Consider the following 72089-nt stretch of genomic DNA (forward strand, 5'->3'; position numbering starts at 1 on the left):
TAAATAAATAATTACTTTTCGAAATTTGTGCTAGTTTTAAAATTAAATAACATTTCGGTATAGTTGTTAATAAAAGTTAATGACCTGCCGGATTTTATTTTTTTGAAAATAACAACACAATCCTTGATTTATTAAAAAGATTTATAGTACACGTTTCCCAAAAATTTATTTTTAACATTCTTTACTTTACTCCACAATATCACATTCGAAATATTCAAGGCCTATCAAATTGAGATGAAATATTTTTATAAAATATAATTAATCGCAGACCTAGAAATCTTTTTTTACCTAGGAGACCTTATGAGCTTTTGGAAGAACCCATAGTGAAATAGAATTATTGACAAAAATTAAGAATTAAATCAATTGATCGAACCAGTCAAATAATGCATAAATTATCATATTTCCCATATCAATTCGAATTTTTTTCTACATAACGTTTATAAAATCAGATATTGATCAGGATGTTGAGATAGATTAATCTTTACATGTCGACCTAATGAATCTGCCGTGTGATACTTGTTACACTCCACAATAGTGTAAAGAATATTTAAATACTGTATTTAATTCTATTAAACAACAATTTATCCGCAAGGATTAATTAGAAATATTATTGAATGGATTAATAAAAAGGCAAGGTAGATCGCTGATACTTAAGTCAAGATATAAGATATAGTTCTATGGTAATGAGCAAACAATTTTAATTCCATAAAAGAACGTAATAATTCAACATTCGTCTAATTCAACATAAAAGAATGTAATGAGTTCAAAATCAAGCATCAATTTTTTTTTGTCGTTTTACACACATTCGTCGTTTTGGCACATTCCTTTTGGGAGGATCCCTTTTCGTTTAGGTAGAAACTCCGACATATCGTCTTCCATTTTCTTTGCTTTGGATCAGTCGCTTGTTTTCTGATAATGTTTTTTTTCGGTTTTCATATTCCAATTAATAATATTGATTTTCTCAACTTTCTGCCATACAAGAACTTGGCGTTCCACAGATTATGTTAATCGTCTTAGATTGTGGCCTTACTATTTCCATTTTCTTTTTCTTATTTGGGCATATATTGGTTCTTGTTCTGCTGTTACTTATGAGTTCTCATCCATTATTCTTCTGGATATCTGGATATTTATCATAAGACACCATATTTGATGAATGATTGCAGCTTCTGCCAGAAAGCAATACAGATTTGACATATGCGTTGAATATTTTTACTTTCGTTTTTAGTTGTTTACACTCCAGGCTTATAGTGTTTCCTTTATTCTCTGTCTTTGTCCGTATTGTCATCAGTTGTGAAAATATTAGACATATACTCAAATTCTTCAATCTCCTCTCCCTTGTAAGATACTCAAGCATACACCTAAAGGAGTTTATTTGCATGTATTTCGCATATAATGATTTATTTTATATCTTAACTAGTTTCACATTATTCTGCCATTTCAAATATAGTTCGAAATGATCCCGTCATTATATCATTACGAAAATTAGTCCTACTCAAAAACTATAATTCAGTTAAGTTTTTCCAATAGTTTTTAATAATAAATTTAAAAACCTTATTTAAATTGGCTATGATCGAAATAGTAGTTGATATAAAGATGTTGTATAACTTTAAAAATAATTTTCAGAAACTCTTCTTCTTTCTTCTGCTGCCTATCCGTTTCCAGATGTTGGCGATCATATTTATACAGTCAATAGCTATTGAATCGATGCGACCAGATCACGGAAGATGTTTCGATCTGCTGCCGCATGTACCAGATCTCCGATGTTGTTCTCCGAGGACCAGTTTTTGATGTTTCGCAGCCACGACAACTGCTTCCTCCCTACTCCTCTTCTGCCTTCAATCTTCCCCTGCATTATTAGTTGAAGAAGCTCATATTTTGTTCCGCGAATTACATGGCCAAAGTAAGACATTTTGCGACGTTTTAAACTCAGGAATAGTTCACGTTTTGTATTCATTCTCTGTAGAACCGCTTCGTTTGTAACGCGATCCATCCATGAGATTCTTAACATTCTTCTAAACGTCCACATTTCAAACGCCTCTATTTTATTGATGTCTTTGATTTTCAAGGTCCATGCTTCCACTCCATACAGGAGTACTGACCACACATAGCATTTCATGAATCGTAAGCGTAAGTTCAAATTTAACTGCCTGTTACACAAAATCTTTTTATATTTCATAAAAGCATTTCTTGCCATTTCAATACGACATTTTATTTCCATTTTGCAATTCCAGTCTTCGTTTAACCAGCATCCAAGGTATTTATAACATTTTACGCGTTCGATTGGAATGTTGTCGATCTCAATCCTGGCCGCTGTGTACGGCGTTCTTGTTCTACTTACGACCATGTACTTCGTTTTAGATGCATTCATTTTTAATCCGAATGTTTTGCTATGGTGGTTTATTTTGTCGACTATATGTTGTAGGTCTTCTAAGTTGTCTGCAATAATCACTGTATCATCCGCGTATCTAATATTGTTAAAAAAAGTGCCGTTGACTTTTATCCCTACATCAACGTCGTTAACTGCTTCTTCGAAAATGGCCTCTGCATAGATGTTAAAAAGTAAAGGGGATAGTATGCATCCTTGTCGAACTCCTTTTTGTATTAGTATGTTGTTGGTCATGCCATACTTAGTTCTTATACTTGCTGATTGTTTCCAATACAGATTTTCTATACATAGCATAATATTTTCATCAATTCCTATTCTTCGTAATATCTCCATTAGCTTATTATGGTTAACTTTATCAAAAGCCTTCTCATAATCGACGAAACATAAGAAGACATCCTTGTGCACATCACGACAATTTTGCACAAGTACCTGAATGCCAAACAGAGCCTCTCTGGTACCTGTCCCCTTTGTGAAACCAAATTGTGTTTTGCCCATATGTGGTTCACATTTCGTGTATATGCGATTATGTAGCACCTTCAAAAATATTTTCAAAGAATGGCTCATTAGGCTTATTAACCGGTGATCATCACATGTTTTGGAATTGAACTTCTTGGGAAGCGGAATGAAAGTAGAATTCAGCCAATCTTCTGGATAATTTCCTGTTTCAAAAATGCTATTGAAAATTCTTTTAAGCAGATTAAGATTTGAATCATCTATTAGCTTAATTATTTCCGATGGTATTTCGTCGGGTCCAGGCGTTTTGTTCTTTTTCATGGATTTTATTGCTTTTTTAATTTCATCTATCGTTATTGGGACTTCTGATAACAAATTGAATGTTTCAGTTGGGTGTAAATCTCTTGAGGTATCTGAGAATAAGTTCTTAATGTATTTTTCCCACTCCTTCTTTATTTCATCACTTTCAATAATGATTTGCCCATTTTCGTTACGAAGTGTGGTTGTATGTGTTCTTCTATACACTCCAGATACTTCTTTAACTTTTTTATGTAAGTTAAAATCGTTGTGATTTTGTTGAAGTCTTTCGATTTCACTACATTCCTTACTGAGCCAATCTGTTTTTGCCTTTTTGATTGAAGATCTTATTTGGTGATGAATACTTCTATATTCTGCAGAGTTTTTGTTTTTCAAAGTACGTCTTTTTTCCATCATCTGCAATATTTCTGGTGTCATCCATTTTTGTTTTGCGACGTACTTCTTGTGACCCAATATATTTTTTGAAGTGTCTTTTAGAACTAATTTTACATGATCCCAAATATTTTCGCTTTCTTCCATAACAGATCTTAGTTGGTTGTTAATTTCAGTAGCCAATTGATTCTTTATATCCGTATTATTTAGTTTTTCCACATCTATTTTGGGTTGACGAAGTTCTCTTCTAGTTCTAGCTAGTTTGATGTTTATTTTAGCTACTAAAAGATTATGGTCTGATGGAACATCGGCTCCTGGATATGTACAGACCGACTTTACAGATGAACTAAAGCGTTTGTTTATTAATATGTAATCAATTTGGTTACGAATAATGTTTCCTCTGCTATGCTGGGGTGATGTCCACGTATATAATCTTCGATACGGTAAGCAAAACCATGTATTGGTTATTTTAAGTTTTTGTTCCTGGCAAAACTGTATCAACCGATCACCTCTTTCGTTTCTCAAACCCAAAGCGAAAGGCCCAACTATTCCATCTACTCTTCCTGCTCCAACTTTTGCATTGAAATCTCCTATCACCATATTGATTTCATGAGGTTTTAGTTGTTTCATGAGATAATTAATTTGCTCGTAGAGTTCTTCTATCTCGTCTTCAGATGAATCAGCAGTAGGGGCGTATATTTGAATGATGTTGAGTTTTACTGGTTTAGCATTTATTTTCATTAGCATGATTCTGTCTGAATACGATACACATTCTGTTACATAATCTATAATTTTATCCGTAACTATAATGCCAACGCCATTACGATGAGTTGAGGTATTGTTTCCTGAGTAATAAAATTTTGCTCCTTCTACTCGGCATTCACCCTTATCTGGCCACCATGTTTCACTAATGCCCAAGATATCTATTTTTAAGCGTTGCATTTCTTGTACCGTATTTGCTAATTTACCTGATTCAAATAAGCTGTTGACATTCCAAGTACCTATTTTGAGTGTTGTTTTTGTTTTACCTCCGGGGATTCTTAGCACCCTCTTTTTGCCGGAGACTGAGGGCCGTGTTTCTTTTGTACTTGTCATATGATTTTTCTAGGGAAGTTACTTCAGTGGTTTCCCGTTGCCTTCTGAAGGGTTTAAAAGTTTTCCATCTTAAAAATCAGCCGTCCTTTAAGGAAACAGACGCTGTTTGTAGCCGCCTATTGTAGGACAGACGCTACGAGACGCACTCATTATTTAGCCTGAAATCTGTTCAGTTGCCCGGGGGCCACCACGTGGAGGTATAATGAGCACTTGGTGGCAGCTAGACACAGTTGCGACGCTGGAATGCTTAAAAAGCAAACGGTCAACGTTTTCCCTGTCGCTTACACACCCGACACCCCCTTTCAGAAACTATCAAAACTGAAATACTGAAGCCCATTATTTTGAAAAAATACAACGCAATACTTTCTTTTAAGCAACAGTACTGCAGTATAACACGAACAATATGCGTGAAAAACTACTATATAGAAAATAATTGGTGGAATGAAACAGTTTGACGATAGCAACTCATTCGTATGGACGGGTACTGCTTGATATGGTCATCTATATCTATCTCTTCTCTATTCTATCTATTGTTTTCTCTACGTACATAAGTTATATATCTAAAAAACTTGCCAAATTTTAAAAATATATAAGAACTAAGTAAATTTTAGATTTATTTTGTATATTTTTATTTTATAAAACTTTAATATTTTCACATATTCAAATATTTTTATGCACATGTTATTTTATAAAGTTATTTATAGGTTAACGGCCTGCAGTTGTTGTCCATTCATTACTTGGTGGCCATACCGGTGCTCCACCCCATGAAGGTGCATTAGGCCATCCTGGTGGTGGTGATGATGGAAATGGGAGTGTCGTAAAAGTATGCTCTTCACTTTCATCATCACAGCAATGATTTTGATTAACAATAATTTGGAAATTATCATGATCTGCTGAGGGTATAGCCAATGCAATACTCATCTGAAATAAAATATACTTCCATTTATAGGACATAATTATTGAAAACCAATTCATTAAATTTTTACCAAACCAAAAAAAGCAATAAATCCAAGGAATTTCATTTTAATTTTTTGTATAATTTTTAGAAAAATTAAATTATGTGTTTTATTTTTGATATTTAAGACGAAACTAAATTTTAAAATCTTTTCGACTACTTATATATACTGAAATTGTAAGAACTAAAAATAAGACAAACATAAATAACAAGACACACTTTATGGACACAATAACTAAAACTTAATTAGTTTATTTTACTGTTAGTAAATTTTTTCTCAAAAAAAAAAAAAATAGTAATTACTTACAATTACCAATAATATTTGTTCAAGAATCTTCTATTTACATATTTCTAACCCCTATATTAAATTATAAGGAAAAAGCCAATATCAATATTTATTTAATTATATTATATACTTTAATTAATTATTTATATAAAGCTTTTTGTTAATTAATTGTAAAAATTTTAAAAATTGCACGTACTTTTTAAGTATATAGATATAAAACTTTATAACGATTTCATTCTCATTAAAGGACTACATCTTAGAAGATTTTTAAACAGAAAATTATAGAATTAAATTAGATATGTACATAAAATTTGTCATCTACTTAAAGATGTACATACATACCTAGATAAAAAATGCCATAGAGCATAATAAACCATATTCAAAATTCTTAAGAGTAAAGAATTTCTCGGCTTCTTCTTGTACGCTCCAAAAGACCGGATCGTAAATTTTTACATATTTAAAATTTTACTGTAAGGAAGGCGAACGATAAATTTCGATTTTATTCTTGATTTAAACAATTATATTAGTTTGACACTGAGGATTTTTGATAATTCAAACATACACTGCAATTTCTAAATTAAATCTTAAGAGTCTTTTCACACATACTTACAAATCTGCAGAAATTGAATATTTTACTTTTGCAAATTTCTAATATATAATAAGCTCTTCTTCTAATGTATAATATTTATGCAGTAATTTTAAAATAACTTCAAAATTCCTTTAGAACTTAATGTACGACTGTCATTTTCGAACATGCTGTTCTTGCAGATTTTACAGTTTGAATTTATCAAATGTGCTTTATGTTGAAATCTAAGTTAGATGTGTAATATCAAAAATTATCACTTTTCACTTTTTGATAGCCATGAAGGCTATGAAAGAGCAACAAAAAGTTACGGAATTCAAAAACTTTTCAGCTTTTGGGCGCGTTGTTTATTTATTGTCACAAAAACTGCTTTACCATTAACTTACCATATTAAATAAGCAAGGCTATATAACTACAACTAAATCTACATCATGCTAGAAGCACTTATGCAAACATCCGTATGGCGACTTCGGTATTTTAAAATTGTAGAAACGCATTGCAGTATCGAAAATGGTATGTAAAATAACGCGTTGCAGTATCATTGTTATTGATGTATTGACATCTTCATTAAGCGTTGAAAACAATTAAAATATTTAACATAGTGCAATTGGTAGTTTTAATTCGTTGTAGTGTCTGTTCTGAATTTTCGGGATTGTTCATGTAAAACTCAGGAAGCATTTTGATTTTAACAAAACCGGGAATTATTTTAACGTTACCATCATAAAGGCAATCATAATATTCCTATAAAAACACGTAAGGTTGGATGATTTGAGAGCAAGCCTTACTTTTATAAGTTTTTAAATTATTCTCTTAATATAGATATTAAGCAATGAGTTTCTTAACTGTAATTCCGTCATGTACAACTTATAATGTTAATTATTTGTTAATGTACAACTTATAATGCCGCGTCAACGTAACAACATACTCAAGGTTAGGTTAGGTTGACGCGGCTACCGTAAGGTGCCCAAAGGCCAGTAAGACCCATTGTGATACCGTCGGATTCACAAAATTATTCTCTGCCCTCACGAGAACCAGTCTGAGCTTTTCAGAAACAGGCTAAAGCCACTGGCATTTACATTCGCCAGATCGGTAGTCAGTAAAAAGAAAAATGAGACAAGATCTCCCCGCCTTTTTCGTGCCGCCTTCTCATCTTTGATTGGCATGCTCAACTGGCACGTTGCGTATACCACCACCCTCTACGTACTCATCCCAAGGTCCTCCTTTTCAGTTAGAAGAGGCATCCCTTGCCCCGCGAGATCATCTGTCATACAGTTTCCTTGGATTCCGCTGTGCCCCAGAACCCAAATCAGGTTAATTTTGAACTGATCCGCCATCTAATTCTAAAGCGTCTTGAATCCTTGGACCGTTCTAGAAGTAGTTGCATATTCTCTAATGTCGATTGAACAAAATAGTTAGAAACTAGTGATGTATGCAAAGTTTCAAAATATGTATAACTGCTGAATCTCATTTTCATTCTGATTTTAATTTAGGTATAGTTGGACGGAATGAAATAACTTTTATGTAATTATTCTCAAAATAATTTAAGTCTTTATTTTATTAAATTTTTGTGTATTATTTTACTTAAAACTCTCTTAACTAAAGCTCTTAAATCTAAGCTTATTGTAAACTATCAACAAGTCAAATTATCTGAACGTGTATTCCTTATTTACAGTGTATACATAACGCAGTATACAGTACATAGCTGTAATATTATTTACTTGCAGGCGGTATTTCATAGTCAGGTGGTGGAGATGACGGTGAAGCGAAAAATTCGTCACTATCATTACAGCAATTATTAATAATTATTTGAAAATTGTCGTGATATGCAGAGGGCACAGCCAGTGAAACACTTATCTGCAATTATAAATTTTTTCGTTATAAAATAACAGTTATAAAATATTATTATTTTGTATTACCAAGGCAAACAATGCTATTAATCCAAAATATTTCATTTTAATTCTAGATTTTATAATATAACTTTTATAACAAGTGTTATTTTTTTAGATTTTCAAATGAAACTAATAATGTTGGTGCGAATTTTAGAACTTATATATAGGCTTAAAGTACGTAGGATTTAAATTAACATAATAATGCTCATTATTATAGTGTGTTGATTTAATTAAAACATGCTTTACGCGCACAATAACTTAAATGGGTTTAATTTGTTTATTTTACTGTGAACTCTTTTCTTAAGGAAAAACACGTACATAATTACATTTTATAATATATTATGTGTTACATGTGTTTTTAGAAGTCGCGAAGAAATTTTGAGTAAATATTTAATAACTTATACATTTATTTAATTTAAATAATTTTTGTTAATTAAACCATTGATAATTTTGAAAGTTTATACGTGTTTAATGAATATCTGCTTTAATCGAAGTAGTTACGGGGTAAATATTCTAAATTTCAGTAAAAGAGTGGATAACAAATTCCAGTGGCATTTAGCAACAAAATTTTTATACAATATACATTATATGTACATATATATTTTGTATAGAGGCCTAGTTACATTATGGACATCTATAAAATGCAGATTTAACGATCTACTAAAGTAATTAAAATGTAAAACTGCCACATATATGAGCCAATTTAGAATTAGACGCATTTTTAATTTTTAAATTTCGTGATTGAGGGTAACAAATATAATTATGATAAAAAATATAATTAATTCAAAAATAGTATTAATGCAAAGGTAATTTGAATAACCACCAATACGAATTTCCATACGAAAAAAAGTTTAAAAAAAAAATAACATTATTTTGTAAAATCAAGAAAAATATCGTAAAAGTGTTGACGTTTAGCAAAACAACACCAGACGTATTGTGAATACTGAATTGAATTTCTTACATAACTATAATATTGCTACTACACAGCTCACTCCAATTATAACAATATACTATATAGGAAAATATAATAATATATTCCATAAATAGACACAAATGTACGTAATGTATGTAGGTATTTAGAAAAATTAAATAAAAAAAAAATTTTCGATCTACTACACATATTTGAATTTGTTTTCTTTTTTTAATTTCTTGTCAAAATATTACTTTTGTAATTTGCATATGGATATTTATTTTAAAAACAAATGCGCTCTTCAAACTATTGCCAAAATTCTGAATTACAAAAATTCGAAAATCGATGTAACACTTCACGTAAGAAATTGACACGCAATTTGAAAAAGATGGTTATGCGTAACTTAAAATGTCCTTGCAGTCATCAAAGTCGTATAGCAAAATACAAAATGTGTGTATGCTAATATGTACATACATACATCATAAATAAATATTATGTAAGTATACAAATTTAAAAATATTTTATGATCAATTTTTCTTTTAGGAAATGTATGAAAACGAAATGCTATTTCTTATCATTAATTATCATTTTAATTTTAATTATCTATTTGACATATTTATTTGGAATGATTCTTGGAGCATACTATAGTCAAAATTATGGTTTGGGAGGCTGTTTCAGCAATTTTTTGTGGGATTTTGATTGTGAAATTATGTTCTAATAAGAAAAAACCTCAAATTAAATCTACATAGTTAATAAAATAAAGTGGTACTTTTAACAACTATTGACCAATTATTATTCCTAATCTTCAATTAAAATGATGGTCATGTCATACAATGTGGCGCTACACTTATCATTTTGTTATTGTATGTTTTCTTAGCAATAGAAACACGTGATTGTATAATTAAACATTTTATCTTCATTATAACAAACATTAATTTAAAATTTAAGCGTATTAATAGATAGATTACCTGAATTTTAACTCTTTACATCGACAATAGCAATAGTTAAGCTCTTCTCATTCATGTACGCACTTATTCTATTTTCAACTTAAACAAGGAAAATTTTTTGAATAAACAGGGATTGACTTAAGAGCGTGCTAACGTTGCCAAAATATTAAAAAAAAAAACTGTAAAAAATGTAACAAATTTAATGTGAATGCACGTACATATGTACATTTTATATATTTTATATACAGACATATGTACATATGTATGTATGTAATTTATAAAAATAGAACTTCAAACTATCAAAAATTTACAACTCGAAAACTTTTCAGTAACAATGGTTTGCTGCTTCTTGTCTTTTATGAGTTTCACAGATATTAAAATATCGTAAATGTGAATTTTTTACTATTCGACAATAATATTTTTAGCTTCCTTAATTTTCTTTGGATATAATCAGCATCTTAACTTCCATACAGCAATAGGTGCTTGGTAAAAATTTGAGAAAATAAACTTAATGAGAACTGAGGAGAGAGCGGCTACTATGGCATTTGAATTTAATAACAATTAGAAATTTTTCCTTTGTAAACAAACATTTCTGCGTTCAATTATTTAAAAATATCAAAATCTTGTTTTTAAAAAAGCTTATAATTTTAATAATAATTCCTACGCATGTAATTTTACCTTTCCTTACTTTATTTCATTTCATAAAACAAATTAACCATTCCAAATGATTTCACTTTAAAAAAGCCATAAAAATTAATGCAAAAATTTTTTAAAATTCCAATCATAATTTTACAAGTCAAATATTTTTATATTGCCACATATGAAATCTTATTATTAAATATGCTTAAACTACCTTATCATTTTTTCCTTATAAATGGCAGCTCTCAAATAAACACAGCTGCTGTCATGTTTCATTTTAAATATTTCATTTTGACTTTTACAAATGACGTGAATGTCTTCTTACTTTTGGAATTTGAACTACATCTTTTTAGAATTGAAAGTGAATTTATTTTTGGATTTCTAAAGAAATGTTTTAAAACAGATTAGTAAAGGACAATATAATTATTTAATAAAAGATAAAGTGATTTTAATCAAGAGATTTTTTATTATGTCAGTGGATAATTTTCGTAATTTCAATTTGGTTTCCTCTTGGAAACCGCCGTTTCGTTGTGCGGTTTGCGAAAAGAATAAGCTTGCTTTGAACCGTAAGTATTTTTTTATTCTAAAATATTTATCAACAATTTGATACATATTGTTTTTGAAATCGATTTCAATTTTATTAAAATAAAAATCAATGTAAAAGTAATCATGAAATTTACAAAACATAATTAAGATTTCATTTACCGGTATTCTGTTGGTTTTTGTTGTTTGTTTAGTTTGAACATATGATTTCTTAATGGGTAGCTACATACATACATATGTATGTACGTAAATACAAAATATTAATTCAAGGAGCTTAAGGGTACGTTTACAATAAAGCAAAAATAAAATTTGAATTGCGCAGCAAAATGATAATCATTTCCTAAGTTATTAAAAAAGAATTTAGATACCTTTGGTTTAGCAACGCCATGAACTGGTTTTGGAATTTTTTATATATTTTTGTAAATATTTTATTTAAAATTTTATTAACTATTAGGATTTCACAATCAATTCTAATAAGAACGATTAATAATATGACTAATTTACGACATACAACGGCACATGTCATACAGATACACAAATTTTAAGCAGCTGTTGTTTATTATCCACCTACCTTTTTAAATTCAAATTTATATTGTATTATTTGGTTGTGTTTTGTCAATTTTCAATATAAGAGTTAATTTTTGTAATTAGTAAATATTTACGTAAATACATTGCAGATATACAAAATTTTTGAAATATTGGTAGGATTCTTTTAGATTTTTAGCGCATACTCGCATTCTACCCTGTTACTGTTAGTATTTTTATAGCTATATACATACATACATACGTATTTTAAATTTAACGATATATTGTTGAGCTTAACTATTTTAAATCAGCAAAAGCACTTTTTGGAAGTAGTGATCCTTAATGATTCTTTCCTACAAAGGCATAAATATAATATTAAAAATGTACCTATGTATTAATTACTTACCTAACTCTTAACTATATATTATTATATATGTTTTATAACAATATTCAATATTGTTTCGAAGATAAGATTTCGAATATTAAAAATTGTGTGGGGTACTACAGACCTACCAATATTTACATAAAATGTAAATGTAAATGCCTTTTTTTTAAATTGGGTATTAATTAATTTGAAATTAAATTTCTTAAGAATAAAATTGTAAATCTTTAAAAGCTCGAAACTTAATTTATTATGAAGCTTTAAAAGATTTGCATTTGCAACCTTCAGAAATGTATTTTCAAAAATACCTTTTATTTGATTATTAGAATAGTTTAATTATCAAATTATTGAATTTTACCTAAATATTTAATGCTTTTATTTTAGAAAACCATCGCCCATTTATCCTGAAATGTTTTCATGATGTTTGTGAGAAATGTGTTATCAGTTCATTAAAAACAAGATCCATATTAACATGCAAATTATGTTATAGTAAAACCGAAATTAAATCAAAGCAAATGTTTCGTGAAGAAATCGAACCAAGTCATTTTTTGCGTGGTGTAATAGGATACACGCAACATATATTGCCATATGATATGCAATATATTGAACCACAAGCTGATTGTTCTAATGCGAATATTGATATGATACCTATGTTTGATGAAAGTAAAAATTACGAATGCAATGAATGCACAATTGCTAATACACAATACTATTGTGTTCAATGTAATGTACCATATTGTTTAGAATGCTATGAGAATATTCATAAAACAGCTAGAGTTTTAAAGAAACATAACTTAGTTAAAATCAAAACGAAAATGATACCAACTGAAAAAAAGAATCCACAAGTGTGTGAAAAACATAAAACAATTTGTGAACATTTTTGTAAAGCTTGTCAGAAAATTACATGTAAAGATTGTATACCAATTAATCATAGCCAACATCAACATCGAGTGATATCACTAATTGATGAGGTATTTTATTAACATTTATATTATTTTTTTTTATATAAAACAATTAAATATACATAAGTATGTATTTATATTATATGTTAAGTATACAAATGAGTATAACAGTCTTTCCAATATATTATATAATTGTAATAATGGTATTAAAATTGAAAATATGTTATTCAGTTTGTGTTAAAATAGCCAATTATTAAAATATTCAATTAAAAAATAAAACGGAGATGTCTTTTCTTTAATTTCAGAATAAAAGATTTATAAAAGAGTTAAATAAAATCGTAGACGTTGTTAAAGAAACTAAAATGAATTATGAAATGGTTATTGAGGTAAGTGGTAAAATTTGAATATTTTAATATTTTATTAACAAATTATAGTAATGTTTTTAAATATTATAATTTCTATATATAAAAAAATTCTAAAACACTAACACATTTTTGTCTCGTATTGAAAATTTTGAATAACATTTTGAATTTAGGAAGCATTTTTCTTTATCAACGCTTCCTTTTACAGCATTTAATTATAATAAGCAAATAAGTTTTCCATAAGAAAGTTCTTGACTATGCCGAAGATTTAAAATTTTATAATGGTAAATTATTGAAATGTTTATTTTAATCAATAGTGTCAAAATATTCAAGCTTTACCTTAATAACCACACAATTTTCCAGCATATTTTTTCAAATTAATAAAAAAAAGTGTTTATAATTTATAACAAAAATAAATCTAATTTTATTTAACTAATTTTTACATATGAAATAGTTAACTTACACAAGTATATTAAAATATTAGAATCACATAAGAGTTTTTGTGATTTGAGCGACTTGGAGTATCGTAAAACAACGCGTTTAATATGTAAACATACACATATGGCATGCATAAAAAAGATTTGTCTATTAAAGAATCTTGCTCTAATATTCACAAGAAAATAAAATTTCAAATAAGTTAATTTAGATAGAACAACTTTAAATATTAATTAATTTAAGAAGCAAGATGCTAAAGAAATAGTTGTGATTTTCTTATGAAATTTGGAATTTGTTGTATTTTAAATCAGTGCATGTATACTTATGTGCTTCCTTAATTTTTTCGATTAAAAATTTTCTATTTACAGGAAAAGAGAAAAAAATTAGGGGCTTTTGTTAATTCAATTTAGTGTTGAGATTGTAGTCCTCTTAATAGTTAATTACAGCACGAATGGCTAATCCGTTTAAAATTACTGCTAGAAATTGATAGTGTTAAGAAATAGAAGCAGTTTTAAAGTTTTACTACTGCATACACTTCATTTTTTATAAATATGAAATTTGAAATTTTCTGTATTTTTACTGTTAAAGTTATTTAAGTTCCAAATTAGAAATATGAACGCATGTTATGTGGTCAAACACACCGATTAGATGTAAAAAAATTACATCAAAATTTAAAATAGTAAATCATAATAAATTATTATATATACATTGCTATTTAGAATTATTTTAGAAACATAAATAGAGATTATTTATGAATTAGTCATGATATAAGTATTCTATTTGTGGCTGCAATTTATGTTGCTGTTGTTCATGTTGTTGTTCTTGCTCTTGATTATTTTGTTGTTCTTGTAAATTTGGAATAATATGACCAGAGCTACCATCAGTTTTAATTTCTATTACTTCAACTTTTTCACTTTCTACATCAACTTTTGGTTTTCTATTAATATTTTGACGATTTCTATTTGATTTTAAACGTTGTCGTAATCTTAAACGATTTTGATGTTTCAGTTTTAAATTTCTTAAATCAATGTTACTATTACTAGCAGTTATAGCTGATATCGGTGTTGATGATATAACATTTGATGATGGCAAATCACTATAAGTTGATGAGTAAACTGCTGGTGTAGTAGAGGGTACATAAATTGGTTTAACAGTTAACGGTGGTGGTGATGTTAACGAAGATGATGGCAAAGGATATTCTGTTGTTGTTGATGTACTATATGTATTATAAGTTATACCAGTATCTACAGCACCTCGATTTTCTTCTACATCAACTAAATTAACAGATTTTACTTCTTCCCCATTATTATTTATGTCTAAAAATTGTTGTTTTAAATTTGAATTATTTTGTTCTATAATAGGTTCTTCATTCGGGTCGACGCTTGCCGATTTTGGATGTTTCTCGGTTGCTGTACTATCTTGAGTAATTTCTTCATTTATTTCCGGTTTATTTAATTCTGCATTTTCTTCTTCCTTACTTTCATTTTCTCTTTCTCTGTTCATTTTTTCTTCCATTTCTTTGAACTTTAGTGCCAAATATCTGAAATGATAATTTGGTTTATAAAATCTTTAAAAATATTATAGTTAAACCGTGATATATGAAATGAAAATTTCACATATCAAGAATTTTATTTATTTTTCCCTTATACAAAAAACAAAAAGAAATAAATTTAACACTTACTTATCAACAAGTGGTCCGCTATAATCCTCTGGGAATTTCGGTGTGAACGGAAGAATATATTTGTAAAGTCTTTCATTTAGTACATAAAGTTGTGGCGTTGTAGAGCATTTTACGTTAAACCACCAGTCGCATGTTAGTGCAACCTGTTGATTAAAAACAAAATATATCGTAATAAAATATGTTTAACAGCATTTCAAAATTCTGTACGATAATAATAGAAGAAAATACGTTCTAAAATTTACCTGACTGAAAATTGTTCCATTCGGACACAAAAAGGACGCTTGACCACCATTTAAATCACAGTAATGCCACACTTGACAATTTGTCTCTGGATCCCCAAAGAAACCTTTATAACGTTGTTCTTTACAGTTAAAACTTGTTGGTGGAATTTCAGCTAAATTTGGATAATCTACCCCAGGTCTGCCTGAATTTGGTCCTGGTTTGCCTTAATAAAATTTTAAAAATGAAATTTTAAATAAAAATTTTAACAAAATAATTTCAATTAATTTCTTAAAGTTTACAAAATTATCATATTATACTTGGATCAATATTTTCGATTCCAGTGTCATCGTAATCATTATAATCATGTTCATGATGTTGGGGTGGATTTTCAATAATTGTTTGGGACTGTTTTAAGTTATTTAATATTTTAATTAAGGTCTTTATTGAATTGTCTATGTTGTCAGGGGTTATTGTATGAGGTAAATGATTCGTTTCTTGTAATTTTCTCAAAATTTCTGCTAAGGATGCTGTTTCTTTAATATTCGGGAATTTTTGACCTAGAAATTATTGTTGATGTTAAGTAATCAGTTGTTCGTTTAACATTTTATTTTCTTAATTGAATCAAATAGCTGTATTGTAATTCTTACCACTAATGCTAGTTTCTGTTGAAGGGTATATAGGTGAAGCTGGTGCCGTGGTCGATTCTATTGATTGTGATGTTTTAACAGTTTCGTAATTATAATTTGGATTTTTCTGTAATGATTTTAATTTTGAAATTGTATTTATTTGAGGTGCATGATATTCTCGATGAGGACTTTTGTGATTTAAATTTTGATGATTTGATTTATTATTATTTTTATTATTACTAGAATCTTGATTATTACTTATTTGAGAATATGACTTATATGATGTTGAATGTGATTTTAATGGCACTTTATTAGATTCGATAAAATGATTTTTTTCTACATTATGTTGTGATTGTTCGCCAACTTCTGGTTTTGTTAGATATGTTGGCTTAACTAAATATGTCGATGATTTATGAGAATGATGTTGTGCGGTCTGAACATTGTAACTGTTCTTTTGCGCAACTGGCTGAAGCGATATGTTAGAATGATCTGATGATGGTGGATTTGTTGATGGTATTAATGGGATTTTTAAGGAGGGAGGTAAAATAGGTGTTGTGGTTTGATGATTTTGTTTTGCATTAATAGGTTGTGAATGTTTTGTTGGTTCATATTTGTAAATTGAACCTACAGAAGTAATGAGAATTGGTTTAGCTGTTGTTACAAAAAAGAATTGTTTCAATTTAGCATCCTTTTGTACAGGCGGAACTGGTTGAAGCTGATGCTGTGGTACTTCATGTTTCAAAGGAATGAAAATAGTTTGAGGTGTCGATGACGGCTGTAATTGTGGTGCTATTGGAATTAATTTATAGCTTCCTTGTGGTTGACGTCCATCAGGTTGATATTGTGTTGTTTCAACGTCGAGTAATTGTAAATAGTTACTGAAATAAATTTAAAAAGAGGATTGAATTCAATAGTTTTTGAAAATGAGTTTCCGTTACCCTGGATGTGGTGCTTGGGTTGAATATCGAGAACCATGTTGTACTTGCTGTGGTCTCATATAAATAATTTTTTTAGAATTATCATTATTTTCAATTTCAACTTTTGGTGGGTAAATGTAATTTGGGTACTGATGTTGTTGCTTTTGCTTTTCAGTTGGATATAAATAATTTTCTGGGGGATTTGGAGATGGAATAACACTAATTAAATATGGATCAATTTGTTGAACATTAGGATGTGATCCAGAATTTTTATACAGTGATTGTGCTTTCGGTTGTTGATGCTCTTTGTAACGGTTCTGATGTTTAAGTCGCAATTGTTGTTGCAAATAAGCAACATAACGTTCTTGTGGCGTCATTTCGGATTCTGGCACGCTAGTTGGTAACGGTTGTTGTGTAGCTTGAGGATGTTTTAACTTGTATTTTTGTGCAATTTCAGTAACAAGTTTATAAGTTGGCCTAAAAATAACAATAACCATGACAACACTCTTATTTTATTGCTCAAATCGTATTACCTTTGTGTTGTTGAAACTATATTTTGAACGTTTTTAATATCATTTGGATCATATTTTAAATGTTGTTGTTGGTTGAGATGTTGTTCTTGTTCGTGTTGAATTTGTTGATGCGTATTTTGATGATTTTGTTGAAGTCGTTCCTCATGTTGTTGATGATTTAAATTATGCTGCTTTTGTAGTGGAACTAATGCAATGATATGTCTATTATCTGTTTCTTCATTTGTATTTTGTTGTTGTTTGCTATAAATATTTGAATCATAATTATTATTAACATTAATTCGATTGTAATGATTGTACTGTTGATTATAATTATGAGTTTGATGCTTTTGATTATTATTTTGATGATTTGGATTATGATAATGATAAGGTGATAATCTCTGTTGTTCAATAACTTCATCAGAATTTTGAACATGTTCTACAGGATATTTATAAATTTGATGTTGATGTTGCTGTTCTTGATGTTGTGAATTTTGTAATTCTTGTTGTTGATAATTATACCTTTGTTGTTGTTGCTGTTGTGGCTTTATTGTTTTCAAGTTATAAAACTGAATATTTTGTTCTGGGTTCTCATCATTTTGGTTACTATTCAAAAGTTGTTTGACTGGGACATCATTATTATTATTTCTATTATCACTTTTGTTTTCATTATCATCACTTTCATTGCTTGAAACTATTGTAGCTGCGGTAGTTGCTATAATAGATGGTTGTGGTGATGGCGATGATATAGGTATCAAAAGTTTATTATGATAATTTACATTTTTCGCATCAGGTTCATTTATATATAAAATAGGTGTAAATTGTCCTGGAATTTTATTAAAAGGCGTAAATGGAGATGAATGTAATTTGTCTGGATTTGATTGCGGTTGCTCTTGTTTTAATAAAATTGGATTTGTTAATGTTGGTGCTGCTAATTTTGAATGTTGGTGTTGTTGTTGCTGTTGTCGAAGAATCTGATGATTTATATGATGCGAATGATAAAGATTGTACTAATAGATTCCAGTATAAAAATAAAGTTAGATTGGATATTTTAATAAAATTTAAAATTTGTAAATACTTGTAAATACTAAGATATAATAAATTCAAATATTAAATTTATATCTATGTATTTATAATTTAAATAATATGAAAATCTAACGATTTTAATTTAAGCATTTTTCTTCAAAATGAAAATGTTTCCCATAAGTTCCCCATAATACTAACCTTAGGTAAATTTTCCCTTTGCGGTAGATGACTCTCAACATTTGATTCTTGTTGTTCATGTTTTAATTGTTGCTGTTGTTGTTGATTTTGATGCAATAACTGATGATGATGTTGAAGTTGTGATTGATTGACAACACCTTTTTTTAATAAATTTAATGGTACCTGTTGTCGAACATTATCATATAAATTTGACGGTGATGGTTGAAAACCATGAATTAAATGTGGTCTATTTGATATACGCATTTGATGTACATATAGTGGATCATTTGGTTGATGTTCATTTGTTAAATATGTAGGTTGATGTTGTTGTTGATTTTGTATAAACCCTTCAGAATTAATGTTATCATTTTCATTAATTCTTTTTCCTTGTTCTTGTGTTTCTGACTGTTGATATAAATCGTGATTTAATTGATGACTTTGTTGTAAATGATGATTTGATTGCTTTTTGAAAGTAAAAAAAAAAAAATCGAATTTATTTTTAAAAGAAAATTTTTAATTTCTTAAAATTTCAAACAAATTTTAATTATGTTTACTTGTTGTGGACTATCATATTGTTGTTGTTGATTAATGGCATCATAATTTTCATCATCAGTTGGAATATAAAATGTCATATATGGTATTAATCTTCTGTTACGATCAGCTAAATTAATTGACTTGGTTAAATTTGCAGTCTTATCACTATTTAACTTTATAGTCTTATCTATATTATCATGTGTTCGTATTATTTTAGAATTTGTGGCATTCTTAATATTTGAATCCGGTGATACCGTTATAGAATAAATTAATTGTGAACCTAAAATTGTACACAGAGAAAAAAATTAATAGTAGTAAACTAATTTTTAATGAATTTTTTTTTCAAAAAATAACTTAATTTAAAAGCTAATTTTATCCATAATAAAACTATGATAGTGAATTTTAAAAAAAACATTTGTCCCATATATTCAATTGTAAAAGATTTTTAAAAATTTAGATTATTTTGGAAAACAAAAAACTTAGTACCTAATGAAATTTTAGAGAAATTAACAATATGAGAAAAATTTCAAAAATCAATTTAAATCTCAAGAGTCAATTAAATATTAAACTGCAGTCAATACTACATCTATAAAATTTACAATATTCCAAACCTGAACAGTAAATTAAAATTAAATCAGTTTTAAAACTAGAAATTATCTTCTTGGATGTGGTTTGCAATGAGTAATCACTGTTATTAAAATGACAAAATTATTCCAAAATTACCCGTAGTTTTTTGTAAAATATCGTTATAGAATTCCTTCAAATTAATATCAAGAGTTTTTATTAAAAAATTCATTGAAAAAAATGTCAAATCGAAAAATTTAAAATGTCAAATGTTATTTACCGCTAGATATTTAAAAGTTTTTATTAGTGTTTCTCCTCCCATTAAAATTATTAAAAAAATTATAAGTAAAAGAAATTGAAATTTGGCATTTATGCTTGTGTTTATTGAAACTTGTTAAATTAAAAGAATTCTTTTGAAAGAGCTATTGTGGAACGTTTTCATCAAGAATATTTTTTTTTCAATCATAATTTTTAAATGTAAGTTCAAAATTATTAATTTTTTTTATCTCATATCTTTGGGGGAAATTTAATTTAATTAATATTTTTAGAAAATAACTAAGTTCAATAAGTACACCGAATTTTTTTGAAAATTTGAGACTGAGCAGTTAATTGACAAATCAGGAGTTCAAAGTAGTGAATTCATTATTAATTATCGAGCATACTACATACGGAGTATTCCATGAAGGTAAAAATTATTACTCGTAACAGGTCAAAATATTTGTTAAATTTAGTAAAAAAATCCAATATTCATCACTTCAAATTCAATTATTTTGGATTTATTATAACTTGATTATTTTATAGCGGCTTAAGTGCTAAAGCAATGTCAAAATTTTATAATCAAAACAAGGAAATCATAAAAGAAAATGAGAAATATGAGAGAATACAAAGAAATCAACAAAAACAATACTTTAATAATCAAGAAAAAGAATATAAAAGCAGTACTACCACTACCAACACAACAACAGCAAATTCTAATCAAGTTCTATCGAAAAATTCTGATTTAGAAGCACTGACATCACGTGGATATATAATAGGAAAAAAAATTGGTAAAGGAAGTTATGGTTCGGTAACAACAGCACAATTTGAAGATCATAATATGAGAGTGACAAATCTAGCTTGTAAAATTATTGATAAAAATAAAGCACCAAAAGATTTTCTAGAGAAATTTTTTCCTCGTGAACTTCATATTATAAGCAAATTAAATCATCCATATATAATACAAATTCATAGTATTTTACAAAGAGGACCAAAAATTTTTATATTTATGCGTTATGCTGAAAACGGTGACCTTTTAGATTATATAAAAAAAAATGGACCTATTATGGAATTACAAAGTAAATTATGGTTTTCACAAATGTGTAGTGGATTAAAATATTTACATTCACATGAGATCGCTCATCGTGATTTAAAATGTGAAAATATTTTATTAACAAAACGTATGAATATTAAAATAGCTGATTTTGGTTTTGCTAAATATTGTAATACAGAAAAATTTGGTGAAAAGAATTTTTCAAAAACATATTGTGGTTCAGCAGCTTATGCAGCACCAGAAGTAGTTCGTGGTATACCATATGATCCAAAAATTGCTGATATTTGGTCACTCGGTATAATTTTATTTGTAATGTTAAATGCTAAAATGCCATTTGATGATAGTAATTTAAATAAATTATGGGAAGATCAAAAGAATAAAAATTATAAATATAGAGCAAAATTAGAAAATTGTATTACATCATCAGCAAAGAATGTAATTAGTGTTCTGTTAGAACCAAATCCACAAATTCGTTCAAATTTAAATGAAATAATAAATTGCAAATGGATACAAGAAATTGATGTACAAGATGAATGAAAATATTTTTTTTATTTGAAGTTTTCCACAATATATTTTAATAAAATTGAAAATTTGTTATTAACTAAATTGTACAGTATGATAATATTTTTTGATACATAATTTTTTTTCTATCAAAAAAAATATATAAAAGTTTTTTACAAAAAATCGGCAAGCTTATTTTTAATTTGATTAAAAGCGGTTAAATTCTTCAATTGTCACAATTACTGTAATTATAAGTTCTTTAAGAAACCAATTAGGAGGCTGATAAATTTTGTTACTTTTATATACAATAATGTTTTATTTCTTTGATTTACTTGAAAATTCTGAATAATGTAGTCTTAATTGACTAAAAGTGAAATTGAATTAGAGAATTGTATGAAATAGCTTCTTATTTCACTATCTTCTTTTTAATTCTTAGTTCTTAGTAAGACTGGCGGAATCCGCTCCTCTACCGGCGCGAAGAAGATACACTAGGCCAACAAAAACACATCGACAACCCTTCAAATTAACTTTCAATAAACCCTATGTAAGGGAAAATCCAAAAATCATCTACCGGAACCTTTTCACTTTTTACTAAGCACTTCAGTAAATAAAAAATTATTTTCTAAAATCAGAGTCAATATTTTGAATTTGGTAACAAGCAATAAATTTTAAGGTATTAAAGTAAATAAAATTAATTTTTTACTATAAAATGTAGTAAACTTGAAATTTTTACTAAAAATTTATAAAATTTAAATTCAAAAACTTATTATCATGACGTAGATTTAAGCATATACGTGTAGTTTAAGTTCTGTTATACATGTAGCTTAACAGACATTAAGCTATAAATATATATGTAGTTTAAGGTCTGTTATACATTAAGTTTAAGTTCTGTTATACCAGCAACTTTAAATCTGTTACACATGTAGTTTAAAGTTGCTATACATATAGGTTAAAGTTGTCATACATGTAGCTTAATGTCTGTTATACATCTAGTTCAAGATCTGTTATACATGTAGTTTAAGTTCTGTTATACATGTAGCTTAATGTCTGTTATACATGCAGTTTAAGGTCTGTTATACATTTAGTTTAAGTTCTGTTGTACCAGCATCTTAAAATCTGTTATACATGTAGTTTAAGTTTGGGTTACTCGTAGTTTAAGGTCTGTTAAACATGTTGTATTGAATTTAAAAATATAATAATGGAGATTTTTTTATATAAATGGTCAACTTAATTTTTATCTAGATTTGAATTTTTCTTAAATTTGAAATTAAAGTGAAATAAATGTAAAGAAACACTTTGCCATTGTCTTCCGTAACTTTATTAGAAGAAGTATGATAATTTTAAGAGTCGTTAAGACTTAATTAAATTTAATTAAATGTAAAAGTACTTTTCCTTTGTATCATATCGCGCCTCTATGCATATAAAATAATTTATTGCTCAATACCTGCGTATGCATATACTTTTATCTTCAACAACCATAAATAAAAAGGACTTTTATAATAATTATTATTCTAAAATCTATATATTTTAATATTATAAGCAATATATTATTTATATTAACGAAAAAATTTGCAAAAAGAAATAAATGATGGTGTTAAATTTCATAATGAAAAAGAAAAGGATAAAAGGCTTATTTTAAATGCAAATTTCATTAAATTCAAAATTATTCTTTTTTCAAGGATATTTATCAATTATATTATGAAAATTTTGAATATTTCTTTGTTCTTCTTTTCCTGTAAAGACATTTTAAGTACTCAAAGAAATAATAATAGATAAAAAAAGAGATCCTTTTCTAGTCTAACATTAATTTTCATCAGAAACACTTTTCCAAGTATTATTTCAACATGCCTATTAAGTTATACTATTTTTTTAAGCTCTTTCCTATGAAATATTGAAATGAAAAAAAAAACTTAATGAAATTTATTTTAATTATGGGACAGCTATAAGAATACTTTAATTATCTTATGTATAACTTGATATAAAAGTGAAAAAAGTGAGATTTTTCGAGAGTAGGTAGATACTTGTAGAAAAAATGCAACGACGTTACTGTAAAACTTTTAAAAACACTTTAATTCCAATCAAATTTTAAATTCAATGAGATTTTGCTTAAGTTACCATTCTATTAAAACTATTAATGTAAAAAATATTCATGTTATTTAAAGTTAGGAATTTCATTCAAAGTTTGTACAAAAACTTTTAATCGGTCAATTTTATTTTTTTGAAAAGTTAGTGTAAAAACTGCTGTGCATAGGAAAACTGATTTTGGCACACAAATCCATGTTGAATTTAACAATAATTCGTGGTGACTTTAATTCATAATCCGAATAAATGTGAGTAATCTCAAAAATTTTAAGGTCTGAATTGTACAAAATTATATAAAGCGAGACTGTTATAGAAACATATTCAAGATTATTACAGAGACATATCAAAAATTGTTGCAGAATTCAAACTGAGTTTTAATGAAAGAATTTTCAACACGTCGCCCATTATCCAGATCACAAACTTTCAAAATATATCGCGTTACGAATGAGCAACAATGTTATTTCAATTATTTTAGAAATTCAATTAAAATTTCATTGAATTTAGATATTCAAATAAATTTTTCAATAAATGCCTTACTTAGAGAATGTGGTGTGTATGTATATATACATGTACATAATGTGTATGTTTGTTTGATAGCTATTAAAAAAATGTCGCGAATCACACAAAATGTTTTGCTTTTATTTGTTTTTCTTAAATAAATTAAAATAGCGTTTGAATTTTTATTTATAATAAAGTTGGGTCAAACCAATGGTTTGTATTGTAGTACTTTTCTCTTCAACAAGTGAAAATTCTGCTTTTAAATACAGTCTATGTATAGCTATCACACTATTATAATTATTTTCATTCATATACAAAACTATTTCTAAGATTGCATATATTTAGGATGACGCATATATGCAGTCTTTGAAATAAAGCAAAAATTAATATAAAAAGGGGTTAACATAATGCTCGATTCTAAGGGTTAATTGTGTGAGTTAAGAAAAATAATTATATTTTTTAATTTCATGAAATTTACCGTTAGCTCTTTGCGTTTATAAAAATTTGGAAAAGATTGCGGTTTCGGAAATATAAGGTGTCAAAAATTCAAATTTTACGAATTTCAAGAGGTGATAACTTGAGAGGGGGTGGAGATGGAAAAAAATTTTCTTCTAACAAAATGAACTATTTATTAGTATCTGAAAGCTCCTAAAATTTCAAGCTTCTACAGTCTGGGGTCTAGAAGAAAAACGACATCAAAAATTTGGAAAAAAAGAACTTTAAATAACGGTAAATTTGAACGGCCATTTTGTTTTTCTTAAGTTGAACTATAGTATACCGCGCAAGGGGAAGCAAGCCACTGCCTTTCTGCGTTTGCAAAATTTCAAAAATGCTTATGGCTTCACTGCAACAAATATTTAAAAAAGGCCATTTTTAGGGTTTTGGGGAGGTATAACTTCTAGAGGGGGGGAGATAGGTAAAAATTTTGTTCTACGGAAATAAGTTTCTAGTGAAGATCTATGTACGTATTAAATTTCAGCTTTCTATCTTCAAAGGTGTAGAAGTTTTGTAAACAGACACACGGACAGACGGACGGACGGACGGACGGACGGACGGACGGACGGACAGAGTGAAACTAATAAGCACTTTTTTCAAAAAATTTTTTGGAAAAGTGCTAAAAAGAGCTATAAAATAAAGTATAAAACTATTTTACCTCGTTATATAAAAAATTAGTAATTTATCCGGGTTTTGTAGTAAAAATTTTGTCAAATTACCTAATTTACTAATAGATTTTTTAATAAAATTAGTATACAGATTACGTTCATATGTACATATATACAAATTTTGCTTATATCATGTAAAAATTTCTTGCATAGCTTGAATTATTTAATGCTTAACACGTTCCCTGTCCCAATACAAAAATGCAAAATTGACCGGCAAGTCCAACAGGGTTTTTTGAATAATTTGTTTTTTTGTAGTCATGATAGCACGTCCAGTGCAGAAACTGTTCCGTTACGTCCAGTTAAATAATTTGCTTTAGAAATTTCATATACCCCCTGACGCACATATGGCTCAGGAACGTATCAGTGCTTATCAAGCGCACGTTTCCTGAACCATATGTGGCTCAGCGGACAGGGAACGTGTTAAAACAAAGAGAAAATGTTTAAGTTTCAAAACTTTAAATGTTTGCTACGGAATATTGGGTATTAAAAACAATTGAAAACAAATGAAATCCTTAAGTTTTTGTTTTTTGTCAAAAGTAAATGTATCAGATCAAGGTGCTCATTTAATAAAATGTGTACAATTAATTATAGTGTCTATGTAAGGTAACGAAAAATTTGACAATTTATCATTCCGAACCTCAAGAACAAAAATGTCACAACATTTTGTTCTTCAGCTTGTTTTCCGTCTGTATTACAATGATGCTTAAAATCCAATCAAAATCATATCATTTAACTACATGTATCAGAAATATAAATTAAGTTTGTTATTTTTGTGGGTTGTATTATTGTTAACCGAAATTAAATCAGTTGCCTAAGTTTCACTGTTTCTAATAATTCTTAATAGCAAATTAAGAATAAATTGAAAATATTAAAATTGAAGTGATCTCAATCAAAAGTATATATGCTTTAGTTTTGGAGTTCAGGTTCTACTTATAAGAATTAAAACATGGAAATGGGTAAAGAACTCTTAAAATAATAATAATGTATATAATTAAAGGAATATTGTTAAGTAATATTTCATTAAAATTCGAAAAATTAAATAAAAAATAATAAAATTAATAATGTCCGTATGTGCCCTGACAAAAATCACAATTATAATTACAAATTTTTTGTCTTCTATTCTTCTGATAAAGTAAAAATTTTAAATATTCTTTTATTTACAACAAGAAAAGGCCACTTCAAAGATTTTTTTAAAATTATTTCAAAATTATTTTGCAATTTCTTATGTACATAAAGTCCATTTTTTATTTTTATTTATAATTAATTATTTTCATTTGATTTCCACACATTTTTAACAAGTAAATCACGATTGGTTTCCATTATTTTTACATTCACATATATTTAAATATATAAATAAGATTTATCTGTTTTGATAAGCCATTTATAGGAGGCTATATTCTGTATTGCTTCAACATCGAATTGTTTTTATAAGATTTTAAGATATATGTATATGAGGTTTATATGTTATGAGATTTTATTTTCTCGTGAAGTGACCAAATACTTTAATAATTTATTTGATTTTATACAATGTTCATTATAAAAATACACTTTTATGTTCAATTTTTGATAAAGATTTTAAATTAAACTTATAAATGGAAATTTTTGAGCAATGCATAAATATGTGTGTGTATATGTGTATTTTTTACAATAGTATGTGTCAAATGTGTTGAGTAAATTGTTAAACGAACTTACTGCCGCATGCAGACAAAGAATTGTATTAAAAGGATTCGATTAACTTGTATTAAGTAAAATGAAAATTAGCTTGAAAATTGCATTCGGTTTTTATAAACACTAAATTTTTCTTTAAAAACTTTCCTAATAATTTTGAATAAAACTATATGGTATTTTGCAAATAAGTATAAATGAGCTATTATTTCTACACAATTATTTGATTTGATTCTATACTTTTTCTATAACCAATTCATACGCTTATGTTTATTCTTTAAAACTAATCAGCTGATCATGTGGTGGAGCTCTTCAAGATATAATTTACTTTTTATAATTATTAAATACTTAATTAAATTTGATTTTAAAACATAAAATTTTTTGATTTAATTTTCTATGTGGCTCAATTTTCCCCAAAGAAGAAGAAAACATTAAAATCTAATTAATTATTCTGTTTTTAATTTACTATCAGTTTCCAGTTCTAAAATATTTAATTAAATTTTAATCAACGAAATAATATCGCAACATATTCAAATTTCATATTGAAACGAATCCAGTTTATCGAAGCTCATATTAAAACATAGTCCTAATATTTCTATGATGAAACCAAATTCCTAATTTTTTATAATAGTGATAATAATATATAATCAAGAAATCAATTAAGTTACACAATTAATTGTATTATGAATTTTATTATAGTTTTCAATTAATTAAGAATCTAACTCAATTCTACTATACCGATTTTTACATTTGGCACACCTAATTCACATTACACTTGCAATGCAATCACTTAAAACAAACGTGTAAGTTTTTGAACATTATCACGGTTGTAGATACTTGTGTTTCTTAATATAGTATACTTCTTGTAAAAATCTTATGGGCATACATGCATATCATGTAGGAAAGAAGGAAAATCTATATTCATAAAATTGTATACGGGTCAAAAGAAGTTTTCATAATAAGTACAATTGGAAATAATAAAAAGAAAAAAAATTTTGTTACAATTCCTACAATTTATATCTCAATTTATGAAATATTGCATTGCAATATCCTTATATAAAAATAAAATTAAACTATGTAAATTGTCGCCAAAAAATCTACTTTCAAAAATTTACAAACATAATCAATAACATACAATTATATTGTTTTCAATATTGAAATATAGAGTGTGTTCGACATATTAATATTATTTTGTATTTTCCCAACTTATAATAGGTATCATTATTTAAAAAAAAAAATAAATACACGTTTTGTTCAAAACTTACTCCACACCCTATACATATGTATATCCTTAAAGATAATATCACGCTTCAAAATAATTCGTGACATGTAAAAATAGTAAAACAGCTTTTTATAAGGCAATTAACATTATAGTTAAAATTATAATATTTTATTGAATAATAACCAAATATAATAAAATATAAATTTATTTTGTGAAATTTTAAAAGAAAATATTGATTAAAAAAAATTGTTCCGGTTAAAATTTAAAAATCAAGCAAGTCATATTTTTACTCAAATCATAGTAATTTTTCGTATAAATCCTGTAAGGGATCAATTCATAAATGTGAAAGTAATATTCGTTTAACCCCCTTATTCGAACTTGCAAAATACATTTATTTGAGAATTTTTCTATGACCATGTGTAGTAAATTTTTGAAGAATAAGAAATATAGGTCAGTGGTAAAGACATAAATATGTTTACTTAATCAGTGTCGTATTCGAAGCCGATTTTGCTACATATATCCGTCCGTCGGTCTGTATCAGTGATAACTTGAAACATCATTGAAGACATGCTAATCAAATCAGAAATAAAGATCGACTACAAAAATTGCTTAAGCTATTAGGCAATGACACAAACCTTATTTAATTTAAGTTTGGCAGATGTGTTATTATTTAATTTGAATAACTGTCATTTATTTTAAATTTACTCATACCCTCACTGAAAAGTTACACTAAACAAATATATGATAGTTACTCACATTCTGCTCACTTGGCAAGTAAAACAACAAGGTACACAATCAAGCTCTAAATAAATCACAATTTAGTATTAATTTTAAAATTTACAATATTTGTCATTTTTTCGTACTTTTAAAGAGAAGAAGCTCGCTTGTGTAAACTCTCCTATTCAATTGTTCAATATCTCTTCAATCAGTTTTTTTTTCTGAATTTTACAATTTCTTTTTAAATTTTTAATAATTTTTCTCATGTTTTTATAAATTGTAGCACCGAAATATATCTTGTTCAAAAGCTTGTAGACATAAATTAAATACAATATTTAAAATGTTCTCATCATAAGCATGTTCCAAAATGTAAAGTGTAAAATGTTGAGATACAATTACCTAGTTTTTTTATAGTTTTTTATTTTTTTATTAATTATCTTTTAATATCCGTTCTGTGTTAAATTCAAGGTAAAAGAAATATCAAATATTTAGAGATTGTATTTTAAGCGATTTGTGTGATGATGTTAAAACAAAGTGATACAAATTAAATGAGATTTAATGACGTAACGTTTAGTACATGGAGTATGTATATATACTTGTATAAATACTATATGTAATATGTATACTTGTGTAATTAAAATGTTTATATTGGGGAATTTATAAATATTTATTTTCACTTTAGAGGTGTGAATTATTAATGAATGAATGAATAATATAAAAGTAAAATGATTTGAAAAAATTAAAACAATTGACCAAATGCGTACCTATATAATTGTTTTTAAAGACTACTTTGGGAAAATATTAATGGTAAATAAAAATATTGTATAACAACGATGTTAACCCGTAAAGACCATGATCTACATTAGACCAAGATAATAACAATTACACGGCATTAATAATTTCGAATTGGTTGAAAAATTTATGCCATTTCTCTAAAATTGATCTTAGACTTTACTGGTTTAACACATTTGGAGAATAAGTCGCCAGAAAATTTAAACCATAAGTCATTAGTTTGAAGAATAAGTCACTAGGCCTATAACAGAAAAAGCAGAGAACATGCACAGTTGCCTCATCCTCCCCATGGCAAAATCTGCACAAACGGTCCGCAGATTGTCACAATTTGTGCAAGTGATAAGCCAGCCTGTAATACCCAGGGAGGAGGCCGACCATGAACTTGGCTTCTCGTTTTTTTTGCACTAACAGCTCATTGGCCCTTTTGGAAGATGGAGCAGGGATGAAGAGCTTCGTGTACCTCATCTTCGACACCCGATACCAACGCTTCTGCTGCCGGCGGCCCATTCACTCTGCCCTATTCGCCTTTAAATGACAAGTTGACAGCCCACATAAAGGCTCGGGCCTTTGTTGGCCATCGAGTTAGAATATACCTACATATTTAACATTTACATTTTAAAAAATTATTTTTGATTTTTAAATATATTATATAAAATGTTTTCCAACAGAAAAATGAATTTTCATCAGTTGGCTTATATTTTTTTTCTAAGTTTTTTTGATTCAGCTGTGTTTGATACTTTGTTAGAAAATTTGCATAACTATGTACATACACATGTGTATTTTTTGTCTAAATTATTCTTCACTTACAATTTTTTAATTCTCTAGAGTCTATATCGTGAGTATTTTAATTGATATCGTTAACAAATATGTAATACTTGTTTTGTTTTTTTTGCAAAAATTTCTATTCGGTATTTTTAACATTTTTTTTAGCAATAAATCTCTGTAAAAGTCATTTTGACAATAAAAAGCAGAAAACGAAAATTAATTCAAGTGATAACTGTACATGATTTTTTGTTTATTGTTGTAACCAAAAATTCCTTTCAAATCTTTTGCTACTTATCTGACACAAATATGTGTAGTTAGTTAAGTGATAAAATAAAGCTAACAGTTTAAATAGATATTATTTAAGTGAATGCAAAATATTGTTAGTAAATGTTATTCCAAAAAATTATATTTTATAAATTCTATGTTTTCTCAGCTGTTGTAGCTTACAAAAAATATAACTGAAACTGTAACTTTAATAAAATTAATTTACTGAAAATAGGAGCTTTGAAAGCTGTTGCTCCACCGTTGATCCTAAAATATGTAACAGTTTTTTGAGTCTTAAAATTTGACAACCAACTGGGACCTTGTCTTGAGCTTTTTTTACATTCTGTTTCGACTGCGACCTCAACTCCGTCTTGATAGCAAATCTTATTTTTCGTTGCCAACCCTGGCTTCATCTCAAACTATTAACTAAACTCAAAGTTTTTGTTTCTATCCCAAATTCTGTTTTATTAAATTATTAACACAATCTTTTAAACTAAAACACAGATTCAATGAATTTAGTAGACCTAATCTAGAAATAAAAAAAAAATTATCTTTGATTGATTTCTAAATTGAAAACGCATGTCACTTTCAAAATTCTACAAATATGAATGTGACTTATTTTTTTTTAAACCAAAACTACATGATCAACAAATTTTTTATCAATTTCAATTTAGAGTATTTTACGGTTATAATTATACGCATTTGATATAGCTGCTAATTATAAAATAGAAAGCTGCCATATTTAAAACATATTGCTATTGTACTACAAAAAAAAATGTCAAATTGAAAAACATAAACATAAAAAACTAAAAAGAGAGAAAAAAAAAATCAAACGTCAACAACCATTTTGGTATCAATCAATCAAATTTATACAACAAACTGTCAATTAATTAATTTTTTGAGAGAACAGAGTATATTACAATTAAATTTTTATAAGTAAAGTATGCAATTAAGAATTTGTCAAAACTATGTAGACAGTTAAACCTAAATAATATAGTGCTGTTGAATTGCGTTTAAACATTAAAATTAAAGATGCACACACAAACATAATGTATTTATTCACCATTATCGTATTTATTCACCACTTAAAGCTAGTTAGTATATTACGAATTCCACAATATAGAAATTCAAAAGTGTGCAACACATTTATTTATTCTAAAAATGATTATGCATAATAGGTGTAGGGAATTCTTAAGAATATATATCAGTCATAACCTCAGTGACAGGCATCACTTCATAGCATCTACTCTAGTTTAAATTTCTAATGAACTGCAACTTATAACATCAGACACTATTTACAAATATACATATGTATGTATGTAAAATTATGAGAAATTTGTTGACATTTTTAAAATACCATTTAAATTAAACTAATGTTATGTAGCTTTTAGAGGAAATATACAGGGTGTTTTGTATAAGGTTTCAAATAGTTTCAGGGATGATTCTGGTAATCCCTGAATCAGGAAAATCGTGTAGCTGTAGGAGGGGATTGGAATAGGTGGGCGAAAACCTATTAATTAAGTTTACGAATATTTACAAGGGTACAATACTTGTTTCATGTATTTCATGGAAACTCGAAATAATACCTGATATAAGACCTGCTTTATTATAAGAACCCATTTAACATATATTTAAAAAAAAATTTTCGAGAAATTTCGTGTTTTTTTAAAAAAAATATCAAAAAAAATTACAAAATTCTCACTTTGGGTAGTTTTCTTCGGAAAACTAATAGTCAGAGTTCATTGTAAGAATAAAAATAATGATCTACCAATTATCTTCAAAACAAGTGTCTAATACGAGTAGTTACTCTATGTTGCACGGCGCAGAAGCTCTTAGCATTTATTTATATGAAGGAAAAATCCGGACCTGGAAATTTTTTGACTGGATATGATTTTTTACTGAAAATTAATCAAGGAATCACCCCTGAAATTATTTGCAATTTAATGCAAATCACACTGTATATGTAACTGTACTAACTAAATCTGATTTCACATATCTTCTATTCCAAATAATAGAGAAACTGAAAGTTTTATGCACAGCACACTGAAATAGCACAGTGTTTATAAATTCATAATTGCATCAAAGACATGTTTCTATTGTCTTTGATTGAATTTCATTTCTGAATCAATTATTTTTACTATATACATACATATGTATGTATGTATATATATTAAGAAGAAAATATTTAAAAGATAATCAAGTTACCATAATTTTTATTTTATTCTTTATTTTAATGACAATTACAAATAAAATTTCTTCATTTATCATAAATCGTACTAAATTGCATCTTTGGTAATAGTAGACATAGTACATAGTAAGGTAATTTAATCGTTATACAAGGCACTTATTATTATACTTAAGAAACTATAACAATATATGGAGCAAAAATATTGAATTTTTATATTCTTCACATTAATATACTAGAAATAGCTATCATTTAATCTAAAGCAAGAAAAAAGAAAAAATTCCAAAGTAAATAACACGGCTTTCGTGATTAGTAAATATTTTTTTTTTTAGTTTCCATACAATTTTTTTTTTCTTTTTTTACTTAATTCATATTTCAATTTATATTTTCGCGATTATATCGTAAAAATAAAAATGTTATAGTTACTGACCAATTTTATTCATTTTTGTTTTACCTTTCTAGTCAATGTTTTAAAAGAAAATGTTCTACTTCAGTGATCACTGGCAACATCACTATATGTATTGCCAGATGTATCATATCACGTTCATTTTATTTACATTCCAGGTTTTTTTTTATTACATTTAATATTTTCTCTAGATGTTTTGCTTATCCTACCTATACCATACAAGATATTTTAAAACAATTATAAATAATGCAAAATTTATATGTGTATTCAGTGTGTGTACTTGAAGCACTGAGCTATATGTATATGAAGCAAGAATATAATGTATTAAAATAGGTACTACATACATATATGAGAAAAATTAAAAAAAAAAATAAAAAAATAGTTTTTGTAGCATACTTTTGTGTAGCTTTATTAAAAATTGGATTAGATTTGTATTGTTTTAGATGTACGCGATTATATAAGAAAGTTTAAAGTGGTATTAATTTCAATTTTTGGTTTATTATTTCTGACACTTCTCTTACCGCAACATATACACAAAGAAAGTGGATACTTTATCAGAATTAAGTAGTAAATGATTAATAAAAATATGATTTTGACACATACAAATTGTGACACAATTTTACGCAGTCGTCTATTAGTTACTTAAATTCTGACGTAAATATGTTAAGTTAAGTTAAAACCCTGTAACTAGTCAACTGTTAAAGAAAAAACAATGTTTTCACTTAACGTTAGGAGTAGTTAGATTGATAGATTATATTAAAAAAAATATCTGATGTGATCAGCACATAACCGACCGCAATGTGCATTGTTTAGTTAAGTGAAAGTGTTACAGAATATTATAAAAATGATTGTTAAATATTTCTTTCCAATTTTTAGGACATTAGTAAGCTTATAGTTAACATACCTAGAAAAATGTAAACTTGACTCATAGTAGAGTTTAGCTTTGTGCTACCCGAATTCCCTGAAATACTCGCCAGTTAGTTTCGGTAAAAACGACAACTCAAATATCAAATTTTAAGAAATTCCCTCAATTCGTTTCATAGATATGGTGAAAAATGTAAAATCGGCCCACAGATCAGTTTTCGAGCCCTGATCTTTTCAAAAGAATTATATGTTCATTGTTTTATTACGAGGAGTTCATATATTAAATTTCAATGAAATCGGTTGTTTATTTCTCCTTATATACGCAAAAAATGTATATTTTGCTCGTAGTAAACGTCCAGTTGCTGAAGCCTGATTTCTTCTAAAAGTTAGGAGGTTTCGCGGATGATCGAGCGAAGTTTATATATGAAATTTCAAGTAAATTGGTTGAATATTTCCTTTAAAATGGTCAAAAGTGTAAAACAGGCCCGCTAAAAAGTGCAGTTTCCGAGGCCTGATATATCCTTAAAGTTGATCAATTCGTGCCATGGTCGAAATAAACTTACATATAAAATTTCATCAAAATCGGTTCAGCCGAACTTGAGATACACACGTGCACACACAGACCGACAGGTTGCTAAAAATAGTTTATTTATACTTCCGTATTATGGAGAAGTGCATTCTCATAATCTACCTATCGTACGATATTTATATTTTTTTGTGGATATTGTGTTTGGGGTTTCTTTCCTTGAAAAATCTTTTGGAAATGTACTAATTTGGAAGTTTTATAATTTTTGACATAAGCATATGTTGTTTCTTAATATCTAGTATTCAATATCTATTTGAAACATTAAAAATGCAAATATTAACACAACATGTCTCCAACTTTTTGTTGAATTTTATCAACATATTGTATAAATTTTAAATAAATATGGAAGTCAATATAGGTATGTATGTATGTACATATTTTAAAATTCATAAAGAACATGATTCGTAATTAAAATAATTATTGCAACTATGAAAATTGGTCATTAAAATAAATGTGTTTTAACAAAAACAGTAAAATCAAAATTCTTTAATGATGGCATTTTTTAAATTTAATGATAGTTGACGAAATTCAAAAATGTTTGTTTACTTCTTGTTCAATTACCGTACAATTATTATACGATATAGTACAGGAAATTTTTTCTTTAAGCGCCATATGTAGCAATTAACAATGATAACTTTAAAGAATTTACAGCAGCAAATTATTTAGTTTCGTATTTAAACAAAAAAGACAAAAATATTAGTTTTCATTGTGTTTGTTAAATTTTTCGAAATTTCGTATTTTTTTAATATTTTATATTATTCTACAAGACTTTAAATAGTTTAAATATTTTTAAAAAGGACCAATACTGCACATTTAATACTCATTATTAATTTACTACTAAAGTAGTAATAGGTCATTCGTTCCTAATTCAAAATTTTGAAAGTAATTTTGTAAACTAAATATTCTTTTATCTAATCTTTCTTTTATTAAATCTAATTTTATTAAAGTTAAAGCGTTCTGACTTTTAAGCTTCGAACATCATATTTGATTGCTAATACAATAAAAACTATGTACTTATATTATTTACCAAAATTGTAAGAAAACTAAATTGAAATGAAAATTACAAAAAATTGTGCTTCTTCATTTCAGTTTGACCGTCCGTTTTGTTCAATTCTTTGTAAAACTTATATACAGCCCCATAAAATAGAAAGCTGAAATTTTGTAGATAACATTATATCATAGCGAAAATATTTTGTTTCTAGAACCTATCCCCAGTTCGTGTTGATAATAAGTTAGTGCTTCCAAAATCAATATTTGTTATAATAACTCAGTTGTTGTTAGTGAAATTTTGCAAAGTATTAATTTTCGTCCGCATGCTTCTTCTATACTGCTCGTATAATCTCATAATTCAATTTCTGTAGGAACTAAAATGATTACTTTGAATTACTTTATCCCTTCTTATTGAAGAATTACCTTTATGTTTTAACTGAATTAGTTTTAACAAATTAATTCAATCGTTATGCTTAATATAATTAAAGGGTAATGAAAGTCTTTATGCCTAATAATTATAGGTGGGTGTTACAATTATTATAGGGTACTTATAAACATTTATGAGTATAATTCCTATATATGTATGTAGATTTAAATTTATTCTTAAAGGAATATTTGCTATTTTACAAACGAGTGCATTTTTTAGCTTCTATTTGTGAAAAATATTTTCAAAATTCCTTATAAACGTATAAATATAAAAGAAAATTCCAATGACATTTGCAAAATAACAATTAATTCGACATTAAGCATGCAATATTTATTCTTGTAATTTATTTAATTAAAACTGTTTATACATAATTAAAGATGGTATGTGCATTCACATCGTCACAAATAATAGAAAATTTTATAATTATTTATGTGAAGTGAGCTTAAAAAAAAATGTTGATTTTTTTCCTCGTACTATGAAACAAGCCGTTTAATAACATAAGGAATTTTATAGGAAATATTTGGTTTAGTTTTTTATATACATATATAATTTTTACAATTCTTTTTTTTTTATGAAATTTCATTGCGAACAATGTTTAATTTAATAAAAGCTACATACATAGCTTTTATTAAATTAAACAGCTTGTATTTTAAACCAAAACTGCATTAATATTATTCCTAAATAAAACAGTTTGAATTTTAAAACGTGCTTGTTTCAAGGTTTATTTTAGTTTAAAAGATCTAAAAAAAGTTTTTTATGTTACCCAATAATTTTATTTTTATTAATACATTTAAACCGAAATAATAGAATAATTTCTGGTTACTAGTTTAACTCTGTATCCTATATATAATTTTTATATCAATCATCAGTAATAAAAAAAAAATATTTAGCCCGAAGTAAATACAGTTCTATACTTCTCCAGTGGTTCTGCTTACATTGATATTTGTTAAATAATTTTTTCATACTATTCTTAAATCAATTTAGTATGCCTTATATAAGTATAGGTGTATGTGTACATTGCTTTATATTGAATAATATTACTAGCTGTTAATTATAATCTATATTAAATCAATAATAATATTAATGAAAAACGTGAGCTTTTAAGAAGTGTGTTAAATAAAAGTCGATCATCCCCTTCCCCTTTTCTATAAAGAATAATCAAATAATTCAACTGAATTGATATTACTGTAAATTAAAAAACAAATTATTTATAGTAAATTAATATTTATGTTTAGGTTCTGTTAATTCATAATTAAACTGTAAAAAAAATAATATAATTTAAATTCAGTGTTGCCGTTTTATTTTTAGTAATATGTTAGTTTTATTTTGTATAGTTGTTTGGAAAACGGTGCAACGGTTATTTAATTGAGAAAGTTAACTTAGATTTACAAAAAAAATATAATAATTTTTTAAAAATATTGTTCATCTTTTTGCTGTTGGAGTATAGAAAAAAGATTTAGATTAATTTTTGATCTTAAGTGCACTGTCTTATGTAGGGCTCTTCCTAAATGGTCTGGCATGCGATTATAACACTTTCGCAATGCTGCTCCGAATTGAACAGGACAGTGTAATATTATTTATTTAATTTTATTTTTAAACATACTTTTCTTACATGTTTTAAGAAATTAAAATCGATTTCAATACAAACAACACACATTTTGAATAAAAAATTGAAAGCAGTTGAGTTGGAAATTTGTACGAATTTCGGCAGTTTTCATACAAAATATTTGAACTTATTTGTTTTCCAATTGCGTTCCGTGTGCATTTAGGAAAAACACATATCAATCTAACCCTTAAAATGAATTGATTTACAATAATGAACTAGTGAAAAAGTTGAAATGTTAACATTTTACTTATTTCTAAATTTAAAAGACGGTAACACTTGTTATATTTGAATGATTAATTCTTCTAGTTTTCTGGTATATTATGAATTTGTCTCTCCGCTTATAATACTAATGTAATTATAAATCTTGTTTATAAATATTAACGTATATTGTAAAATATTAAAAACTATATTTGGGATCCCATATGTGCCGAAGCTATACCCGCTATATATGGTTCCGAAATAACATCAATTTTTGCAAAAAGAATTGTTATAAATTTAACTTTTAAATGAATATCAGCTGGGATTCTATATTTTTCAATTTTCTCGTCTAATTTCTGTTTTACCTTAGAGTAATATTATTTCTACTTTACATTTTATTGTGTAGGCACATGTTTGTATTTATAAGAATGAAAGAAGTATAGATTAAGAGTCACGGAAAAATCTATAAAGTTCATTTTTTACTTTTTAATTTCCGATTTATTATTCGTTTTTTTTTTTTTGTTCATTAAGAATGGAATTTGTTGGTTTTGAATGAAAAAAAAAGTTAAATACAGAAGGTAAACCGCACTAAATCTTACACAATTTAGTTTTTGTTTCATTGTAAGATTAGAGCTGTTTAATATTGTGTAATCACAATTATAACAAGCACAAGCAAATAGAAATTTCGGAATGTAATGACTGAATTCGTAGTAATTTGTGAATATCACGTTAAGTTTAGCTAAAAATAATATTTTTCAACAAGGAACGTTAATAATGTAAAATAAAACTTTATAGTTGCAAATTCGCTAATCTGGTTCCAGTAACAAGCTCTATTAGAAATTTTAAGTTATCGTTAGCTTTTAAAATATCTTTTAACAATAATGCAATATTTGGCATTTTATTAAATTATTTGTAGTATATTGTTGACATGAATGCTGGTATTGAAAAATTTTTCAATGATTTTTCCAATTTTTATTTTCAAAATTTTGCCTTGTTCCGGAGTATTAATTAAAATATTAATTCTGATTTAAGACTTTCTTTACCTTAATATTAATTTACGAGCTATGTGTCATTATACATATAAATATGAAAGTACGTGCGTAAAACCAATGTTTATTAAATACTGCTAATTAAAATTGATTTTATGGCATACGTATGAATCTTATACACAGATTGTCGTTTTTCTCACACGCGCGTATATGAAATTTTGTGTTTAATTGAAAAACAAGCTATAAACTGTTATTGAAAGAAGTTGTATACACATTCATATTCTTAATTTTTAATAAATATACTGGGTGTTTTATGGGAATTGTTTAATAATTTTTTATGTATTATAGCAAGTATATGACTATTCTTAGCATAAATACATGACTGTATGTATGTAATATGTTCTTATCGAAAATTAATAATTTTAGTATTAACGACATTTTAAAAAAGCATAAATACTTTTCGAAGAATTTTATGTTTTGAAAAAAAAACGATGAATTCCTAGTTTAAAGACAATTTAAAAATAATCTCTTGCCAATCTTTTTCAAATGGTTTTATTATCGTTACTATACAACAATAATTCTTTCATAAAGAATGTTCTACAAATTACAATTTTATTTCAATTTTACACAAAAGTGTTAGATAATTTTTTCAAATGATTTTGTCCAAAATAACAGTTGCTAACTGGTTTTTGCTATAAACGGTATCTTTGTTCCAACATCTTTTAATTAATTATTGACAAAATATGAAATTGAATCATAAATCACGGCAAATTTATTTTCTTTTAATTTTAATCAAGATAAATGAAAACATGCGATGATCTAACGTTAATCCTCACGCACATTTAAGAATACTGCTTGAAGAGTTAATTGCAATTATTCTCATGTTTAAAACAAAAAAAAAATTTTTTCAGAATAACGTTTTAGCAAATTTGAGATTGAAAGGCTAAAGATTGATAAAGATATTAATGAGGTTCTTCTCTTTCTATGTTGTTTTGCGAAAGTGCTTATATACAATATAAAAATTTTTCTGATATATGTATATGAAGGCAACACACATAAAATAAATATGTAAGGCTTCGTTAAAGATTTAAAATCAAGGCCATGAAGTAAGGATCCGAAGTCGAGAAGTCCGACTAGAGCATCCAATTTCGGGAAGTTGGAGTAAACTCAGAGTAGTGGAGTCGAGGTCATAGATTCGTAGTGGGAGTAGGGGTCAAGGACTCAGAATCGAGTTATGGCAGTCAGAGAGTTATAGTCAAGGTGTCGGAACCAGAGAATCACAGTTGAATATCCAGATTCCAGATCCAGGTTTCAAAATGTTTAAAGTTTGAGTTTGTCTTCGGGTCCATCATGTTCAAAAACTTAATTTATAAATGGGGAAAGTCGAATTTCAAATTGAAATAAATGATTGCATTGAAATTGGGATCGGAATTTTTTGATTGGAAGTAGCCTATTAAAACAAAATTAATTGAAGTTGGCGCAGTGATTGTTTTGAGAATGGAAAAATATTAGATTTTTCCTCTACATATAATTGAAAGCTTAATTTATGTGCTGAACACATTACCGTTATAATGCTTCACACTACTTTATTTATTGCATATTTAACAATTGCCATAGTATGGTCTTATTTAAGAGTATTAATTAACATTTATTCTTATGTAATACTGTGCTAAATTAATAACCAGTTTCTTATTGAAAATTCAATATGAAACTAAACTATAAAATTCGGTTTTAGATGGTGAATATAAGGTTATATAATTAAGTGGGTTCAAGAGTCAATAAAAAAACCGTATTTTATATTTTTCTGAATAAATAAAATCAACGACAATAGCCACATAATCCAAATTGTGTCAAATTATCAATATAGAAAACAAATATTAATATTGTTTTTACGTTATAAATAAATACGTAGTTGTAAGTTTAAGTCTTGATTCAACACCTGCTCAAATGAATATTTAAGATAATTATTAAGCTTATTTTAAATATTTTTTTTATTTACTCTTCAGTTTATATAAAAACTTCTATTAAATTTGTAAATTTCTTAGTCTTGTTTAGATTTATGTGTAACTAAGCTGAAAATCAAAATGAAATCTTTGAAATTTTTAGTTTTTTTCACTTTAGTAAGTGTATACATTTTTCAAATTTGAAAATTTTATATTTTATTTTTTTTTTAATATTTTATAGTTAAGTGTTTTGACAGCATTACCAGCACCTCAATCTAATATATTCAAATTTATTGTAAATCAAATTGCTAAAAATAGTAGCGATGAAATTCAACCACCACATATACCAGTTACATATTTTAGTCCAACTATAGTTTATTCAACATCAGTAGTCAGATATTCCGACTTAAAGGATCAGTAGATTTATAAGCTATTTGTCTATGATTTGTCTATGATATTAAATTATGTTTGTAAAAAGGTATATAAATTATAATTATATGAATAAATTATTTGGAAGTTGAAATAACAATAAATGTAAGAACTGCCATGTCCATTCAACTGGCTGATTTACTGATATGAGATCGCCCAGTTGAAATGGCGAAACAGCTTCTGTTGGAATATAACAAAGCTATTTCTCTTTTAAAGTTTGTCTAAAAATATACTCCAACAATTCGTTCCGACATGGACCTATGAATACGGTAGTTTTGTAGCAGCTTATGTCTGCTTAAGTAGTAATGTCCGTTGAAATGCTTGTCAATAATGAATATTTATCTGATTACTTTTAATTTAATATTTAAAACTCATAATTAGTTTTTGTGTTTTATACAAATTGATGTACATAAATAACTTTTTTAAGTATAATCAAATTCTTTCAACTACTGGATAAGTTCGGCCAATTGCAAGTGTGTAACAACTATATACTTGGGATTAGGATACAGTAACATCCTTTTATTTTTATTTTTTTAAAGGGAGAACATGAAAACTTCTCTTAAAATAATATTTTCTCAAAATTCAATATAATTAAGGGTCACCTGTACATTAAATTAGCAAATGCAGAATCATTTAAGTAAAGATTTACAAATGTACAAATATTTTAATATTTAAAACACTTGCCTATCTATAACAATTATAAGTTTGCCGTAAGCATCGAACTATGAACCTAATTCTAAATTTAATCCAGCTGTTTAAATTAATTTTGATTAAAATTATTTTTCAAATTTCAAAGCTTTCCAAATTTTTTTATTTTATCTCTATATAAATGCCATTATAATTTTTCAATAATCAGTTAAAACAACTCGACCAGGAAGGTAATAAAATTTCTAAAATTCCGAAAAAAATGAATTCTCTTCCAATTTTAATATTCTTTGCATTAGTAAGTGAAATTTAGATAAAAATTCCTAAAATGTGTGCTTTTTCAAAAAAAAATTTATTAGAGATAATTTTAAAATTTTAGTTGTGTGTTGTGACGGCCTTCCCAGTTCCTAGTAACATTTTCAGATTTATTGTAAATCAAGGTGCTAGTGATTGTGATGAAGTTGAAGATTATTATACCACCATTGGTTTTACATATTTCAATCCAACTACAGTTTATGACAATCCTCGTCTTAGTTTGCTGCCACCTACAGAGTTTACCACTTCCGATTTTAGCGAATATTATGCTAGTTAAAAAGAAATACGACATGTGAGCATGTTATAGAAAAATACAATTGAATATTGTGTTACAAATCATGTAATATTTCAGTATGTATTATTGTAATAAATAATGTGCTGTCAAATTTTGATAAAGAGTATATGATGTAGAATTTAAAATTGTTATTTAAATATATTGAAAAGTTAGGGAGCTTTAAAATTAAATAGGCACACATAAAAAGAAGTACAAATAAAATGCTATTATTTATTATTTAAAGTAAGACATTTGTTATTTTATCCGGCTAAATGTGACCCATCAGCAGCCTAATACTCTTATATCCTGATAAGTCTCTGTGAAGATTTTCATAATTATATACAAATAAATTTGTCTATAATAAAAATTTGAAATAGCTTAATCACTAAACTACTGGTTTTGAACTGGAAATGATTTAAGATTTTGAGCTAAAAGCTCGTATGGATTTCCAAAATTTCGTCAATCCTCTTCATTGTATTTTTTTATGAAAATATTGAATTCAATACTTTTCCACATAACAATATTAGATTCTTTTTAACAAGTAACAAAATAAAGAAGCCAAATAAAACCGGTTTTCTAACCAGTAATCACATGAACATATACAAACGTTTGCAAGAATTGAGAGCGAAATCTATTATCCAGCCCATAATTTTTATATAATGTACCTTTATGGGTTTTGCAGGCCACGCAATCAGAAATGTGGTATTGATCTAAAATAACGTAATATTTTTAATGTCAATTTATTAAGAAACTTTTGTATAAACGTATAAATTTTTAAAAATTGTATAAGTTGAACATATTGGACTCACGGCATTGCAAAGACGGTAACACTGTCTTTATCGTAAAAATTTTAAAAACTTTCATTATAGACTCGAATCATGTGCATGAATTGGTTTTTGTTTATAATAATTTTTTACAGTAAATATCACTATTACTAAGTGATTCATTTATGATCCATTGCAACGGTTTTTTTATCGTAAATATTTAAAAAAAATTTTATATAGATAAGAATCATTTGTATAATTTGGTTTGTGTTTACAATAATAATTGGACTTCTTACGATAAGTAACAGTGATAATATATTGATTGACTTGTCAGAATAAGCTCCGAAATATTTGTCAAACTACTGTCATAAATTTTACGGTATTAGTGATTAAAATTATAATAAGCAATCTAAATTTTATATGTCTCAAATAATATAAATGAAAATTCTAAATAATCATAAATTTCCTTAAGTTTCAAATTTGGTTTCCAATAACCAAAATACAAATAAAAATATTTACGATATTAAATATTCAAACAAAAATTAAAACCAACTGTTTAAATTTTTTATGGCGTATGTTCTAGTGTTATTTGTTCGAAAATATTTATAAATTTTATTGTGTCGAAATGTATATAAATACATGCATACGTACGTATGTACTTCGTAGATTGGCTCAAAATTAATTTTTCCTGATTTTGATAAGTGAGGCTCACTTTGGTAGACCAGGAAAGTGAGAAGTAAATATTCTCGAACATTTTCAAATAGTTGAACTGATTCGTAAGGATTCTTTCTGGTCTGGCTAAATTTAAACATAGCACCATTTTTAAACAATTTTCACATTTTATAAATCGAACCGACTTTTAATATCAACACATGCAAAAATGTTTTTTTATTTTGCAAGAAGAAGTGTGTATATTTACGTTATTTTGTATTTTTGTTTGTTTCACTCTAATATTAAAAAAAAACAATTTATTTTTTAAATTAAACACGTGTAGAAGAAGAATTAAATTAAATTTTATTTATGCCAAAATATTGACAATGCAAACACAAAATTATAGGATGAAGCTTGTGTTTGGTTTTCGTTTGTCACTTTGGACAATAGATATTGTATATTACAATTTTTTTTTTTGCTCGTGTTTTTTAGGCTCATTCTTTCTGCAATAATTAATTTTATTTGCTTTTCATGAATTTGTGTGTATATATAAAAGCCGAGTTTTGTAAATTTTGTTTCAATATTTTTAAAATATTTTTCATTGATTGATCTAATATTTGCTGAAAGGACTCTTCTTTTTGAAAGAAAATTACGTTAATCGCAATTTTGTTCATATTAAAGATAAACATTTTGTTTTTTTTCGCCCAATTTTTGAATTTAAATTATTTTTCAACCATAGCTAGATGCTAATGAAAATCATTTTAGCACAGGGAAGGACTCAAAATCTTATAACCTCATATTCCGAAACAAAATTTTTAAAACTAGGATAAGTGTGAAAGTTTTTATTGAGAGTGAGGGTCTTCCTACTGAATATGCACGTTTATCTAAATTATTCAAAAAATTTCACGAGACTCTAGATGTATCATCTCTTCAAGTTGACAAAGACTTAGAAACATACAGGAATCATATGAAAAGTAGGTGGGTTGAATACATACAACGAATGAGAGATGCAAATTATAGATTTTTTCGTTCCTCCGACTCGACGTAATAACTCTAACCTAATCCATCTGACTGATTCTGGTAATAGTTCAACAAGGTTAATAAACCAGCTTTCGTTATATTACCAGAACGTAAGGGGCCTTAGGACTAAAACGAACGAAATCCATAAAAACTCTTTGTTGCTTGACTTTGATGTTTACTTATTGTCTGAAACATGGTTGCATAATTCTATTGACTCATTAGAGTTGTTTGATCACTCTTATGTGGTCTTTAGGAAAGATAGACTTCTTACGGTTTCTGACAATGTAAACATACCCAAGGGTGGAGGAGTTCTTATAGCTTTGAAAAATATCTTTAACGCGTCTGAAGTTAATTTATCTCAATTCCCATCTTTGGAAGTAGTTGCTATTAAAATTCGTTTTGCCAAAAAGTCCTTGTTTTTTATTTGTTGTTATATTCCTCCTAACTCTTCGTGTGAAACTTATCACAATTTAGTGGAGGCTGTTGATTACATTTCGTCTCTGGCTAATGCAGAGGATGACTTAATTATCTGTGGTGATTTTAATTTACCTCATATTTTATGGAAATCAGTCGATGAGGAAAATTACATGACGCCAGCTTATATATCTTCTATTGCTGAAGCAACACTTATTGACGGTTTTAATTCTTATGATTTACAACAAATTTCCAACACTTTTAATTCTAGTGGTAGAATGCTTGACCTTATCTTTACTTCTGATTGGGTTAATGCCTTTCACTATCCTATTTTCACGCCTTTAACTAAAATTGACAACTATCACCCTCCGATAGGATTTAGCTATAACTATGATAGTCCTATAAACTCTCAGCCTAATATATCATTTGGATATAATTTTTCTAGAGCTGATTTTGTAGGTCTAAATAATTATTTCTTTACGGTGGATTTCGAGACATTACTTTGTAATGTTCCTATTGACGAAGCAGTAAAGAAATTTTATGATGTCGTTTTACATGGTTTTGACATGTATGTTCCTAAAACGCGTAATAAGAGTATTGATTCAAGTCCGGTTTGGTTCTCAATTGAGTTGAAAAAATTGAGAAATAAAAAGAATAAGGCGTGGAGAAAATATGTTAAGACTCAGAGCTCTGAGTCTTATTCTACTTTCATAAATTTATTTTATTCATTTAAACGTTTGTGTGAAGTGAGTTATAGTAATTATTTGTCAGGTTGCTCTTTGGAATTAAAGCAAAATCCCAAATCTTTCTGGAAGTTTGTTAATTCTAAAAGGAAATCTGATCAATTTCCAAACTTTATGACTTATGGTAATCAAACTACAAATGATCCACAAATAATTTCAGATTTATTTGAAAAATTTTTCTCCAGCGCTTATTCGAATAATATTTTTAACATCAATCCGCAAAATTTTGACTACTTTCCCAACTACATTGGTCGACCCCTCCCTGAAATAGATCTATCGTCAACTAAAGTTTGTTCTTATTTGGAAGCCTTAAACAATGATTGCTTTCCGGGCCCTGATAATATTCCTGAGATTGTTTTAAAACAATGTTCACGTGTCTTATCAAAGCCAATTTCAACTTTATTTAATAGATCTATTTCTGAGGGTACTTTTCCTAGTTGGTGGAAAACCTCTTTCATACGACCGGTGCATAAAAAGGGAGAAAAAAAGAACATTGAAAATTACCGTCCTATAGCTAAGCTTTCTAGCATCCCTAAAGTATTTGAATTAATGGTTTATGACGTAATCTACAATTATTGCTCAGAATTGGTAGTGCCAAATCAACATGGGTTTTTAAAAATGAAATCTACAGTTACTAATCTTGTTGAATGTAGTTCTAAATTTTTAAATACGATGGAGGCTGGATCCCAGACGGATGTAATTTATACTGATCTGAGCAAGGCTTTTGATTTGCTACCACATAATGTAGTACTTTTTAAGCTAGAAAAGTATGGTTTTCCTCCTTTTTTCATTAAATGGATTGGTTCTTATTTGTGTAGTAGGAAATATGGAGTTATTTTTCGTTCATGTATCTCCAATTACTTTGTTGCAAATTCGGGTGTACCTCAGGGTAGTCATTTGGGGCCTCTTCTTTTCATTATTAGTATTAATGATGTAACACGCGTATTAAAACACAGTGATTTAAGTATCTATGCTGATGATATGAAAATTTACAGAAGAATAGACTCCGCTACTGATACCTTGCTCGTACAGCGGGACCTGGATTCTTTTGCTAATTGGTGCAACTTTAACAATCTTTCCCTTAACGTCTCTAAGTGCTCCGTAGTTAGTTATACTCGTCGTTCCGTAACTATAACTTCCAACTATGTCTTGAACAAAGCTAATCTTAACAGGGTTAGTTCTATTAAAGATTTGGGTGTTGTATTTGATGAAAAGTTGACGTTTAGACAGCACTATAACGCCGTGATTAGTAAAGCTAATTCAGTCTTAGGCTTCGTTAAGCGTTATACAAAGGTGTTTAATGATCCCTACGTTATAAAAACTTTGTTTGTGGCTTTGGTACGACCACATCTTGAATATGCAAGTCAGGTTTGGTCTCCTTCTTACCGGGACCACGTAAATAGATTGGAGGCAGTTCAAAAAAACTTTTTAAGGTATGCTCTTCGTAATTTTCATTGGGAAAACCCTATTATTCTCCCACCATACGGAGATCGGTTATTATTACTTCAAATGAAAACACTTGAAAGTAGAAGAATTGTTGCTGATATTTTGTTTATTGTGCAAGTGTTTATGAGCCGCATAAACTTTACATATGCTAAAAATATCATAGAAGCTCAATTAAATAGTGTCACTCGTTTTCGTAATAACAAAATTTTTAATCTTCCTTTTCACCGCACAAATTATGGGAAGAATGAACCTATTTCTCGAATGTTAGTTGCTGTTAATAAATACATTTCTCGTGAGGAGTTATCGCTAACGAAGACTCAACTTAAGAATACCCTCTTTGCAAAATTACATTAGTTGTACACTTTATGAGGTCACTAACTTTTAATTATTATCATACATAATATTTATTGTACTCGAAAAATAAATTTAATAATTTTCTGACCTACATTAATAACAACTAACTTTTGCTGACTTTGCAATCTTTTGTTGTAAATGTTTTCATAATTTAAAAAATTTTTTTTTAAGTTGAACTTTTTGCTAGCTAGGCAACTTTTGTTCAGGTATTTTTAAGTAGTATTAATTTTAAGTTAAAGTTTAATAATAACAATAAAAATTATCATATAGGTTAAATTGTATAATGTAATTTGTAAATTGTAAAATGTTTGAGCTAAACATAAATAAATAAGTAATTGTTTGCAGACTAAAAAAAAAATTAAAAACCATTAAAAATTCATATCGTTTTGTTTTTTGAGAAATTTTGAGCCTTGGACTAAAAATAAAAAAAAAATTTAAATTACGTGTTCGTGCAGTTAGCTACTCATCAGTTAGAACTCGATTTTTTAGGGCCAGATTTGCACTCGTAACTTCAAACATTCTTTTTAAAGTGCAACTTCATCCATATTATTATTATTTTAATATTTTTTTTGTTGGAATACTGCGTCCGAAATACAAATCTGAGCCTGGATTGTTCATTCTAGCTCTGATTTCACAAAATTGCAAGATTAGATCAATAGAAATGTTATTGGCCTAGGTACAAATTTATTGTTGAGTTCTTCATAATACTTAAATGTACAAACCAAATAAATTTTCTGGGATATATTGTTCCTTGTTTCAGAACTTGAGCTACAATATCCAAAATAATTAAATGGTTTATAAGTAGAATTAAAATTAATTGAAATTTTTATTTAAACAATGTTTTACGAATGAAATTTTTCCTATTTTTTTGTGAAATTCATTTGTCACAATTCTCAATGAATAATGTACACTTAAAAAACTTTATTGGCTGTTATATTTACAATCTGTTTATATTTTTTCATAATATCAAATAAGTTTCCAAAATATTTACATTTTTTTTCCCCTAATAAATAAAATATATTGTTGACTGAAAAAAATACATGTTTAATTTGTTAAATATAAAAAAATATTGTTTACTATAATTTAATAAAATACTTGTCTTGTCAATTAAAAAAATATTGTTATTAAATATTAGATAGAATGTAAATTTAATAAAAATGTACACATAGTCTAAATAATTTTTGTCCTTCATTTAAAATTTTGTAAATATGTAACTTTTAATTTAAATATATTTTTATTTATTTATTTGAAGAATAAACTTTGTGTTAATAATGAGGTTGAATAAGCTCGATAAATGGTGACATTAAATTTATTTTTAAATTAAAAAAAAATTGCTTAAAATTTTAAGTTGATAGTCAAATAAGCTGTGTATAAAATTATACAACAATATATTTGACTATCTTCGAAATTTAATCAAAACTGGAGTAAATATTACGCCATAACATCCTATTGAAAGTTACGTATTAAATGCATTTATTATTCTTAACATACTCCTAACACAATCACTAAAATAATAAATAACAGAGAGGAAAAGAGAGCAAAAAACAGAAGAAAAAATATTCTTTTGTCACGATTTTTTTTGGCATTATTTACCTTACTTTTTCATATATTTTTTTTTATCACAACCTTAAAACAGCACTTATTAACCATTATTTCTTTCTTCTATAAAAATAAAAACACAACATATTTAAGCTACAACCATTTTAATTAAATATGACAATGTGGAATTATTGTGGTGGTAATTTTCCATTTAGTAAGTAAATTTTTAATTGTTCAAATATTTAGATTTTGCCTTTGAGCATTGCTCTTGTTTAAAACTTTTTCTATTCGAAATATTTTATTTGAGAATAAAAAAAACTGGACAAGATCTTATGGCATTTGATGTCTTTATATTAGTTAATTAACAGTAACGGCTTTTTCTATATATTAATTGCTTTGTTTGGGTTTATGTTAACTTTTTAAAACTATACATCTCGAACTTATAACTTATATCGAACATTTGACATTGAATACAACTTTGGAAAACAATGTTGAACATTGTTTAAAATTAGATTAAAGTATTCGATTGGATTCTTCGATTTGACGATCTAAAAGGCAATAGTTGCCATAAAATTTGCAACATAAAATTATCTTCGAAAAATTTTATGGTAACGATTCATTTGTTAATTTATTTCTAATAAAAATTACGTACGAGTAATATCACAATTTGACATTTGGTTTGTTGAAAAATTACATAATATGACAATTTGACATAATATAACAATTTGACATAATGTGACAATTTAACAACTGATTTGTAATGACATAAAACAATTTAATATCCTTGATTGTCCTCATAAAATAATTTTGTCTTAAAATATTTCGGCAATCAAATTAATCGCTAGTTTTCCTTTTTATAAAATTTGTTATTACAAGAAAGTATACTATACATATGTATAAAAGAATTTTATTAAGAAAACTGAAACTGCAAATTTCGTATTTTTGTAGACTACTTATAAAATTTGAAAACATTGAAAATACGTGCATCAACAAGCATAAAAGACATAATAATGCATAAGTTTAAAATTAAGTTTATTAAAATGGACCTTCTAAGGTACCTCTATATGTATATAAGTGATGTAAGAGTACCTTTCTATTCTGACTTTTTTTTTCAGTTTAGTGCACTGTTCCGATAGTTATTATTGTAATGAACTCTCTTTATATAAGTGTGTAATTTTTATCGTGAAAAATCTAAAAGAAGCAAATTTGCAAACATGCATTTTCGAAAGTAAAATTATAAGAAGAAAATAAAATAATTGTAGTATTCACGTAAATAAATATCTTCTTGGTTGGTATTTATATATGAAATGGAAATTATTAAGACTTTATATAAAACTAAATATAAAACAATGCGTGTCGCACACCAATTTAAAAACAATCTATTAAAAGAGGAACTGGTAAATATTTGGTTGCACGAAATAAGTTATTTATGAAGGCTGATAAAATCGATTTTGTAGAAATTACTATACGATCAAAAGGAAATTAATCACAGATTATTTTTTTAATTTTTATTTTAAAGGAAAATAAATCACATATACAGAAATTTTAATCTAGTCTCAAGGAAGTGAATTTTTTTTTGAAATTATTTATCATTGAATTAATAAGAGGAACTCGTCATATTGTTGAATTTAATTTTTAAATTAAATATTTATAAAGATATTGCAATTTTGAGTTGTAACCATAATAATGTCGTGATTAATGGCTTTGCTATATGATTTTAAAAATTTGTAATCTTTCAAATTTAAAAATATTTTTGAAAAAATTTAACCTGAATTGCGTATTATTTTATGGTCCAATATTAAGTAATTATGCTCTGTCTTACAACTAAATCGTGTTTATACTGTACACAATCGAAACTGCATAGCGTTTTTCAAAAATTTGGGATATCCTAGGGTCATACAAGAAAATTTCTTTTATTCTACAATCATTAAAATTTTAAGTTTTCGTTTTGCTGATTTATTTATTTTCGCAAGTAGCGGGTTATTAATCGACCGGCCGCTCAACCGGGAGGAAATCGAAAGAGAAACTGGGTTGATGCTATTGAGAATTTATTGGTGCTCTGTAAATTTATGAGAGCAGTGGTGAAACCATCGCACAAATTCTTTGAGGCCGTTCGGTATTGGTTATCCGACTTCGTCACTGTTTCCGACTGTATTTCTACTCTAGGCGGGAGTTCTGTAGGGGTACTCTAGTCGGGAGCGTAGAGAGTTACAATAAGTGGCGAATAGAGGTGGCGACCTGGGGTAGATGTTCTCTTACCACTATTTTGTTCTCTTCAAAACCGACATCTATGATATATCTTTTTTATTTTCTTTTCAATTAAATATTAAATTCAATTTTGTACAGATTTTGTTTTAATTTAACGCCTATACATTAATAATTCTACATTCAATTCTCCAAAATGTACACATAATATTTCAAGTTCAACAGATTAATACACTGATTCTTATGCAAATTCAAATCTATTTATTGAAAAAGGATGCATGAATTGGAACATAATCTTAATAACAGAACTTTACTTCCATTCAAATCTCCTCAAATAGAATTAAAATATTAACCTGTTGCGATATGCATATGCAACTTAACTTACAACAATATGTAAGTATAGATTTTCAACTTAACATAATATTATATGTATGTGTATAATTATAGAAACACGCACAATTATTATATGTATTTATGTAAACTAAAAAAATATTGAACATATCTGGAATTTAGAGAAATTTAAAAGGATAGGAATTTTTTCTAATAAATTGAAATTTAAAATATACTTATATACAAAACAGCCGTACATATACCATATATAAATAGGATTTTAGTGGAAATGGATTGTACCTCTACCCCCACTCCATTTCTTTCGTTTTGAATGCAAATCTCTGTAAAAAAATTTTATACAGTACAATGTGCATCTCTTATAGTATGTGCATTAATGAATGTGTATAACGAACTGTGGCTCTAGCTTCTATTTGTATATATAATTACATTTTAACCTTAAGAAAATTTTCATTATCAATATAGGAAAATTTGTAGATGATTTTTAGAGAATGATAATTGTAGCGTTAATAGCTTTAGTAATTTTAATGCATCATTTATTAGGGAATATATAGTATTAGTAGCATAATATGTAATAAATATGATAAATGAAGTGGCTATGTATGTATCTACATATTATGATATTGCACAGTTATAGTAAAATCTCTGTAAAATATTAAATATTTTTACAAAAACGATAATATTAACCTTTAAGGTATAAAAAATAAATCAACTATGGATTATTGTCTATAATTGAGAAACTTATACAATTCAATGATTTTTAAGAATTACTTACACAGTATTTATAATTTATGTCTATATCGTATATAGAGATAGTCATGTTCACATTATGTATGAATGCGATTAAATAAGTTTGAAAAAAGTGTATATGTGCGTAACATATTGTGTTTCATTTTCTTTTTCGTTGTACAGATAATAACCAAGTTATAGATTTCCATGCACTACAGCTGAATATCTCTTCACCATATTCTTAATGCTATTATAATGCGTTAGAGGGCGGGAATTGGGTTGAAATTTAAGTAGTTTGTCTAGCCAAAGTGTAAATTCATATTAAAAAATCGCCCAAAATTGACGCAGTTTTTACAATATTAAAAAATTACAAGAATTTTTTTTAAAGTTTCTCCTCTCTTTTATTGTTGGTTGAAGCCACTTATATTAAAATTTACGCCTGAGTCTACGCCTTATATCAAAATTTACATCTGCCGATGCGAATAAAAACTGTATAAGAATTCAATATTTTACCATATTTTAATTACTTAATAATATAATTGGCAAATTGTATAAAATCGTCAAATGTACATTGTATTGAGAATTATAAGATGGAAATATTGTAATTTTAGAAATTGGATGAATATCATTTAATTTGCTGATATTAAATTTTGCCTTGAAGGACTTTTCCCTTAAACAATTGAATTTACGGTATGATTGAAATGACAAAGTGATTGATCTAATTATTATTGATTCTAGTTTGAATACAATGCTACTACATTTATTTTATTTGTGCCTCAAGGATTGTATAACAAAATATTTCATCACGATTTTATTTAAAACATTTAAAAAAAATAATGAAATTTAAATTAAATAATTAAGGCTTTTTACAACGCTTATAAATAAATCTTAATCTCTTTGGTCGATGATTGAAATGAAAATTTAATATTGTAAAAATTATTAGAAATTGACATTGATAATTTTATAAAATCCAAACAATCGCATATGTTCATGTGTTTGCCAAGATAAAGTTAAATAGAAAAGAAACTAAAAAATCAAGCGAATTAAATTTAGTATTGTTTTGCTCTTTGCTCTAAAGGGCTATGTTCAATTATATCCATATAATTTCTTTAGGAGACTTGAAAATTTAAAATACAATTAAGTAAGTCTATGTCTCTCACAAAAAAAATTTAATTCAATTGATAAATTAAACACAAATGATTTTTCAATGATTGTACATTTATTTTTATTTAAAAATTGACTTTTCGTAACTTATTGATCTAATTGAGCTAATTAACCAGTTCCGGGTGGTGTTGCATAGTACCAAGTTCCTGGTGGAGTTGGAGGTTCTGCAGTTCCTGGTGGAGTTGCAGTCCATTCAGTAGCTGGTGGTGCTGGTGGTGGTGGTGGTGGAGGTACTGGCCAATATGTTTCTTCACTGCTATCACAACATCCACCTTGGTTCACAATAATTTGGAAATTGTCATAATCTGCATTGGGTCTAGCTGTTGTTAAGCACACCTTTACCAAAACAAAAAGAAAAATTTTCCTTTTATTAAGGGCGATCTTCGTCAGGATTTTTTTTACATTTAACTCGGCCAACCAAAATATTTTGCAATAGCAAAACTCTTTAATAATTGAATAATTTTATGTAATTAACAGAAAAAAATAGAACTCTTACTATCGAACTCTATTTTGATTTATTTGGTAATTGATCGGCAAAATGTAAAAAAATTCCTTAAAAGGATTGAAATAATCTTACCAAAGCGCACAAAAGGAGAATAAACAGTTTCATTCTTAGTTAGTTTTTTTTTCTAATTAAGACCAGAATACTAAGTTTCTGAAGAATTGGTTTCGATTTATATACCTTTAAGAAACACAAAATTTCGAACGACTAATACTATTACATTTATTCATTTCCGACCTTGCGGAAACATTTGTTATTTAACAAATAAGTAACGTTTTTATTTAACAAATATTAGATATTGTTAAAATATTTAATAAAAATAAAATAGAAAATAGAGAAAAAAAAACCATTACGTAAAATAATAAAAAAAAATGTTCATTGTCTTAAATAATTAAATAAAATGTAGTATTAAGGTACTTTTTCCGTCCCTAATTCCCATAATTGCTATTTGTCGTTCCTGGTTTGCTTTTTATGCAAATCGAAAAAAAAAACAACACTTGCGTTAGAAATCCTCATAGAATCAGATAGCATTACTGTTTTGTTCTAAAAGATTGATTCATATTTAATGACCTCATATGTTGCCCTGTAAAAGTGAAAGAGTTCGGACATTCGAAGATGGAATTTTATAAAGCGGTCAAATTCTCCCTTAATCTATTTTTTAAGTTTATCTTTCGTATATGAATTCAATTTTGGGTTTATAACCTAATAATGATGCAATAACATGGTAGTAATATTTAAGTTCCAATATAAATTTAAATGTGTGTAAATATTCTAAATGTGTAATAATGTTTGATATTTCAAATATGTAACAGTGTTTGGAAATAACAAGTATACAATATGCTGTTAAGTTAAAAGAATTTTAGAAAACTATTTAATAATTAAATTATTATGTAATACTCTCCGCTTAAATTTCGACTTGTGATCACTTATTCCTGTAACATTTTATATGAGTTTAATAACAAAAGCATTAAATATTAGAATATTAGCAGCATTACTGTTACCCCACTATAGTATTTGTTAGGGCACTGTAACAATCCATAGCAATCCATATGTATAGTAATAGAACAACAGTAGTAAAATAGAGTTTTAGTTATTCTATTATTCGCTAGAATAGAAAAATTATATTATTCAGTTCAACTGATATATTAACATAAACTAATATTCATCCTAAATGTATGCAATAAAATAATTTATAAAGAAAATAAAATTCTAATTTCAAACAATTTAAAATAAAAGGGTATGCTTGGTAATTTCTATGATATCAATTCGGAAATTATAAAGTTAATTAAAAATTTATAAATTTTCGAAGACAAGTTTTAAAAGTATTCGTTGCAGTTAATTGAAATTACTAAAGTGAAATGAAATATTTAAAGCCATCGGTTTGTTATGAGCGGTTCAAAAACAAAAGCAGATAAATTACTAAAATTTAAAAGGAATGTTTTTGTTAATTTAAAAGTCAGTTTAGTAATTCCTTGACTTTCTTTTGATTGCTTTCAAGATTTGACATTTAAAAATGAAAAATGTAACTCCGAATTTGTGTTAATATTGTCTAATGATACATAATTCGCAGCAATTACAACTCATAAGCAAAAATTGTGTATCAATGTTAAATTTTAACCGGAAATGATTTTGAAAAATAAAAATCTTAATCATATCGGGATATTTTCTTTTTGTTGTGTAATTAATATCCTGAAATATATTTTTTTTTTTAAATTTCAGAATAAAATATAAGTCTTTTTTGTTACTTTGTGCATATTTATTTATAAAAGCAAATTTCATTTTATATATGTGTTTTTTTTTATATTTAATCCATTTGTAGGCAGAAATTGTTTTTGAATTTTAGCGACCAGGTGCGTAAGAATATAAAGTAGGCGAAGGACTTGACGTTGTTGAATAACTAGTATAAGTTGAATACCATGTTCCTGGAGGTGGTGGGGGTAATGGGTATGATGTTTCTTCACTACTGCTGTCATCACAACAACCTCCTTGATTGACAATTATTTGAAAATTATCATAATCTGCTTTAGGCCTAGCTGTTGCTAAACAAACCTTAAAAAAATGTTTATATTTTTGTACTCTAGTATAAATTTTCGTTATATTAAAGTAATAACTATCTTAGTAATTTGATGCACCTAAACTTAACCAAATAAAATTAAATGGCAATTTGTTTATTGCACTTTTGTATTATTGGATCTATTTTACCCCTCCCTCTCCCTTGCTTGCCCTATAATACCCATCGAATTTCACCCTTCTTTTGTGGATGTGAGCCTCACAATTTCCCCAAAGATGTATTTTATCTCCCTATCTCACAAAATCTGGAATGCCACCACTTTCTAGGAACTGGTTATTGAAGTGTTCCATGATTCTGCACAGTCCCACCAAGACCCAAGTGAGATTTCTCACATGATTTTTGCTTAAGTTTATGATCTTCTTTTCAATTTTGGTTCAGAACAATTTCATAAACTTGGTTCAGAAAAAAATTCTTGAACCAAGTTTATGAAATTTAAAAATTTAATAAGGTTTATTTGGTTAAAAAGGTTGATGATGAAGAGTGTATAAATTTTTTTAACAATCTTACTAAAGCGCACAAAAGAAGAATAAAGAGCTTCATTCTTTTTAATTTCGAACTTATCTTTCTAATTGATACAAGAACACTGAATATCCGAAAAACTGTTTAGAATTTATATACTTTTCAAGATTTGACAATATGGCGTCATATATGAATATTGTCATTGACTTTTACCAAGGCCTTGTCGTATATTTGCAGAATTATTTGTATAATTGATTTTTTTCGATGATAAAAAACACTAAAAATATTTACAGAGAAAGCTATTTATGTATGTATAAAATATTTGTTATAATTAATTAGTAAAAATGTTGTACCATAGACAAAACATATGTAGACTACCCAAATAAAATGAATGGAATATCCATATGATAGTCTTAAAAAGAATATTAAACATTAATATTAAGTGGTCATCTTAGGACAGGAACCTTGTACTTTTAAATCAATCAACATTTAAAAAATACATATGTCTGAGATTAGATCCCAACGACTGCCACTAATGAAATGCATTCTGGATTTCAAGTTATTTCTACGAATACTGCTGGCTGTACTGTACGTCACGATTAAAACGAGCGATGTTGGTTGATCATAGTATATAGAAGCAATTTTTGTTGAACATTACACAAGTCCCGGCCTACGTTTTTGAAGACATAAAATTCGATGATATTACTATCATGTAAATTACGTCAAAAGGTACTTTCCTTTTTATTAAATATAATCTGTTGGTCTCTTGTGGATTAGTCTCAATAACAAACAGTTTTACAAATTGAAAAATTCATGGAGCCAAATATATGTATATATGATAGTTGAACGCATTTTGCGACAAAGCATCGTTTGTCTATAAGCTGCACAAGAATCAAGATAAATTTCATCTATGCCACTCTTTATAAATTTTATCTATGGTGGTATTTGCAAAACAATTGTTTCTAACATTTATAAAATTTTAATAATGACCTATCGTACGTTCAAAAGAAAAAAATAGCGCGTATTAATATGAAGAATTTTTTTCATTGTTTCAGTCTGAAGCCGTATTGAAAAGAATACGCAAATATTTATTTAAATGTTTTGAGGGTTTTGAACGCAAAAACTTCATTATTAGTGAAAAAAAAAGAAATTACCGAAATCTGAAACTTAGTTAATCATAATAAATTCCAATTAAATCAATAATTTATTATTTATAAATATGTAGTCTATAACTCTCGTTAGCACTTTTCCAAAAAAATTTTTGAAAAAAGTGCTTATTAGTTTCACTCTGTCCCGTTCGTCCGTCCGTCCGTGGACACTTTTTTTGTTTACAAAACTTTTACACCCTTGAAGATAGAAAGCTGAGATTTCATACGTACATAGATCTTCACTAGAAACTTATTTCCGTAGAACAAAATTTTTACCTATCTCCCCCCTCTAGAAGTTATACCCCTCCAAAACCCTAAAAATGGCCTTTTTTTAACTATTTGTTGCAATGAAACCATAAGTATTTTCAAAATTTTGCAAACGTAGAAAGGCAATGGCTTGCTTCCCCTAGCGCGGTATACTATAGTTAGACTTTAGAAAAACAAAATGGCCGTTCAACTTTACCGTTATCTAAAGTTCTTTTTTTCTAAATTTTTGATCTCGTTTTTCTTCTAGACCCCATAATGTGGAACTTTGAAATTGCAGGGGCTTTTAGACATTAACAAATACTTCACGTCGTTAGAAGAAAATTTTTTTCCATCTCCACCCCCTCTCAAATTATCGCCTCTTGAAATTCGTAAAATTTGAATTTTTGACACCTTATATTTAAGAAACCGCAAGTTTTTTCACACAATTAACCCTTAAAATCGAGCATAATGTTAACCCCTTTTTATAGTTTTATGTATGAATGAAAATAATTTTAATATGTAGTGTGGTAGGTACACATAGACTGTATTTAAAAGCAGAATTTTCACTTGTTGAAGGGAAAAGTGCTACAGTACAAACCATTGGTTTGACCCAACTTTATTTTAGTTACTACGTTTGCAAAAATTTAAAATTTATTCATGGTTTCGACAGCATAAGTTACCAAAAATAGAATTTTTAAGTATTCAAAGGGTTATTAGTTTAAATAGAAGGATAAGCAGTTAAAATTTTTTTTTGAGAAATAGTTTTCTTTAACGGGTTCATACCTAAGTGTGAAATATTCTGCATCCTTAAGAGTTTAAGTTTTGTGAGCATTCCCATGGGCAGAATAAAACAAGTAGCACACATTTTTCAGTTGTTTTTCTCCGACCCCGCTGCATGCTATAAACGAGGTTATGTGATGGCACCAAATTTCACATATCGAATTTTTGATGGAAGCACACTTCTCCATGATAGGAAGCGTAATAAGTTATTTTTAGCGAAATGTCAGTCTGTCGATCTGTGGGTATACGCATGTATTTCAAGTTCGGCTATGGCACAATTTGATCAACTTTTGGCATCTATCAGATCTGGGGAACTGAACCTTTTTGTCGGCTGATTTATTTTTTTTTGCTAATTTTTCAGAAAATATTCAATAGATTTTCTTGAAATTTTTGGTGAAGTTGTTAAAGTTCAGAATTTTTTTTTGAATTTAATTATTTATTATAAGGTAATTTAGGACAAAAAAGCAAACAATGATCTGGGAACAATTTGTTAATTTCATTAATTACAAATTATATTTTTGAGCAAGCTAAATTTACTTTAATTCTGTAATTTTCTAAAAGTATCGTATGAGTTTAATTTTTTGTAGCAAATACTCTGTGGTCTTAAATAATTTTTATTTCTACACCATCCTCAATTTTTTCATATCACTTATCTTAAATAAAAATTTTTGATGGTGTCTGATAAAGAGCAAATTTCATACTTCAACTATTTATAACAGGTAACAGGTAACATTAAAGATAAGTGCAATTATAAATTTCATACTTCATTATTGGTAGTTTGTTATAAACAAAAAACTAAACTTTTTAAAAGTTGCTTAATTAAATACACCTGTTCTATTTCTCTATTATTCATAACTATTCATTTTTGTCTTCTTTTGCGTAATTACTTTGTAAGAAAGTTTAATTTCTATACACAAAACTGCATACCATGTTTATGTTCACATTTATGTTCGACGAAAATTTAATTTTTCCAATTTAAAGTTTCTATCAAGAACAACTTAATTTCCTTTGTTCCTATACTGGAACAAAATAATGTTCTGTCCTTTTCTTGCTTTTAACATATAAAATATTTATTAGAAAAATATGGAAATTAAATTGAAGAATTCCACCTTTTTTTTTAGTTCCATTCCATGCTAAATAATAATTAATTACTTAAAGTTTTCTTGAACTAATATTCATAATATACTTGTATACTTAATGAATGTATAAACCTTTACTATATAATATTATTTTATGAAGATCCCTCATGCTGGCTTTAATGGAAATTAAATTTTTCTACTTAACTTAACACTTAATACAAATAAGTGCCGAAAATTAAAATAAAGAATAGAAGTGCCCAAAATAAAAGTGCAATAATCGTCGACATAAATGAAAGACGAACTCACGGTAAAAATTAGTTTTGATTATTTGTAGAATGAAAGTATTGTTTTTCACGAGACTGGAATAGGTACGTGGACAAATAGAACAATATGTGCGTAAAGTGCAAAATAATTTAAGCCCGAAATAAATTTCCCGTCTATGAGGTATTAAGTCTGTGATGGTGGAGTTCGCGTGAAATTGTTCAATTGGGAAACATTTTACCAGAGCAGGCCTTCATAATGTGATACTGGTGAAAGCGATTGTGACCGTCGAAGTGAAGCTCCCTTTATCCGTCTCTGTTGTTTTAGTAAAAAAAAAGGTTCCAATTCTTTTGGCCCTAACCGGCAAATAAAAACGATTTTAAACAGTGTATTAAAAGAAACCCATGATTTATTTAAGGGTCAATATCCTTATCAATAATTCACTGGCCTTATTTCGCCGCATCAACCTAACCTGCTTTATCTGTTCACTCATTTTGTTTATGCTTTAAGTTAATATAGCGAGAAAGAAGAATATCTTTTCCAAAATACGAGTATATTGTATAATACAATCTATTTACAAAATTTCATTGAAATCTCAAAAAATATCCTGAATTCAACAAAGACTAAGTTATTTTATGTATTTATATTGAAATACTCATTTTGTTTAATGAAATTCTCCTCAGGTGATTTGAGTTAATTTTAAATTTTTTTTTTACAAAAAAAAGATGGCCAATTAGAACACAATTTCATAAAAAATTAAACTATTCTAATGAAGTTAAACCATTTAATATACGCCATTTTATATAACTATGAAATTGATTTTTAAAGTTATTGAAAATTTTAGTATGATACACTCGGTTTTATAGTCAACTTGGGGGTCAATTTAAGGAAAAATTTGCAATTTTCTTTCAATTAATTTTTATTCAAAATTTTTTCTTCTACAAAGGTATATTGATAAATTTCTAATACTGTAAGAATATTATAAATTTAATAAAATATTTTAACATATTGAACATGAAAATATTGAAAAAGACATTTGAAGAAAATAAAAACGAAGGATGTGTACTCTAAATCCTAAAATATTTTGTAGAAATTCATAATAAATTTTCTAGGCATACAAACTTTTAAATATTATTTGTGTATGTATAGCATTTAAATCCCATTATAATGCCTTATTAGCTCTCTATTACGTTAATTATTTATTTTTAAGGAAATTTTTTCGAATTAAAAGAAAAATAAGAATTAAAATCTTAACAATTTTGTATGTGTATAAGAGTATGTTCGTTAAATAATGGTACTGCATATATAAATGCAAGATGATATACCGTGGCAACGTGTAAAAAGAAGCTTGTATTTGGATATTTTGCAAAATATTATGCCTCTGAGACAACAACTGAATTTAATGTAGTTGGCAAAAGTAATTCAATTTTGTTAAAGAAAAACTTTTTTCTTTGTTTCTCTTATCGAAAGGGTATTTCAATAAGTTTATCCGACTTCGTTCTTCAAATAAATTAAAGATTATTCAGAATTATTTTATTATAACTTAAAGTATATTCCATGCACAATTTCGTATTCGAAGCAGCAATAATGGCCTTTTAATTTGTACATTTAATTTGTAAAACGCCATAAGTGTGTTTAATCGATTATATTGTGATATGTATTTCGTGAGTTGGTACACAGCAAACTCTTCACAAAATTTTTCTCTCAATAAAATGATAATAGTACTAAAACAAATGGTTGTATTGACATGTCGTGCCCCCGTTTTATTGAAATCAAAACTTATTTGAACAAAAAAAATGTCTGGCCTCTCTTATATCTTATGTGCGATATCAAAAGGAAATTTTTACTGAATTTACGGGTGTCTAGCATGTGAAATTGCAATAACCGAATTACTTTTTTTTTGTAAAATTTATGGAACAAAACTGACGTCTCCTATGCTATGCTTTGAAATTTCATATCGTATTGAAGAACCCAGTTCAATGTATTTTTACAAATTTTAAAATGTTGTATTGGACCAGTACATAGTGTATAATGTGAACGAGTAATATAGATTTCTATATATAATAATTTAATATCCTTGTATAAGATTATTTAACTATAAAAACTAATTTATTAAATTGACAATATACAATTAATATCTAACAAGAAGAATGAGCTAGAGAGCAAAGAAATTTCTTTTGGTTTTCTTTCCCTTTATTTTTAATTTTTATTGTTGCGCCTGAATATCTTTTAATAAAAGTTTTTAAGTTTATTTAAATATTAAGTTTACATTCAACTATACACAGTTTTAATAATGAGAAGAATTAGTTAAAGATAACTATATAAAATTTAAATGTTGAAATGAACTTGTGTCATCAACTGTTGATGAGGGACATTATATACTTGTTAAGTTATTTTCTTTTTAACAACAACCTGCTGAATGTTGTATACTTTTCCTCTTATTTTATATGTGTCCAACATAAGATAAAAGTTAAAATGAAAATTAATGAAATAAAATTTTATTGCATTGAAATTGTAGTAAAATTTTTTATTTAATTTAAGATTATTTATTTTATAAAGAAAATTATAGAAATTTTCATTTAAAAGTTTTAAAATAAAAATTCAATTTCTTATTTTTAAAAATAAAATATTGAATTGGACAACAATTTAATTTAGTTTCAAATTTTTGATATTATAAGAGCTTCCTGTATAATTCAAATTGTTTTTGAATGCATTTTTGAATATAAATTTTTTTATAACGGTCTTTAAAAGTGGATTTAATGCATCAGAAATTCTAAAATTTAAGAAAAATATTTTGGGCTTATCTTAATTCTTTCTATAACGAATGAATGATGGTTGTTTGGACGTGGTAGGTCCACCGCACCCCAGTTAGCACATATGTGCCGTTTTGCTACCACTACTCCATGAATACCAGGCCGTCATTGAGCATACTATTATAGGTGGCCTATCTAAATCACCTGGTTTTCTTGAAGAATCTATCTGATTCGATATTTCGTCTAGCCTCTTCACACATGTTCTGCCTCATGCGACCAGTCATGATAATATTAAATGATAATTATAATGAATTGAATCTCGTATTTTCATTATTGAAAGTGCATTCGATCAAATTCATGGTTTGTAAAATAAGTACATTTTTCTACAAAAATTTAAATTTACAAATTGCAAATTATCTATATACTCGTAGGTCTAATTCTATATTTTATTAGAATTGATTATCTTATGTTATCATATATTGTTGCATAAATTTAGGATGAATCACAAAGAATAATTTTTGGAAAATTATCTGATAGTATTAGCAAATAAAATGAGTTACCTATTAATTCTAAAATCAAGGGGTCTTATAGAAAAGAGATGGCCAAAAATCGAAATTTTGCATTATTAAACGAATAATAAATCAGCAGGGTGGGGAGGTGAGCGAAAATTCTCTACAATTTTCTCTCCAGAACAACAATTAACTTGAAGGGTGACTATTCAATCTTCTGAAATTTTGTTATGATTTTTGTGATATCTTAGGATTTTTTACGTCATGAGAAGTAAAAATGTCCTCACTTTTCAGAATTTTGTGTTTTAAACGTAAATTTTTAATTTCAACACAGGAACCCACTGCTTAGAGAGCAGCATTTTAGCACATAAATCATTTTAAAGTGGTATTTTAGTATATGGAAATCAATATTAATGCCACTTTGCAGAATAAAGTGTACACTTTTTTTTTTACGTTGTAAATAAAATTTTTTTTAAAATTTGTTAAAAAAAAAATAATTTTAACGTAAATATAAATTTTCAATTAATTTTTTATTTTTTTTTTATTAAATAAACCAAACAAATAAATGCACATCCATTAATAAAATAATCAACTTGTGCATTTATTAAATGGCAATAAGCATAATAAATTATTAAATAAAAAAAATTAATTTAAATAAATTGAAATAATATTAAAACTTAGGTAAAATATCCTTTTTTATCCCTTTTTTCTGAATTCCAAACATATTGGTAGTTGCTTATTTTTCCTATTCCCCAATAACACTAAAATAAATTTGTAAATAAATTATTTTTTACAAATTAAATCGGAGCTCTGGAATGTAGAGACTCATTCTCCTCTATATGTATGTATGGAAATTTAAAATTATTAAAATTTCAAAATAACTATATGAAGGTGTATATATGTATAGATATTGTTTCGATCTCTATATACACCTTCATATATACATAGCAAAGATAATGTAAATTCATAAAATTCTAGCATATTTTTTCTTGTTATTATAGTTGGATTGTGAATATTAATCGTATTAAAATCATACATGATGTTGATAAAACATTAAAAAAAAATATGGTGTGATCAGCACATAACCGACCGCAATTAGTTTAGTGAAAGTGCTGCAGAATATTAACAAGGTCCAGTTTCCGAAATCCGACATATCCTAAAAGTTGATCAATCTGTGACACAGCAAAAATAAACACCCATATGAAATTTCTCCAAAATCGAGTCTATCGAACTTGTGAATACACACCTGCACGCACAAACAGATAGACCGACAGACCCACATCTCTCTAAAATTGGTTTATTTACTCTTGCCTACCATAAAGAAGTGTGTTTCAACCGAAAACTTAACATGCAAAATTTAGTGGCATAACATCACCTCCCTTATTGTATGCGATGCGGTCGGTAAAAAATTATTCGTTGTATGCAAAATTCCGAATGTGAATACAAAACCATTTTCATATAAGTAAGTATATATGTAATTATATTTTAAAGATGAGGAAAATACCAAAACAAGTAGCAAATTATGGGAAAATACATTTTGAATGCATTTTATTATGCTCATATGGTTATTATATTGCATATTTAATGCATAAGTTTTATGTTATTATTGAAATCTGGAATTGCAATATGAATAAAAGTAATTTGAATAAAAGTAAGTGTAAATTTTCACATATTAGTCAATTTTTTTTATTCATCTACTCTGTTTCACATGGATAAAATTCAATAAATTGAATTTGTTAATGTTAAAAGAAAGCCCTAATATAGACTCGTATGAATTGGTTGCAAATTTAATTTTAAATACTCGTAACTTTTTTTATTATAAAAGATTTTAGGTGTTTGATAAAATATATTGGTTTGATGAATTTGTATAATAAATTTATAAAAAATCAAAATTAATAAATTTTAAAATAAGAAATTACAGGAAATGAAAATATTTTGAATTGTCATTTTTGTTGGAGGAAATTAAGCAGTTTTTACTCAATTAACTGTTTGATATCGATGAAGCATTACTAGCAACAAAGCATATAACATCATTTTATCTTTTTTACCGTTATACGACAACATTTCCTTTGTAAGTGACCAAATTATCAAAATATGTACTTTGAATCACTTTTATGTTCACACAAAACCCAAATGTCAATCGAATTCATTATATAAAAATTTTGCAACAACGGAACTTAGAAATGTCAATCTAAGTTCCGTTGTTGCAAAAAAAAATTATATAAGCTTGATATTTAATCATTTTCTTTTTGAAAGATAACAAAAAAATTATATTTAAATCAAAATTTTACAATCAATTGTGAGATAATTATTTATATGCGGCAATAATATTTTAAAATGATTTCGGACGCATCCTGACTTCTCTACGTCTCTTTAAAAACTGCATTCGGAACATCAGTTTTCCGCGTTTACGATCATATAGGAAGTAATGGAAGACGTGACGTCGACATCAATTAATGGTCAAATTTTTGTTTCAATAATGCGATTTTTATGATTGCCAACTCAATTTGTAAGCGGCACCATCTTGTTAAATTTGGTTAAAATCATTTAAAATTGAACAATGTAATTTATATTTTCAAGCAAAGAGTAATTAACCAGGTTTCGATAACGATCTGCATTGACCAAGTTTCGGCATCATTTTTAAAGAGAGGAATTCGACAATATGTAGAGTCTAGTATTTCTTGTTGAATATTGTTATACTATACATATTCGGTATTTGTTTATTAATAAGCTGATTATGGCACATACTGGAACCAACGCTTGTTAATTTGACAGTTAACTGCTTTTAGGTTTCATTTTAGCTATTAAAACTGGTCAAAGAACTTTGCATAAAATAAAAATAAAAGGGATCAAAAGTCTATAAAAAAGAATAAGTATTTGCATAGTAATAAACTTCAAAAACTAATATACTTTTCAAATATATGTAAGTAAAAAACGGGAAAATATTCATTTTGAAAATCATAGAATATTTTAAAAATTAATTGTTTTATTACTAATTAACTAAAGTATAATTAATTTTCAGTAATAGAAATTACACTTAAACATATTTACTACATAGCATTATGAAAATTCCTCAAGTTCAAAACCATATAAGAAAGAAGTACTTTAATTGATTCGCATTATAAACTTATAAAATTTATAATAAAAAACTGTATTAACTATGCTTTTTAATTTTACTCTAACTTTATTGTTATATTGAGACTAGAAATACTTACAACCTACATTATGTACATATAATAACCGTATTAAAAATATAAGAATTCTATAACACAAAAACATTATTAATTTTATGCTTTAATTTGTTCCTTAACTGACATAATTGCATACATATAATATAACAATAATGAATAATAGAAAAAAGAAATCAAATATAACAATATATAAAATAATTTGTTTTTTTTTTTTTCAATAAATACAATCACATATCGTCATCATCATCATAATACTATTGTAATATACAAGGTGTATGTATGTATGTATATATAGGCTTGGTTGTTTAATAATATTGCCGCATCATATTGCATGTTATACTTGTTGCATGCAATTATTACACTTAACTATTGTTTTTATCCTATATACGAGTATACATATATTTATTATTATAATACGGTTATTGTGTATAAAAAATTCATTGAGATCAGTTCATAAATCAACACCTTGGAAAATATAATGTGATATTTTCCAATATACTGTGTTTGTATGTACATGAATACGATATACGTATACGATATTATAAAAATTAAAATCAAAATATTACTGCATAAGTAGGAAAAAGAAATGATTTTGTTTTTTTTTTTATTACAAAAAAAAATTGCATGTGAAGTGCAGAGAATTACAAAATTAATAGGTTATGCAATAATATTAATAAAAAACAAAACACAACAGAAAAGAAACAAAAGTACAATTAAATTAAAAAAAAAAAAATAATTTATTAAAATCTATAGAGCGTTTTTCAATTGTTTCCAATAATTCAATTTTTTATATAATAAATGCGAGTGTGTATATAGGAAAACGCTTACATTTTCATTCAAACTCAACCACTTGAGTCTATATGAAATTAATGAATTTCATTATTACGAATACGTAATAAAGGTTAAATGTTATCTAAGTAGTTTTTGTTTTTTTTTTAATTTTTTTTCCAATTTCGGTCGATTTATTGAATTTATTATTAAGTTATTATATACAAAAAATAACAAATTGAATTCTTTACTTACGTTACATCTTTTGTAATAATTGCAACTAAAGGAATATATATAGTACGATTCAATTAAATTGAAAATTTTATTTTTAAAATTATTTAATTTTTTATTTTTTTTCTACGATTTTCATTACTGAGCTGTAACTCAAAGCTATAAATTAAATACGATAAAAGTAATAAATTAAATGATGCATGAACGGTTTAATAAATAAATCAGCTTGGATGAATTTAATGGTTTGTAAAGTAGCACATTTTCTACAAACGATCTTATAACGTCATCTTACTTAATATGCTTAGTGAGTTACGTAGCTTAAAAATGCATTAACATAGTGTTGTTAAAATTCGAAATTTTCCCGTCAAAAATTTGTAAAACTTATTGGTCAGTTTAAACTGATACGGTATACGGTATGTGATTGTCAAAGTAAATTAGTTCCATGTATTTAAATAAACACAATCGAAATAAGCGGACCATAACCACACTGGATTAAAATTCCCAATTCTAAGCGTTCGTTTTTGGAATTAAAACAATATTTTAACCTATTTGACGTTTTACATTAACGTCAATCACATTTCATAGCGGTTGATTTTAATGCTTATTTTGTTCTGGAAAAAATTTTTTTTTTTTTTGCCTACGTTTATTCAAAATAAAAGAAGCAACTCGCTACAAAATTTTTGTTTTCGGCACAACATGTTACTCAAAAAAATAGTGATTTATAGCACTTGAAGGAACTTTAAGGAAGTGTTGACTAAAATTTCAGTTTTTCATTTTAAGAGTATAACAGTATAGGTACGATTTTTGAATATGGGAAACAAGCTGACGAACAGACGAAAAAGTTTAAGTAATAAGTACAATTTTTCTTTTTTACAAATTTTTTATTTTAAAAGGTTTAAATTAAGTTCGTTTAAAAGACTAAATGCATAATATCCTTAAAATTCGAATAATAAATAATAATAATTTTAATCGAAAAGTAGTCAATTAAAAAATCTTTACGATAACGATTTTATATTTTATATTCCTATATAATAAATTACAATTTTACACAATGGTTACATCTTATTTATCTATTCAAATGAGAAAATTATTTAATTTTTTTTTTCGCATATTAAGTAATCAAATGAATTTTTAAGTAATTTTTATCCTGACGTTATTCTACCAATTAATTTCTTGTAATGACATTTGAGTTGCTATTTAAATTGAATTATCATTGAACTTTCATACTTTGTAAAATGCAGAATTATCGTAATATTTTGTTCTACGTTGCCGTCTATTATTACACTTTGATTTCGTATCAACAAAAATTTTATATTATTTAATATAAATATACTCATAATTATAGTTAATATTATAAAATTTAACTGCATATAATTTTGGGTATTTGTAGTTTTAAAAGAAAAAATATTTGGTATCATCGTGAATGACACTGTGCAAAAATATAATAAATATCTCATCCGTAGGTTCAAGCGACGAGTGCGGATATGCGATAAAAATTCAAACAGTAAAAAGGCAAAATAAAAGCTAATTGATTTTCCGAAATTATATACCGATTTTTTTTTGCGGGCGGATCACATGCCACGACCCCAAAATTTGTGTTTTATAACACCAAAATTAATTTTTATATAAAACAATTTTTTTATTTCCATTTTGGATCGACGCAGTTCATATAAAACAATTTTAGCTCATTCGTAAGAAAACTTCTCACTTCTCATTGTTGTCGAATGATTCGGATAATTTTGATATATACTCTCAAAATAATATAGCCCTCGCCGAACCCGGTTTAACTAAAATTAATACGGAATTTGAAACTTTTCTCTGCAATCGCTCTATATTATAGTTCGAACAACAATTCTTCCATTATTTGGTTTCGTGTCTTTGCATTTTAGAACTAAAATAGGTAAATTTAAAAATTATACTGACAAATTAAACTCCTATATATCAAAGAATTTTATTTATAAATTAATTTTTCAAATCTACTTAAAATTTCTAAAAAATAGGAAATGTGTAAGCCGCAATGCAAATTGTTTGCGACTCCCGTATTTTGACAATTATTTTTTTTTAGTTTACTACACTTGGATTTCTTTTGATTAAAACGTCACCTTAATTTCTAAAACCTTATATGTATATATGAGTAATTTCGAAATTTGGAACTCCGGGAATTGCGAAAATTTTATTATAAATGATAATTTATTTTAAGTAAATTAAAATCGAATTAATTTTCTTTTTCTATTAAAATAGTGTTGTATTGATTTCAAATATAACTATATATAAATTTGGAATAAAATTTTTAAGTTCATCGAATTTATGCATGTATTTCTTATATTAAATTAAAAATTCATTTATGGGTGAATGCTCTAATTTATAAATTAATGGTTAATTTATCGTAATTTTATGTTAATATAATTTCCATACTCACATTTCTGACTCTCATATTTTCCCATCGACATAAAAAAAAAATATGGCTGCTGTCTAAATTTTAATGGTATTGAAAAAAAATGTGACTAATTTTTTTTTTTCTGTTTAATTAATTTAATTTAATTTATGTGCATTAATAAAATATATAAGGAAAAGATTCGCAAAAAATGAACCCCATTTTAATTTTTCTGATTATGCTTTTATTTTCTATTTTAAATTTTTAAATAATTTTTATTAACTAATATGCAAAATGGAAAAATCTCTCATAAAATATTTCCGCTTGAAAAGCGATAAAATTGAATTAAACTTTTTGGCTCTTAATGATTTTATAATTTTCATCAGCATTTTTTTTTTTGTTTGTTGTTTTTACTTTTGTATTTGATTTTTTGCTAATCCTTAATAATTATACAAATGATTACAAGAGACAATATGAGCGGATAAAGGGGGAAAATTTATAAATAAATTAATAAAATTATCAATGTAGAGTAATTTATCAAAAACTGTTATAATAGTATTGAAAACAGTAATACTTATTAAATGGTAGTTAATCCATATAGATGTCAAATATTTTATTTAATTGTTGATACATGAAAATGTTGAATTGAATTGTGTGTGATGAACTCACCTGCAATTAAAAAAATATACATATATAATGAGACTTAATTAATTATAATATTATTTTAATAAAATAAATTTAATAAAGTTTATTTAATAAAAAATTAAAAAGTGAAAAATGAGGTAGAAAAATAAAATAAAGTGAGGATGAGAGGAAATCTTTGATAATAATGGTAATTAATTTAATTATTAACATAAAAATATTATAATGGGAAAATGAGGCTGATACACGCTATTTAAGAAAAAAATAAAAAAATTATTTAGATTTGAAATTCAAGGTAATTTCCGTTTAAGAATTATTTTTGCACGCCAATATTAGGAAATCCTCTGAAAATTAATCAAATTTTTTCATAATAATAGACTGATAATAGACTTTTTAAACGGAATTGAAGATTTTAAAATTTTATAAAAAAGCGATTTTTTCTTGCAGCTTTTTAAATTTTCCCAAATATTAATTTAAATTGTTGAACTTGGATTAGTTTACCAATAATACTACATTCTCATTTAGAGCTACATATTTACCATATTTAGTTCAACAAAAACAGCTTCTGATTAAAGATTGTTTTTCAGTGTATCGTACATCGTATACTAATTGTAACAAATACAAT

General features: G+C 26.8%; 4 protein-coding genes across 4 annotated transcripts; 3 read left to right on the forward strand and 1 right to left on the reverse strand.

The window, feature by feature from the left end:
• Positions 1-11222: 11222 nt before the first annotated feature.
• Positions 11223-13891, forward strand: LOC129607033 (E3 ubiquitin-protein ligase TRIM33-like). Its single transcript, XM_055517725.1, has 4 exons — positions 11223-11399; positions 12668-13254; positions 13491-13571; positions 13865-13891. The coding sequence occupies exons 1-4, from the start codon at positions 11303-11305 to the stop codon at positions 13889-13891; spliced, it is 792 nt and encodes a 263-aa protein (XP_055373700.1). The 5' UTR covers positions 11223-11302.
• Positions 13892-13946: 55 nt separating this feature from the next.
• LOC129607034 (myb-like protein AA) lies at positions 13947-20470 on the reverse strand. The gene is made up of 12 exons (XM_055517726.1): positions 20398-20470; positions 19695-19954; positions 19162-19602; positions 18259-18947; positions 17962-18201; positions 17450-17905; positions 17140-17389; positions 16533-16638; positions 16203-16442; positions 15906-16108; positions 15664-15806; positions 13947-15522 (listed from the first exon to the last, which is right to left on the reverse strand). Exons 1-12 carry the CDS (start codon positions 20468-20470, stop codon positions 14739-14741), a joined length of 3885 nt encoding a protein of 1294 aa, XP_055373701.1. The 3' UTR covers positions 13947-14738.
• A 447-nt stretch (positions 20471-20917) lies between these two features.
• Positions 20918-22084, forward strand: LOC129607035 (testis-specific serine/threonine-protein kinase 1). The gene is made up of 2 exons (XM_055517727.1): positions 20918-20939; positions 21099-22084. Exons 1-2 carry the CDS (start codon positions 20918-20920, stop codon positions 22082-22084), a joined length of 1008 nt encoding a protein of 335 aa, XP_055373702.1.
• A 23411-nt stretch (positions 22085-45495) lies between these two features.
• On the forward strand, positions 45496-48465 carry LOC129607036 (uncharacterized). Its single transcript, XM_055517728.1, has 2 exons — positions 45496-46789; positions 46973-48465. Exons 1-2 carry the CDS (start codon positions 45496-45498, stop codon positions 48463-48465), a joined length of 2787 nt encoding a protein of 928 aa, XP_055373703.1.
• The last annotated feature ends 23624 nt before the right edge of the window (positions 48466-72089 follow it).

The sequence above is a fragment of the Condylostylus longicornis genome, unplaced genomic scaffold, assembly GCF_029603195.1.
Source record: "Condylostylus longicornis isolate FDR11 unplaced genomic scaffold, ASM2960319v2 ptg000026l, whole genome shotgun sequence".
NCBI classification, from domain to species: Eukaryota; Metazoa; Arthropoda; class Insecta; order Diptera; family Dolichopodidae; genus Condylostylus; species Condylostylus longicornis.

Excerpts from the sequence above, each read along its gene's own strand:
- LOC129607033 (XM_055517725.1), top strand. The coding sequence starts at position 11,303 with ATGTCAGTGGATAATTTTCGTAATTTCAATTTGGTTTCCTCTTGGAAA. Across the intron at positions 11,400-12,667 it reads GAATAAGCTTGCTTTGAACC|AAAACCATCGCCCATTTATC; the intron begins GTAAGTATTTTT and ends CTTTTATTTTAG. Across the intron at positions 13,572-13,864 it reads ATTATGAAATGGTTATTGAG|TGTCAAAATATTCAAGCTTT; the intron begins GTAAGTGGTAAA and ends TTTAATCAATAG.
- LOC129607034 (XM_055517726.1), bottom strand. The coding sequence starts at position 20,470 with ATGAATTTTTTAATAAAAACTCTTGATATTAATTTGAAGGAATTCTAT. Across the intron at positions 17,390-17,449 it reads ACCCAAGCACCACATCCAGG|TAACTATTTACAATTACTCG; the intron begins GTAACGGAAACT and ends AATTTATTTCAG. Across the intron at positions 16,443-16,532 it reads AACAGAAACTAGCATTAGTG|GTCAAAAATTCCCGAATATT; the intron begins GTAAGAATTACA and ends AATAATTTCTAG.
- LOC129607035 (XM_055517727.1), top strand. The coding sequence starts at position 20,918 with ATGAAGGTAAAAATTATTACTC. Across the intron at positions 20,940-21,098 it reads GAAGGTAAAAATTATTACTC|AAAATGAGAAATATGAGAGA; the intron begins GTAACAGGTCAA and ends AAATCATAAAAG.
- LOC129607036 (XM_055517728.1), top strand. The coding sequence starts at position 45,496 with ATGCAAATTATAGATTTTTTCGTTCCTCCGACTCGACGTAATAACTCT. Across the intron at positions 46,790-46,972 it reads TCCAAACTTTATGACTTATG|CCTTAAACAATGATTGCTTT; the intron begins GTAATCAAACTA and ends CTTATTTGGAAG.